The sequence below is a fragment of the Panthera uncia genome (assembly GCF_023721935.1).
Source record: "Panthera uncia isolate 11264 chromosome B3 unlocalized genomic scaffold, Puncia_PCG_1.0 HiC_scaffold_1, whole genome shotgun sequence".
In the NCBI taxonomy this organism is placed as follows: domain Eukaryota; kingdom Metazoa; phylum Chordata; class Mammalia; order Carnivora; family Felidae; genus Panthera; species Panthera uncia.
Genome location: NW_026057582.1, coordinates 73,038,215 through 73,110,303, shown reverse-complemented (window position 1 = coordinate 73,110,303; position 72,089 = coordinate 73,038,215). Strand labels below are relative to the sequence as shown.

General features: G+C 40.1%; 1 non-coding gene and 7 gene segments (V, D, J or C); 7 read left to right on the top strand and 1 right to left on the bottom strand.

Annotated features, from left to right (window-relative positions):
• Positions 1 to 10,192, top strand: part of LOC125908811 (T cell receptor alpha variable 22-like) — a 96,496-nt gene extending 86,304 nt beyond the window's left edge. The window contains 1 exon segment of the V gene segment in view: positions 9,632 to 10,192. Within this exon segment, the coding sequence occupies positions 9,632 to 10,064 (433 nt within the window).
• A 7,430-nt stretch (positions 10,193 to 17,622) lies between these two features.
• LOC125908825 (T cell receptor alpha variable 13-1-like) lies at positions 17,623 to 18,598 on the top strand. The segment is given in 2 exon segments: positions 17,623 to 17,888; positions 18,051 to 18,598. Coding segments are annotated over 2 exon segments (387 nt in total).
• A 3,365-nt stretch (positions 18,599 to 21,963) lies between these two features.
• On the bottom strand, positions 21,964 to 22,069 carry LOC125910488 (U6 spliceosomal RNA). The gene has a single exon (XR_007453999.1). It is a non-coding gene; the product is annotated as a U6 spliceosomal RNA (small nuclear RNA).
• Positions 22,070 to 22,325: 256 nt separating this feature from the next.
• Positions 22,326 to 23,283, top strand: LOC125908830 (T cell receptor alpha variable 14/delta variable 4-like). The segment is given in 2 exon segments: positions 22,326 to 22,487; positions 22,655 to 23,283. Coding segments are annotated over 2 exon segments (357 nt in total).
• An 11,961-nt stretch (positions 23,284 to 35,244) lies between these two features.
• LOC125908821 (T cell receptor alpha variable 9-2-like) lies at positions 35,245 to 35,826 on the top strand. The segment is given in 2 exon segments: positions 35,245 to 35,342; positions 35,466 to 35,826. Coding segments are annotated over 2 exon segments (387 nt in total).
• Positions 35,827 to 54,781: 18,955 nt separating this feature from the next.
• Positions 54,782 to 55,570, top strand: LOC125910340 (T cell receptor alpha variable 12-2-like). The segment is given in 2 exon segments: positions 54,782 to 55,006; positions 55,209 to 55,570. Coding segments are annotated over 2 exon segments (411 nt in total).
• Positions 55,571 to 57,823: 2,253 nt separating this feature from the next.
• On the top strand, positions 57,824 to 59,506 carry LOC125910339 (T cell receptor alpha variable 8-4-like). The segment is given in 3 exon segments: positions 57,824 to 57,917; positions 58,976 to 59,041; positions 59,157 to 59,506. Coding segments are annotated over 3 exon segments (510 nt in total).
• Positions 59,507 to 69,071: 9,565 nt separating this feature from the next.
• Positions 69,072 to 69,870, top strand: LOC125908820 (T cell receptor alpha variable 17-like). The segment is given in 2 exon segments: positions 69,072 to 69,196; positions 69,402 to 69,870. Coding segments are annotated over 2 exon segments (393 nt in total).
• Positions 69,871 to 72,089: the final 2,219 nt, after the last annotated feature.

Genomic DNA, 72,089 nt, shown 5'->3' with positions numbered 1-72,089 from the left:
ATGACTAATGCTAAGCACTCTGAATAATAACTAAAATGTACTGAGTTCTTTTTATGCACCTAAGCTCACTCTTGTATGGAAAAGCAAGAGTGTCCATACACTGTCCATAGGTGCTTTGAAATGACAAAAAATGTCCAAGTGCCAGTTGTGGGCACCTTCCAACATTCTGAAAAATCACTGATTTCTGCCAAACACCACAGCCTGAGGCTGAGCACCTGAGCATGGGAGACCATCACCCACAATTCCACAGCGAAAGAGAGAGAGAACCATTGGCTCAATTGTGATCATGTGATGTTCAGCATCAGGTACTACTCATATTGCAAGACATCACTCATTTATCAAGTTAAAATTTATTACAAATGTTTGCTCATCTTCCAAACACCTGCAGAACAAGGTGTTTGCAATCCAAGGTTTTACTATATTTTCAACTTCTATAAATATCAATGTATGCTAAAAGATACTTTAAGTAATTCAAAAGGTTATATACTACGTATTTTTCTCAGACATTTGGATAAACATGGTAGACTAAGGGTGCGTGGTTGGTGCAGGTGGTAGAGCATGTGACTCTTGATCTTGGGGTTATCAGTTCAAGCCCTTTGTTGGATGTAGAGATTACCTAAAAATATAATCGTTAGAAAAAACAATGGTAGATAAAAAATACAAAGTTATCTCTTGATTTCTCTAAAACTCTATTCAAATGATAGGAAAAACATCCTTTAGAGCAGAAACCCACAAACCCAAATAGAAACAGAAAAGAAGCTATCAGCAGACAGTGAGGCCAACAAATATTAGAGAATGAGCAGTATATGGAGAAATGCAAACTTTCATGAAAGATTCGATAAAGAAGAAAACGACATCTGGTGTAGATATACCTGTGTGTGCTGTGCCCTCTGGAAAGGCTGAGGGAAAAGAAACCCCACATATTTTTGAATATTTTGAATAACTGAGGAGGAGGATGTTGCCTACGTTGGTATATGTGTGTGTTTGCATACACACGCATGTGTATGTATACGTGTATTGAAGTTATTGGCACGTAGGGAAGGTAAATAAGTGGATGGAGTGAGAAAATTCCTAGGTAATAGAATAGCCATGCACTCCACGGCCCTTTATAACAAGCAATGATCACTTTCTAAACTAGCAGAAAATTGGAAGTTGATTTCTGAGGAAAAGAGCATATGAAAAATTCCCACCCAAATACACCCAATCCAAATCCTGTGTATTATTAAAGTTTTTTATTTTTGCTTATCAGTTCAGATTTCTTTTACTTACAAAAATTCTTCCCGTCCCCCTTCTAATCCTGACAACCACTGATGTTTCTACCATCTTCCAGAATTGTGATGCATCCAGCTTTGGTTTTCTTTTTCAGGATTGCTTTGGCTATTTGAGGTCTTTACTGGTTCCACACAAATTTTAGCATCATTTGTTCTAGCTCTGTGAAAGACGCTGGTGTTATTGTGATAGGGATTCCATTGAATATGTAGATTGCTTTGGGTGGTATCGACATTTTAACAATATTTCTTCTTCCAGTCCATGCGCATGGATTTTTTTCCCACTTTTTTGTGTCTTCTTCAATTTCTTTCATAAGCTTTCTATTGTTTTCAGTGTATAGATTTTTCACAACTTTGGTTAAGTTTATTCCTTTTTTTTTTTTATGGTTTTTGGTGCAGTTGTAAACAGGATCAATTCCTTGATTTCTCTTCCTGCTGCTTCATTATTGGTGTATAGGAGAATGCAACTGATTTCTGTGCATTGATTTTAGATCCTGTAACTTTGCTGAATTCATGGATCAGTTCTAGCAGTTTTTTAGTGAAATCTTTTGAGTTTTCCAGATAGAGTATCATGTCATCTGAGAAGAGTGAATGTTTGACTTCCTCCTGGCTGATTTGGATGCCCTTTCTTTCTCTGTTTCGTCTGATTGCTGAGGTTAGGATTTCCAATACTATGTTGAATAATAGTGGTTAGAGTGGACATCCCTGTCATGTTCCTGACCTTAGGGGGAAAGGTTCTCAGTTTGTCCCCAGTGAAGATGATATTAGTGGTGGGTCTTTTGTATATGGCTTTTATGATCTTGAGGTGCGATCCTTCTATCCCTACTTTCTTGAGGGTTTTTGATCAAGAAAGATGCTCTATTTTGTCAAATGCTTTCTCTGCATCTATTGAGAGGATCATGTGGTTCTTGTCCTTTCTTTTACTGACGTGATGAATCACGTTAATTGTTTGCAGATATTGAACCAGCCCTGCAACCCAGGTATAAACCCCACTTGATTGTCATGAATAATTCTTTTAATGTATTGTTGGATATGCATGGCTAGTATCTTGTTGAGAATTTTTGCATCCATGTTCATCAGAGAAATTGTTCTATAGTTCTCCTTTTTAGTGGGGTCTCTGGTTTTGGAATCAAGATAATGCTGGCTTCATAGAAAGAGTTTGGAAGTTCTTCTTCCACTTCCATTTTTTGGAGCAGCTTAAATAATAGGTGTTAACTCTTCTTTAAATGTTTGGTAGAATTCCCTTGGAAAGCCATCTGGCCCTGGACTCTTGTTTTTTTGTGGGGGGATATTTTTGATTACTAATTCAATGACTTTATTGGTTATGGGTCTGTTCAAATTCTCTATTTCTTCCTGTTTCAGTTTTGGTAGTTTATATATTTCTAGGAATTCATACATTTCTTCCAGATTGACCATTTTCTTGGCATATAATTGCTCATAATATTCTCTTATTATTGTTTGTATCTCTGTGGCATTGGTTGTGATCTCTCCTCTTTCATTCTTGATTTTATTTATTTGGGACCTTCCTTTTGTCTTTTCAAATAAACTGGCTACAGATTTATCAATTTTGTTAATTCTTTCAAAGAACCAACTCCTGGATCTGTCCTACTGTTTTTTATAATTTCGATATCATTGATATCTGCTCTAATCTTTATTGTTTCCCATCTTATGCTGGTTTTAGGTTTTATTTGCCGTTCTTTTTCCAACTCTTTAAGATGTAAGGTTAGGTTGTGTTTCTGAGACCTTTCTTCCTTCTTTAGAAAGGCCTGGATTACTATATATGTCCCTCTTATAACTGCCTTTGCTGTATCCCAGAGGTTTGTGGCTGTGGTCTTATCATTTTCTTTTTTTATTTATTTAAAAAATTTTTTAATGTTTATTTATTTTTGAGGGAGAGAGAGAGAGCAAGCTTGAGCAGAGAGAGGGGCTGAGAGAAAGGGAGACACAGAATCTGAAGCAGGTTCCAGGCTCTGAGCTGTCAGAACAGAGCCTGATGGGGCTCAAAGTCACAAGCTGTGATCTCCAGCTGTGAGATCATGACCTGAGCCAAAGTCAGACACTTAGCCAACTGAGCCAACCAGGCTCCCCTGTGGTATTATCATTTTCATTAGGTTCCATGTACTTTTTAATTTCCTCTTTAACTTCTTGGTTAACCCATTCATTCTTTAGTAGGATGTTCTTTCACCTCCAAGTATTTGTTGTCTTTCCAAATTTTTTTCTTTTTGTTGATTATGAGTTTCATAGCACTGTGCTCTGAAAATATGCACGGTATGATCTTGATCTTTTTTGTACTTGTTGAGGGCTAATTTGTGTCCCAGGATGTGATCTATTCTGGAGAATGTTCCTTGTGCAATTGAGAAGAATGTGTATTCTGTTGCTTTAGGGTGAAATGTACTGAATATGTCTGTTAGGTCCATCTGGTCCAGTATGTCATTCAAAGCCATTGTTTCCTTGTTGATTTTCTGCTTAGATGATCTGTCCATTGCTCTAAGTGGGATGTTGAAGTCCCTACTATTATGGTATTATCAATGAGTTTCTTTATGTTTGTGATTAATTGATTTATATATTTGGGTGTTACACATTAGGGGCATATGTTTACAATTGTTAGAACTTCTTGGTGGATAGACCCCTTAATTGTGATATAATACCCTTCTTCATCTCTTGTTACAGTCCTTATTTTAATGTCTAGGGCGTCTGATGTAAACATGACTACTCTGGCTTCCTTTTGGTGACCATTACCATGATAGATGGTTCTCCATCCCCTTACTTCCAATCTGAAGGTATCTTTGGGTCTAAAATGGGTCTCTTGTAAACAGCATATAGATGGATCTTGTTTTCTTATCCATTATGTTATCCTATGTCTTCTGATTGGGGCATTTAGTCCATTGACATTTAGAGTGAGTACTAAACGCTATGAATTTATTGCCACTGTGTTGCCTGTAGAGTTGGAGTTTCTGGTGGTGTTCTCTATTCCTTTCTAGTCTTTGTTGTTTTTGGTATTTATTTATTTATTTTTCATGTTTTCTCCCCTCAGAGAGTCCTCCTCAAAATTTCTTGCAGGGCTGGTTTAGTGGTCACAAACTCCTTTAATTTTTGTTTGTCTGGGAAACTGTTTGTCTCTCCTATTTTGAATGACTGCCTTGCTGGATAAAGAATTCTTGGCTGTAGGGACACATTGGTGGCTCAGTTGGTTAAGTGCCTGACTTTGGCTTAGGTCATGATCTCACGGTTCTTGAGTTTGAGCCCTGTGTAAGGCTCTGTGCTGACAGCTCAAACTTGGAGACTGCTTCAGATTCTGTGTCTCCCTCTCTCTCTGCCCCTTGCCCACTCACATTCTTTCTTTCTCTCTCAAAAATAAATAAACATTAAAATTAAAAAAGAAAAAAAAAAGAATCCTTGGCTGCATATTTTTCTGATTCAACACATTGACTATATCCTGCCACTCCTTTCTGGCCTGCCAAGTCTCTGTGGATAGGTCTGCTGTGACCCTAATCTGTCTTCCCTTGTATGTTAAGGATTTTTTTTTTCCCTTGCTGCTTTCATAATTCTTTCCTTGTCTTTGTATTTTGTGAATTTGACCATGATATGCCTTATTGGTGGTCAGTTTTGTTGAATCTACTGGGATTTCTCTGTGCTTCCTGGATTTTGATGCCTGTGTCTTTCCCCAGGTTAAGAAAGGTTTCTGCTATGATTTGCTCACAAAACCCTTCTACCCCTTTTTTTCTCTCTTCATCTTCTGGGTCCCCTATGATTCGGATGTTATTACTTTGTAATGAGTCACTGAGTTCTCTAATTCTTATATATCATGCTTTTTTGCCTCAGTTTCCCTCTTTTTTTTTTTTGCTTCATTTATTCTCCATAATTTTGTCTTCTGTATTGCAGATTTGCTGCCCTGCCTTATCCTTCTTTGCCATGGTGTCATCCATTTGAAATTGCATCTCCGTTATAGCATTTTTAATTTTGTCTTGACTAGATTGTACTCCTTTTATCTCTGCAGAAAGGGATTCTATGCTTTTTTCAACCCCAGCTAGTATTCTTATTATCATGATTCTAAATTCTAGTTCAGACATCTTGGTGATATCTGTGTTTATTAAGTCACTGGTTGTCATTTCTTTCTGTTCTTTCTTTTGGAGTGAATTCCTTCATTTTGTCATTTTGGAGAAAGACAAAGAATTAATAAAATAAAAAATTAAAATTAAAAAATTAAAAACAACACAAAAAAATCAAACAAAAGGAAACTAGATCCTAGGTATGTTTTGGTCTGGCTGTTGAAAGAAGCTTTATATAATGGAGAAAAAAGGAAAAGAAAAAATAAGAAAAATTAAAAAAATTTAAAGATGTATACAATACAATAAAATGAAATGAAGAAAGCAAAATAGAATAAAAAATTTACAAAAAAATAAAAAACATAGGAAAAAAGTTAAACAAATTTTTAAAATATATTTTATTGTCAAATTGGCTAACATATAGTGTGTAAAGTGCGCTCTTGTTTTTTGGGGTAGATTCTCGTGGTTCATTGCTTATATATAACACCCAGTGCTCATCCCAATAGGTGCCCTCCTCAGTGCCCATCACCCATTTTCCCCTCTCCCCCAAACCCCCATCAACCCTGTTTGTTCTCTGTATTTAAGAGTCTTTTATGGTTTGCCTCCCTCCCTCTCTGTTTGTAAATATTTTTTCCCCTTCCCTCCCCCCAAGGTCTTCTGTTAAATTTCTCAAGATCCACATATGAGTGAAAACATATGATATGTGTCTTTCTCTGACTGATTTATTTCATTCAGCATAATACCTTCCAGTTCCATCCACATTGCTGCAAATGGCATAATTTCATTCTTTCTCATTGCCAAGTAGTATTCCATTGTATATGTGTGTGTGTGTGTGTGTATGTATGTATGTGTGTGTGTGTGTATACAAAAAATTAAAAAATATAATAAAAGTTAAATTGCTTTAAAAAGCAGAAAATAAGAATAAATTCTTTCTCTTTCTGTATCCAAGAAAAAGCAAAATAACAAAAGCAAAAAACAAAACAAAAAAACCCAAATAGAAGGACCAATGAACAGAATGAAATCTGAATAACATCCAGTTTCCCTAGAAGTCTAACTATGAAACACTTTATAGTCCATACACTAAGCCTGTGGATAGATTTGTGATGGTTCTCTAGGGCTTGAGCTTGGTTGGTGTGGTTGGATGGGGTTAACGTAATGGCTGGGTTCTCCACTAGGTGGTGGTGCTTAGCTTACTGGGGTGGATTGCTGTGGCTCGCATGCGCATATATGCACATGCGTGGGAGAGGTGGAAATGGTGTCACCCATCTTCCAGTCTATGGCACTGGAACTCTGCTCTCACCGACCATCAATCAAGTACCCTTCCTTTGTCTCTGGCTTCCATCCACTCCCTTCTTCTACACTGTTCATGTCCAAGCCAGCAGTCTGCCAGGTTGCACCTCTCTCCTGAATTATGTCTCATATGGGGCTGTGTTTACAATCCCCTCACTTCTGAGAGCCCTGCAGCTTGGACCTGCTCTGACCCTCTGGGGGAGGGTTTCCAGGAGCAATGGCTGGTTGCTGGCTTTGCCTAGGGAATGTTTGTGTGGTTGCACTGTTGCAGAGGTTCAGAGATTGTGGCTGGGTGCATGTTTGCCCCAGAAAAAAGTTCATGTGATCACACAGGAGTAGAGGTTCAGAGATTATGGGAAAGCACAACACACAGCCGGTGCCAGGTTTCACCACACCCTGGCACTTTGGTTCCAATATCAGCAAACATGGCTGTTCTCTGGTGTCCGATGGGACCTTTGCCTGTGGGGAGGTCCTATAGCCTCTACCAAATGTCCTCCAAGCAGGGGAACTTCTACTCCCTGTGTAGCCCATGGATCCCTCGGACCTTGCTGCCTGCTCCAGGGGATTCGCTTTTCCCACCAGAGTACCACCAGGTGTTGAGCTATGGACTTTCTGACACTGCTCTCCCCTGTTTATAGAGTCCTATTGGTATTGAAACCATCTCCTTTCTCCTTTCTTCCTTTCTTGTTCAGTCACTTTGGGTGTTTCCACTCTTTTTCTTTCTCTCCAGCTGCTTTCAGGGGGAGTGCTTTTCCTGTACTCTCCCCACTTTCTCTGTCCTCTCTCTGCAAAAACAGTTCTCTACCCTCTGTGGCTTCTGTCTCTCCAAGTTTACCTGTCTGTGCTGTGTACTTGCCAAGTTCTGTGGCTCAAGTTATGCAGATTGTTGTGTTAATCCTCAGATCAATTTTCTAGGTGTGCAATATGGTTTGGTGCTGATCTAGCTGCATTTCAGGGACAAGAAAAGCTGAGAAGTTCCATGCTGCTCTGCCATCTTGGCCCCTCTCTTCTATGGGTTTATTTAAAAAATTTTAAAGTTTATTTATTTATTTTGAGAGAGAGAGAGAGAGCAAGAGAGTGCATGGACAGGGGAGTGGCAGAGACAGAGGGAGAAAGAGAATCCCAAGCAGGCTCTGTGCTGTCAGCACAGAGCCCGAGATGGAGCTCAAACTCACAAACCATGAGATCATGACCTGAGCTGAAACCAAGAGCCCAGCAGTTAACCAACTGAGCCATCCAGATGCCCCTGTAGATTTATTTTGAACTAAGTTAAAGAAATCAAGTAAACAGCACAGGTTGAGATTTATCAAAATATTTTCTGATATCAATTTCCATGAAATTCCATTTTAAATGTGGGATTTGGTTCATTTTTAATCCCCATTCAATCTGAGCAGTTACCTTCTATTTTGACCATCTGCATTTCCTTCATCAGGAAGCATGGAATGAATGGGGCTGGGGGGCTCTGTGTCTGCTGAGTTGCTTGGTATAAAGTGGTCTTTGCTGACTGTTTCAGTCCTCTGGGGGCACTCTAGGCTTTGTAAGAAACAAAGACTTTGTGATGGTCCAAGAGGTGAACAGTTGAAGAGAGAACAGAAGTCATGTGACCCAGTCAAATTATAAATAGCAAAGGTTGGGGGGGAAGGGGGACATTGTTTGCCTCAAATTCATCTCAGGTTTCCAGTTCTGCCATTCCACATAAACTTCAAAAAGGTGGAACCCATATCTCCATAAATACCCTGTGAGGATGACTCTCTGAGCACAAGTACCAGGATAAGAATATTTCTGGGCATTGTGACTGTGGAAGCTCAGTGGAAAACATCCTATTACCTGTTTCCCATGGTTATCAATAAAATCGCACAAACCCACTGACCTAGAAATTATTTCAATACCCCAGACAGCCTACCTTTTCATTTATCTCTGCTCAGAGTGTAAAGAATGAGGATGAAGAGAAGAGAAAAAAATAAGGAAGAAAAATGGAAGAAAAGGGAGGCTACAATATTTACTTTGACCAGTAGCATGTAGACCAGCGAAAATCAGCTGTGTGGGTGAGCAGGATGTCCACCGGTTGCACAAGACAGGCGGAGAGGTGTATATTAAATCAGAGTGGACATTATACAAACATCTTATTATTCACCAACTAAATTCTGCTTGGAATCATTTTCTGTGCAGATGGTGACTGTCCATCGTGGTTTCTAGAACTCTCTTGATTTCAAGAAATTATATTTACTTCCACAATACATGCTATCATATAATTTCCCTTTATTAGTATTTTTATATAATTGAATTCTCACATTGTCTATCAAACCATGCAATTTGGGGGATGGGGTTACTCTTCCCTGTGATTTTTCAAGGTTCTGTGTAACCCATTGAGACACTGACTTATACAGAAATATTATCCACTTTCCTCTAATCCACAAATTTCTTACAAAAAGTATTTTCAGAGAAAAAAAAAAACTCCTATAACTTCACATATTGGAAATATCGTCCCTACCTCCCTGCTCTGTTGGCAAGCACAGTTTTGGACAGATTGCTCTGCAGTCTCCTGGGCCGCTGTGGGTGGAGTCTCAGTCCCAGGACTGACAGGGTTCAGGTGTGATTGGTGCTCAGTGATTCTGGAGGGACGTGGTGACTGTTGACAACACAACTTCTCTGGACCCAAGACTCTACACTCTTCAAAGCAGGGGTGAAGGCACGTCAGCGACTAGACAAGGAGTCATGAAGAGACAGCGGGGAGCCCTGCTGGGGCTTCTGTGGGTTCAGGTTTGCTGTGAGTGGGGGCGTCCCAGATGGGGGCGGGGGAGGTTCACAGCCCGCAGTGGAGGGGGAGCTGGCACAGAGCTCCTGCAGGGTCTACACCCTCAGCGGGTGTTCCCGGGAATACTCTATGGGTTTGAAAACTGCCTCAGTGGCTCTGCAGTGACTTCTTTTGTGTTCGGTTTTGTCTTTCCAAGCAGGGGTGAGAGGGATAGACGTGGAGCAGACACCTGCAGCCCTGAGCCTCCAGGAGGGAGCCAGCTCTGCCCTGAGGTGCAATTTTTCCAGCTCGGTGAACAACGTGCAGTGGTTCCGACAGAACCCCAGAGGCGGCAGCCTCACCCGGCTGTTTTACATCGCTTCAGGGATGAAGCAGGATGGGAGGTTGAACTGCACGGTGAACACTAAGGACCGGCACAGCAGCCTGCACATCAGGGCCTCCCAGCAGGAAGACTCAGCCACCTATCTGTGTGCGGTGGAGGCACAGTGCTCCCTGCTGCTCTGCAGCCTGTCCCCAAACTGCAGCTGGGCTCGTGGCCCCAGTTCTTCATGGGGCAGGCACTTATTTGCCCACACAGGAGTTTTTGCACATTTTCATACTTATGTTACAGTACTTTTTCCCCTCCTAAAAGTATACCCATCAGGGCTGTCATTTCACTTTTGCTTTTCTTGCCCTTTTTCTTCCCAGAAAGCCCTTTCCAGGTAAAAAGCTCTACCACGGAACCATTGGAGTAGTTGACAGAGATGCCAATATCCAATGCCCTGTTAAAACATATCTCCTGGCAGCTAGCATATAAATTATACGTAAATTACTCAGAGAGAACAGGCTTGAAAACATATATGATCATCAACGAACAGAAAGAGATGACTAAGTTTTTCAGTTACCTGCACATGGTTTTTTTTCAAAGAAAATAAAACAGAACGTGTGTAATGTTTTTTAAAGTTTGTATTCGGCTTTTACACTCCTAGAAATACAAATATAATAAAACAATTTTTATTGAAGTTCAACCACTCTACTTAACTTATAACAATTATTTTCTATTTCGGTAAGATAATGCCCTGTAATAATTACTTTTATTTTATGCATGAATAAAGTGAGGATTTGAAAGCAAAAGTGACTTGGTTGATGTCATATTATTCCTAAATTAGAGCATCTGAGGTGACATGAGAGCTTATCTGCTAGCTACCTGATGTAGAAGAGTCTTCAGAATCACAAAAGGATTTCTAATGATCAATTTTTACAATGTGTTTATATATGTCGTTGACAAAAGTACCCAATTGCCATTTCTAAATAGCACCTTGGGTGGAAGAGCTCATGGAAATTTTCCTTCTGTTCCATTGAAATCCATTGCTTTTCCTTGTGTTTTGAGTGAATGTATTACTCATGATTTTGTAGCATCATTCACCATTAGGGAAATGAAGTATAAATCTTCCCGAACTACTCTAAAAGAAACTCTTCTCTGTTGTAGGCAGAGACAAAGACTTCTGACTCCAAACTCAAAGTTCAAACCTGCATGTGGAATAATTAAAACACAAACTGAATTCCAGCTTGCACTGTTTTTTATGTTGATGAAAGGGCGTTGCTAGGAAGGACCGGGACCTTGACAATTATGGTGGAGATAAATGGGCAGACTCCCAGAAACTGGGTGCAGAGCCAGCTTCTACAGCATGTCACCTGTGCAATTCCACAGCACTTTGACTCTCAGAAGGAGCCCTGGCCTTGTTTTAATGCTCTGCCATCACTGTCTTGAAATTAAAATAATTTTATCTTTGTACTGGTGTTTTGTAAGTGCAGCCCCGTTAGAGGGTGGAACATATGCACGAGGAGAGGAGGTCCACGGGCAGCAGGACACAGCGTACGAACACATGCAGGCTCAGGTTCTCGGTCACAGCAGGCTGTGTGTGAGCTGGGCAGTGGGCGGGACCACCTGGTGCACCTGTGCCTGCTTTGGACTACCTGCGGCTTTGACATGTTGTAAAAGGGTATAGTAAATTTTGTTGGTAAATTACTACAAAATGGAAGTGTATACATGGCCATTTCATAAAACAGTTTGGCAGTTTCTTACACAACTAAACATACTCTTACCATATGACCCAGCAATGGCCTTCCTGAGTATCTACCCAAAGAGTTTGAAAACTTATGTCCACACACTAGCCTGTATACAGGTGTTTTATAGAGGTTTTATCCATAATGGCCAAAATTTGGAAGTAGCATCACGTCTTTGAATAGGCAAATGGGTAAATGGTGGTATATCCAACCAATGGAATATGTTCAGTGCTAAAAATTATAAAAATATAATTTAGAACTATCAAGCCATGAAGAGATAGGGGAAACTTATATGCATTTTAGTAAGTGAAAGAAGCCAATCTGAAAAGGCTACATATGTTATGATTCCAACTACATGACATTCTGGAAAAGGCAAAACTGTGGAGACAATAAAAAGATTGTGGTTTCCCAGCTAACATCATCCTCAATGGGGAAAAACTGAGAGCTTTTTCCCTGAGATCAGGAACATGACAGGGATGCCCACTCTCACCGCTGTTGTTTAACATAGTGTTGGAAGTTCTAACATCAGCAATCAGACAACAAAAGGAAATCAAAGGCATCAAAATTGGCAAAGATGAAGTCAAGCTTTTGCTTTTTGCAGATGACATGATACTATACATGGAAAACCCGATAGACTCCACCAAAAGTCTGCTAGAACTGATACATGAATTCAGCAAAGTTGCAGGATACAAAATCAATGTACAGAAATCAGTTGCATTCTTATACACTAACAATGAAGCAAAAGAAAGACAAATAAAGAAACTGATCCCATTCACAATTACACCAAGAAGCATAAAATACCTAGGAATAAATCTAACCAAAGATGTAAAAGATCTGTATGCTGAAAACTATAGAAAGCTTATGAAGGTAATTGAAGAAGATATAAAGAAATGGAAAGACATTCCCTGCTCATGGATTGGAAGAATAAATATTGTCAAAATGTCAATACTACCCAAAGTTATCTACACATTCAATGCAATCTCAATCAAAATTGCACCAGCATTCATCTCAAAACTAGAATAAGCAATCCTAAAATTCATAGGGAACCACAAAAGGCCCCAAATAGCCAAAGTAATTTGAAGAAGAAGACCAAAGCAGGAGGCATCACAATCCCAGACTTTAGCCTCTACTACAAAGCTGTAATCATCAAGACAGCATGGTATTGGCACAAAAACAGACACATAGACCAATGGAATAGAACAGAAACCCCAGAACTAGACCCACAAACGTATGGCCAACTCATCTTTGACAAAGCGGGAAAGAACATCCAATGGAAACAAGACAGTCTCTTTAACAAATGGTGCTGGGAGAACTGGACAGCAACATGCAGAAGGTTGAAACTAGACCACTTTCTCACACTATTCACAAAAATAAACTCAAAATGGATAAAGGACCTGAATGTGAGACAGGAAACCATCAAAACCCTAGAGGAGAAAGCAGGAAAAGACCTCTCTGACCTCAGCCGTAGCAATTTCTTACTTGACACATCCCCAAAGGCAAGGGAATTAAAAGCAAAAATGAACTACTGGGACCTTATGAAGATAAAAAGCTTCTGCACAGGAAAGGAAACAACCAACAAAACTAAAAGGCAACCAACGGAATGGGAAAAGATATTTGCAAATGACATATCGGACAAAGGGCTAGTATCCAAAATCTATAAAGAGTTCACCAAACTCCACACCCGATAAACAAATAACCCAGTGAAGAAATGGGCAGAAAACATGACTAGACACTTCTCTAAAGAAGACATCCGGATGGCCAACAGGCACATGAAAAGATGCTCAACGTCGCTCCTTATCAGGGAAATACAAATCAAAACCACACTCAGATATCACCTCACGCCCGTCAGAGTGGCCAAAATGAACAAATCAGGAGACTATAGATGCTGGAGAGGATGTGGAGAAACGGGAACCCTCTTGCACTGTTGGTGGGAATGCAAATTGGTGCAGCCACTCTGGAAAACAGTGTGGAGGTTCCTCAGAAAATTAAAAATAGACCTACCCTATGACCCAGCAATAGCACTGCTAGGCATTTACCCAAGGGATACAGGAGTACTGAGGCATAGGGGCCCTTGTACCCCAATGTTTATAGCAGCACTGTCAACAATAGCCAAATTATGGAAAGAGCCTAAATGTCCATCAACTGATGAATGGATAAAGAAATTGTGGTTTATATACACAATGGAGTACTGCAGGGCAATGAGAAAGAACGAAATATGGCCCTTTGTAGCAACATGGATGGAACTGGAGAGTGTGATGCTAAGTGAAATAAGCCATACAGAGAAAGACAGATACCATATAGTTTCACTCTTATGTGGATCCTGAGAAACTTAACAGAAACCCATGGGGGAGGGGAAGGAAAAAAAAAGAGGTTAGAATGGGAGAAAGCCAAAGCATAAGAGACTGTTAAAAACTGAGAACAAACTGAGGGTTGATGGGGGGTGGGAGGGAGGGGAGTGTGGGTGATGGGTATTGAGGAGGGCACCTTTTGGGATGAGCACTGGGTGTTGTATGGAAACCAATTTGACAATAAATTTCATATATTGAAAAAAAAAAGATTGTGGTTTCCAAGGGTTAAGAGAAGCAGGAGGGGTGAGCAGAGCACAGAGAATATTTAGTGTAGTGAACCTACTCACTATGATACTACAGTGGTGGATACATGCCATTGTACATTTGTTCAAAACCATAAAATGTGTAACACCAAGAGTGAACCCCTGGTAAACTGAAGACTTTGGGTGATACAATGTGTCAACATAGGTTCATCCATTGTGAAAGGTACACCACTGCCACGGGGAAGTTGATAATGAGAGAGGCTGTGCGTGTGTGGGGGCAGAAGGGTAATAGAAACCTCAGTACGTGCTTCCTAAGTTTTCAGTGAACCCTAAAATAGCTGAAAAAAATGAAAACCTTTAAAAAATTAAATTCAGAGACATGAAATGAAGAGTTAAGGCATTTTAGAAAAATGGTTCTACTAGAAACATTACCTAATGAGCCTCCTTTTGGAATAAAGATCTCAATCGCTTCTCAGCCTTTGGCTAAGATCAAGTGTGAATGAAGATCTCAAATTTTCCTTTTGAATCAATCTTAAAAATTATATAAGCAGCCCTGGCTGGAAATTTTGAACCTCCATACTAAACCTTCAAGGAGAAAGCCAGAATCCAGAAAGTAGTTAGGCTGTTTTAAAAAGTGCTTCTTGGGGCGCCTGGGTGGCTCAGTCGGTTGAGCGTCTGACTGCGGCTCAGGTCATGATCTCACAGTTTGTGAGTTCGAGCCCCGCATCAGGCTCTGTGCTGACCGCTTGCTCAGAGCCTGGAGCCTGCTTCAGATTCTGTGTCTCCTACTCTCTCTGCCCCTCCCCCGTTCATGCTTTGTCTCACTGTTTCTCAAAAATAAATGTAAAAAAAAAAATTTTTTTAAAAAGTGCTTCTTGCTTTCCATGTTAGTAAGCTCATCCACCTCCTCCAGCCTCTCTCAGTTGCAGAGATTTTCTTTTCTTCATGTGATATATATGTATGATATGTAATAGATTTATATAAGAAATAGGTCTCCAGAAGAACATCTTGCTTACCCATGGAGCCACCTGGATCTCACTGCTTATGATGGTCTTTACACTCAGTGAATAAAGTCCCATTTGATTCCATTTTTGTATGGATTTAGTTCCCCTTGATTCATTATTGATCTCATGGAAGAAATGAAAACCCAGATAGGATCTCATCTGGGGACTGTGTCTCTGCTAATGAAGAGGTCCCAGTGTTGGTTAGGAGAAACCTCAGACCTATGAGATCACATATGGTTGTGGAAATAATCTTGGGGTTCCACAATGCATGCAATTTAACCCCACACTCACACAAGTCCACACTGCTCTCAGCCAGTCCTCAATAAATATTTGCTGTGTTATATAGTATGAAACAAATTTAAAGCTGGAAGAGCCCCTTCGAAAGGGTTTTTTAGTCCACTTCATTTTACAAAACAGAGGCTGTATCCAAGGGTACAGTATGGAACAATTAGGTGGTCAAAGAGCTGGGAGAGAAAGAAACCACTTTGCTCATTTCCTTCCCCTGCCTCCTTGCTGCATGATCATTCTCCTGGGTAAAGAGAAAGTATCTAATGCAAGTCCAGCCACTTAGATCTCTGCAGTTTGGGTCTGTGAAAGCCATGGTCCAACAGTCTGATCGCCTGAATGGAGAGCTGTAATTTGTGTAAATATCTGACACCGTGGGCAGGAAAGGAGACTAAGGCTGAGCCACTGTTGTTCTACCTGCAAGCTCATCCTCCACTCACTGGTTTCTGGAGGAGGGAACCGAAGGTGATAGTGTCATCTGAACACCTACATGCATTTCTAAGGACTTTCCCCCAAGTAGCAAATATATTTATTATCCCAGGTGGGTATGCCTTGAAGGCAGGATGAGTATAATGAGCATAACTCACACATTGTCTACCAAAAAAGATCACTGGATTTGGAAGACTTCTGGAGCTGGGATTCCATGAAGATGTTTGATGAAGGTTTTCTAGGCCAACACTCTGACAAGAGGTAAAGCAATATTCTCTGAAATAATCATGGAGTTGGGAATTTTGTCCAAGAGATGGCTGTATCTATCTGTGTTATAGTCAATACATGGAAGAACATTATTCGTATGAATGCTCACATTCAGAACATCACATTCAGTTCTGTGTGTCACACCTCAAAAGTGCCTATATTGACCTCAGTGTCTAGATCCGAGAAAAGGGAAATTTGACCAGGGAAGAGTTTGAGAATTCTCATTTTATGGGGAATGGGTGAGAGAATGAAAGATTCCCCAAATCAAGAAGTTTTACACACAGAAAAGCACATTTTATATATACCCATATATTTACATATTGAGTTGGTGTTCTTCACCATAGCTGTCTTTAAACCTGAAGGATGGGAGATATGGAAGGAAGATTAGCTTTATTCTTTTCATTTCAGAGGATCAGTGAGTATGAATCATAGAAAGGAGCTTCCACTTTTGGAAATGAAGTGGTTTTAGTTTCCCAGAAACCATTTCTTCTGATCAATCCTTTAGGGCCTGTTTCCTTTTGGTACTATTCCCTGAGCACATGCAAGATTTAGACTTCCGTGGATTTATTCTCACAGAGGTCATCAGAAAATTCCAAGACATTCAAGTTGATGAGAAAAGGTTTAGACAGAGGGAAATAATTCTGGAAACTCATAGGTCCAGAGAACTTTATCAATGAATTTGGGGAGAGAACACTGTAGAGGAGTTTAGGAGAAAAATAACAGAGTATGGAATGTGAACCAGTGATGACCAGGAAGGGGAAGGATGACACAATAGTTGGCTAATACTTTAGAAGGAATTCTACTGAGTCCATGAGTCGGTAATTGCATTTTAAGACATGCCATCTATCTTGATTTGAGAAAATGAAATCAGTTCAAGGATAAAGTCATATGTGGTTATATTTTCTGAGCGTGCAGCTTGATGTTTGCTCAGCACGTCTAGTCTGTCTTTCAATACTTTGCAGAATATAAGACACATAACATTCAAATAGATTTCTTAATAGCATGTCAGATTTCTTTATGCAAATTAATCTAATCTTTGGTCAAACTGTTTCCTATAGTTGAAATATTAATAAGTAAGTGATGGAAGTTATCTCCCTGCTCCCTTATGATTGAAATTTGGTCTTCTACTTTTTGTCACAGTCATCTTACTGAGGGAAGATTCCACATCTGACTGTTGGTACTGTCAGTCCTCTGGGAATAGCAAGGTCATGGGCCAGACAGCTCGGACAAGCAGAGACTGAGATAAAAGTTATCTTATTTGAAATATCAAATGATATTCTCTCTTTTACTCTAATCTTTGGCTTGCATGTTCCTTTTAGGAAAGTTTTTCTCCATGACAGACAAATGAGGCTGGTAGATTTGGCAGAAAGGGAAGGTTTTCTATGTTCTTTGTTTAAGACAGTGAATCATGATTCCTTCCTCGTTTTCAAACATGTACATGAGGCCCATCATTGAATAAACAGCAACAGGATCTACTCTTTTGAACTTAACAGTGACTCAGTAGTGTGCAGAGGTATAAATCTTAATGTTTACATTCTTCCTGTGCATCTAGTCTCTGGTCTAGGATGTAATTTGTTTGATGTATTGCTGCCATTAATGCGTCTGAGTCCCTCAGAGGCACGGGGTAGGGGAAGAAAGTTTTCACCAGTGAGTTCAGTATAGATGTGACCACAGGAGGGTGCACCTGAGCTGCCGCAGACCAGGCGGAGGGTCCATGGTAGAGCATCTGCATGAGCAGGTCTGGCAGAAGCACAGTCGTCTTCTTATTGGCTGGTGGACACGTGGGAAACCACTCTGACTGATGCAGGAAAGAAGGGTGGGCCGGTACTAGAAGTAGCTGTGCTGGCTGGAGTTGGCAATTCTGAAAGTGATTGTAATTGTAATTGGGAGGAACCATGAGGACATCCGAGGGGGCTTTCATCACGCTCTTGTGGCTGCCACTGCACTGTGAGTTGAGTGTTTATGAGAAACAGAGTAATTAGTGGATAGTCTTGAGAAGTCAAGACTGACTTTACTCAGGTTGCCTCCAGGTAGTGGAGAAAAGGGGAATTCTGAAGCGTAATAACGCGGGAACTGCTCTCCTTTCTCTGACCTTTTCTTTCTGCACAGGGCTCAGCCGAGGAGAGAATGTGGAGCAGAGTCCATCCACCCTGAGTGTCCAGGAGGGAAACAGCTCTGTTATCACCTGTAGTTACTCAGACAGTGCCTCAAACTACTTCCCTTGGTATAAGCAAGAACTTGGAAAAGGTCCTCAGCTCATTATAGACATTCGTTCAAGTGTGGCCAAAAAAGAAGACCAAAGACTCACTGTTTTACTGAATAAGACGGCCAAGCATCTGTCCCTGCACATCGCAGCCACCCAGCCTGCAGACTCAGCTGTCTACTTCTGTGCAGCAAGTGCACACTGCGTCCCAGACAGCTGCTGCCTGCACCCAAACCTGTGACTGGGCAACCCCTGTCCTTTGACACAGAACTTCAAGTAGATCGTTTGTGCTATTGTTTGTCTGCAGGCAGAAGCTAATGTGTTAGACATTAAAGCATAACTTAAGACAACTGGGATCGAGATGACCCAGACAGGGTTAAAACATTTTCTTGGATGATTGCTGCTCAATGGAATTCTTGAAGGGAGTTAGTAAAGTTTTATTTTGAAATTCAGACTTTAAATGTGAGTTTACATATGGTATTCAGATGCCTTTCTTATAAATAACCCCTTAGTACTACTATTTCAGTCCTTACTATGGGTGAGATGGGCATTTAAATGTTGTGTTTCAAAGCAGCATTTATTATTTTTCTGATTTTATTATTTTTCTGATTGACATTACATGTCAAATATAGAAATACATAAAGTGAAAAATATGAAAGTCATACTTCTATAATCAGATATTATTGCTAATATTCATTTTAGTGTTAAAAAATTGTATTCTGATTAGGAACATGATTTTTTCACTTAATATAATTTGATTTGAGCATTCCTTCCATCATGTTTTCACCTCTAAAATCTACTTTATTTTATTTTTAATGTTTTATTTAACATCTGCTTTACAATAGCTCTGTGAAATATTTTAATTAAGTACAGTTTCATACTAATTTTCTTCCTCTGTATTTGGGGCAAAATTTGACAGCCATATATGTGATTTGATCACTTTCTCTTTCAGAAAATGTGGCATGGGTTTTCCTTTAGAGCCCAGTGATGGTGTCTATTATTTGTGTGTTTGAGAGAAATTAAGATAGGGAATGACTTGACAATATGAACTTAAGATAAAACTCAGAAATCTATTCTCATTTACAAAATTCTCTAAGTATCTGTTCACAATTACTCTCCCATAGAATTTAGAAGACAGAATTTTGTATTTCATTCACTGCTGTATTCGCAGTACCTAGCACAAACTTTTTCACATAATAGGCTATCCGTAGATGTTTTTTTTTTTTAATTTTTTTTTTAAATTTATTTCTGACAGAGAGAGAGAGACAGAGCATGAGCGGGGGAGGGGCAGAGAGAGAGGGAGACACAGAATCTGAAACAGGCTCCAGGCTCCGAGCTGTCAGCCCAGAGCCTGACACGGGGCTCGAACTCACGAACTGTGAGATCATGACCTGAGCCGAAGTAGGATGCTCAGCCGACTGAGCCACCCAGGCGCCCCAGTAGATGTTTTTTAAAGAAAGAAGGAAAGATGAATTCTGCTACTTAAACATACTTTTAATCAAATTTTTTATGATGGAATTAAATGTATAAATTGATTGTGAAAAATAAAAGTCCTTAATGTGTATATCTGATTATTTGTTTCAGAGCGTTCTGTTTCTTTCCATTTATATGTCTTCCTTTCTTAATAAAGCTCTGTGGTTTTAAGATAATTAAATGTATTCTTGGACTTGTAATTTTGTGTTATCATTATAATTAAAACCGTTCTTTCTGAGGCATATGGGAAACATTTTATATGCACTTATTAGCCGCCTCGTTAGTGCAGTGCACACAAAGGCATTTGGACTAATGGTTAATGTAGAGACAACTTGTTCCAAACCTCCCTGAGTCAACTTCACATTTGATTGAATTAAACATTACTAACCACAGTCTTTTTTTTTTTAGGGAGAGAGAGGGTGCAAGTGAGCAAGGGGCAGAGAGAGAGGGTACAAGTTGAGGGGGGGGGGTGTAGAGAGAAAGAAGGAGAGGGAGGGAGAGAGAGAGAGAAGCAGGGCTCACCCAGGACTTGTGTTTTACCAAGAAGCGGGGCCCGAGCTCACCTGATGTGGGACTCGTTATCAAGCTTAGTGCAAATATTCTGCAACCAAATTGGAATTATTAAACTTTTCCATGGATTGGTCTTTATGTTTTTTAAGAGGTGCTCGGGGCACCTGGGTGGCTCAGTCGGTTACGTGTCCAACTTCGGCTTAGGTCATGATCTCATGGTCCGTGAGTTCGAGCCCCACGTCAGGCTCTGTGCTGACAGCTCAGAGCCTGGAGCCTGTTTCAGATCCTGTCTCCCTCTCTCTCTGACCCTTCCCTGTTCATGCTCTATCTCTCTCTGTCTCAAAAATAAATAAACATTAAAAAATTAAAAAAAAAAAGAGGTGCTCACATAAGGACCTTAGTTGGAAACGTATGTGTAGCGTGATGGCCTGCTCGGGCATTTTTCCCTAGCTTCTACAGTGTCTTTTGTATCGTGATCTTTCGTCATTATGATAAAATTTCTTTTTAACATGAAGACATCAATAATTCATGTATTTGCTGTTCCTTTCTTATAAGATACATGAGCTATGTGAAAGGGTCAATAAAAGAAAGTTAAGGAATCTCACTGTCTTTATAGTGTTTGGAAGGTGTGAATACTTTAAAAGCATATTGACTGATACTGACTACATAATTTTTTTTGGAAATTGACATGCCCAAAAGATATCCATTAGTTCAGCCACTTGAATTAATGTTGCTTCTGCTAAGTGATTGAATTTTATAAAGGATTCTGGAGTGGTAATTGCATGACCAGTCTGGTATTGTCTCTTTCAATGTTTAAGATAAGATTATTAAAAATCTATTAATTCAGAATCTGGTCTCAGAGTGTCTGACAGATTTACCCTGGATATGGACACTTCTTGAATGACACAAGTGCAATCATGAGACTCCCTTCATTGAGAAATGTGTTAGAGTTGAGTAATAGGAGGAGAAATTAATAATATTTCACATTTACTCTGCCAGCTGGTAGAAAAACATTAGGTGTTTATAGAGAGTTATAGTCTATCACTTAGAGAGCCTGACAGTTGTACTCTATGTGGTTCTATCATATTTCATGGAGACTGCAGTACAAATTCTGAAGATGCTTCAACCAATTTAGCTGAAGCTATAATGATTTTGAGACAAGGGTGTTAAGTCTTTGCTGCTGTATCAGGAAGTCAACAGTAAGAGGCAATGGATCTTTGCTGTTTGCCATGATGTTGAAAAATATCCTTAGGACACAACCTTACTTTTAATCTGTGCACACAGAGAAAGTCTTATCACAATCAATCATCATATGGTCAATAGTCTTGTGGAGGTGTATGGTGTCACCTAGGGTATATTCTTTTCAGAACTGAGCATACAAAGTACAGGGGCTTACTGTGGTTCAACTGAGGTAATGGGAAAAATATAAATTTAAACATTTGATAATTAATGAACAAACTCTGATGTCTATTCTGGCCTTTCTGAAACAGAGCTGAGCTGTTAAAACTAAACAATGTAAGAAGGAGACCTCGGTGACAGGATCTATTATCTGAGGGCTTCAGTCTAAACCTTTCAGCAAAAAGTGATTAGATTTTTCAGCCTTTGGCCCCAAGAAAGGCATCTGAACAGACATTGACAGTGAGGAAGAATACTGGCATACTAATAGGTAGATTGAAAGAGCTACAGTTAGTCTAAACATTTTGCCTTCTTATCATAAAGTGATTTATTTCTATCTTACGTGAAATAACATAGTGTGAGCATACATGATTCTTACACCTTTTTTCATGATTCTTATATCTTATGCTGTTTCCATAATACATTACATGTAGTATTTTTAAAAATATAGACTACTTCATGAATTTTCACATCATTCTTGCACACAGGCCACGCTACTTTTCTCTGTATTATTCTAATTTTAGTATATGTGTTCCCAAAGTGACCCTTAGTTGTCATATTTTTTAAGTAAGTGCCTCCCACCCACTTTCATCACAGATGCGATGAATGAACATATTATAGTTAAACCATCAATCCTCATTTCAATATAAAATTTTACTCATTCATTTTCAGATGTGACTGTTTACACATTAGAGTCACTGAATGCAAAAAGAAGTCTGGATAATGAGACTCTCAGCTGGTACAGAGAGAAGTGTGACATGACCCACACTACTTGCTACAGGAAACCTCTATTTCCTGTTCTGGGGCAACAGCAGCACATACCCAGCCATCCTTCCCTCACCCTGGCAGGCTCCCCTCACAGTGCCGAGCTCTGAAATTGAAGAAGACATTTCCCATCTAGTGGAAAAACTCAAACATGTTTCTGTCCAGCCTTCTGAAGGTGGTAATGGCTTCAATGTGGCTGGGTAAGGATGGCCCCCATTGTAATGTTCCTCCTGTATGACCTAAAAACAGGGGACATAAGTGGTGTCTTGTGGGTACCTTGGAAGGGAGGGATAATAGTGTGTAAAACACAATTTCCTTGTGCCAGATGACTTATTCTGAAACTCTGATCCCATGTTTTTTTCTTCAGGATCCAGTATTTCCCAAAAGGTAACTCAAGCCCCACCAGCGATGTTAGTACAGGAGAAGGAGGCTGTCATCCTGGAATGCACATATGACACCAGCGATCCAAATTATAGTCTATTGTGGTACAAGCAGCCCAGCCGCGGGGAGATGATTTTCCTTGTTCGTCAGGATTCTCACAACCAACAAAATGCCACAGAAGGTCGCTACTCATTGAATTTCCAGAAGGCAAGAAAATCCATCCATCTTGTCATCTCAGCTTCACAGCTGGAGGACTCTGCAGTGTATTTCTGTGCACTCAGGAGCCCACAGTGAGAGGCATGCTGGAGGGAGGTGTACCCAAACCCCAGAGCTCTTGTAGATACATCCACCTGTTGTAGGGATCAAGGCAGGGAATTCCATCCTACACAGGAAGTGGCTAAGGCTGGGGCAGCTCAGATGGAGGGTTAGAGGGAAAACCTGACTCTAAGAAAATACCTCTCTAGATAAGAATTATCATTCATCAAAAACATCCTTACCCCTGAAAATTTGTGTTGAAAGGGTTTATTGAAAACTAGAAAAGCCACGATAAACAATTTGCCATTTTGCAATTAGATTCAGCTGTGAGAATTGGCTAAGTAAATTCGGAAACATTTGACTCAAAAATCAGTAAAAATGTGTGTGAATTGTTGGATTTTTCAGGTGAATTTTATTCAGTAAGTATATCTTGAATATATATTATGTTGCAGCCATTATTTAGAATAAGGAAGGCCATGGAATGTTTCTGTGGTTTTCCTTTTTTTGTTTTATGTCACGCTGGTTTATTCTGCTTAATGACGTGGTTTAATTAGGTTTGTTTACTGTGAGTCAACTGTACTTACATGTATTTTCCAAGGTGCCTACTCTGCGACATATGTCTGTACTATTGCTCATCCCATCTTTTTAACACACCTAGCATTTATGTCCTCGATTTGCATTCTGGAGGTTTACCTGCTTCCCAACAGTGTTATCTGCAAATGATCATGATTAGTGGCTCTTAGGGGGGACCCTGTGAAGTAGCAGGGTGTGAATTGTCCTCTTTGTCTGTTCCCACCCTTTACTTCAAAACTTTTTCAAAGGCATTTTTCCCAGCACATGGCTCAGACTGCACACTTCTGAGCCCTCTTTGTTTGATCAATGTTCCACAGTCCAACACCACTCCTTCTCTCCATTTTCCTCCTTCCACCTCTAACCTCATTTCCCCAGTGCCTTCACATTCGAATGGTAATGGATGGTTGATAATTGGTCTTGCATTGTAACACTCTTTTATATTTGTGTGGAAAGCAGATGGGTAGGGTAGAAATCTTAACAAGAATCTCTTTAAAAAATTTTAACTAAAAAATTTTACCATTGTAACATACATTTATACCAGTTTAACAATTTTTAAGTGTACAATTCAGTGGTATGAAATACATTTACATTGTTGTTCAACAAGCACCACTATCCATTTCCAGAAATCTTTTCATCTTGAAAAACTGAATATTTGTACTCATTAAACAACAGCTCCATCCCTACAGTCCTTGGGAACTACCATTCTACTTTCTCTTTCCATGAGTTTGACTATTTTGGACACCTCCTAGAAGTGGAATTATGCAGTATTGGTCATGATGTGACTTTCATTTTACATAATGTCTTCAAGGTTCACCCATGTTGCAACATGTGTCAGAATTTCTATCCTTTTTCAGGTTGAGTAATATTTCAGTGTATGTCATACCACATTTTCTTTATCCATATCCATCTTTTGCTGCACCTTTGGGTCTTCCAAAGCAAAACTTTCCTTTTGGTGGAAACAGGAATTTATAAATGTCTCAATGTTTGGGGTTTATGGTGAAATTCTTCCAATTTTTGAATGTATACCAGAAGTGGAATTTATGGATCATAAGGCAATTTTATTCGAAATTTTTTGAGAGATGGTGTGTCTGGGTGGCTCAGTCAGTTTGAGTGTCTGACTTCGTCTCAGGTCATGATCTCACAGTTGGTGAGTTCGAGCCCCACATTGGGCTCTTTGCTGTCAGTGCGGAGCCTGCTTTGGATCCTCTGTCCCCATCTCTCTCTGCACCCACCCCCCACATGCTCTCTCTCAAAAATAAAAAAAAAAACATTTAAAATAAAAAAATTAAAAAATTTAGAAACATTTATACTGGTTAATTGGATCAACTATGCCCTTAGATGCATTATCACAAGCAAGTTTCAAGGATCAGAGAGAGAGTAATCACTAGTCATGAATGAAACTCCAGTATCCCAGTGGTTCACAAAACTCTAGAAGAGTTTGTCACGCCTACTACGGTGCATTGCTTAAAGCAGGTATCTAATAATTGCTCTGAATGGAATGGTGAGGCCCCTATACAGGAGTCAGCTCCTGAACACCAGTTTGAGTATCCTTTATAAAAGATTTTCTTTCCTCTTTTGGTAAAAGAGCCAAACCTGCAATTATTTAATTTGCTTTATTAGTTTCACTTGCCTAAATAACTTATTAAAGACTGTCTTAAAATATTCGAAAGGTTTGGGAAGAAGTCATTTTGCCACCCTCTAGTCTCTCAGATTTCTCTGAAAACAATGTATAGTGGCAAAAACACCGAACAGGTTTTTGCTAGACTTCTGTGTTCAAAACTGTTAGCTCTGCCATGAACTTTCTTGATACTTTTGAACTTCATTCCATTATTTACAAAATGGGAGAGTAATATTTTCCTTAATATTTTGTCGTGACAATTTATCAATAACGTATCCTAAGAGATTGACAAGCTTTTTTTATGAGGGTAATCTCATTAAATACAGAAAAAGCATTTGACCAAATTTAGATCCATTCCTGATTGAAACTCCCAGTGAATTGGGAACTGATGGGAATTTCCTCAACTTAAAAAAGGAGTTCAACAAGATACCTCCATCACATGTTATACTTGATGGTGAAAGCCAAATGCTTTCTCCTTGTTTTGGAAATAAGGGAAAAAGTTTGGCTCTCACCACTTGTATTTAATATTGAATTAGAGGTTCACAAATGTAATAAGGCATGTGGAAGAAACAAAAGACATACAGTTTGGAAAGGAAGAAGTGAACTTATCTTCATTAACAGACAGCATAACTGAGCAGAAAATGCAAGGGAATCTACAAAAAAAACTACAAGGACAAATTGGTTTAACAAAGTCAAATATACACTTACCATATGACCAGCCATTCTACTCCCAGATATTGACCCAAGAGAAATGAAAGCATATGTCAATAAAAAAATCTTTTAGGAGGAGGAACCAAGATGGTGGAACAGCATGGAAGTTTTTTTGTGTGTCTCACGTCCGTGAAATATAGCCAGACCAACACTAAACCATCCTACACACTTAGAAAACTGATTGGAGGATTAACACAACAATCTGCACAACCTGAACCACAGAAGTCAGCAGGTATGTGGCGCGTAGTGGTGAACTCGGGGAGAGAGAAGCTGCGGAAGGTAGGGAACTGCTTTTGCGGGCGGAGAGAGGACGGAGACTGGGGATGGGGGGAGAATACGGGAAAATCACCCCTCCCCAAAAACAGCTGGAGAGAAAGTGGAAAATTGGAAATAGCTGCAGGGTATTAAACTAAACTAAAAAGGGAGAAAGGAGAAAGGAGAGGGTTTAAATGCCATTAAGACTGTAAACAAGGGGAGCTCAAAGGCTGAAACTCCGCAGCTCCCTACCTGGTGGCGCTCTGGTGGGAAGGGCGAATCCTCAGGAACAGAGTGGGGTCCGGGAGGTTCTCGCGGTCCACACAGGGAAAAGCGGTTCCACTGCTGGAAAGACGTTTGGTAGAGACGGTTAAAGCCACCTGGTCCCAGCCGAGCTCAGAAAACGGCCACATTCGCTGGTGCTGGAACAAGGTCGTTACAGGTGAAGCCTGGTACCAGATGTGTGTTGTGATTTTCCATAATCCCTGAAAAGCTGCTGCTACGCTATCTCATGAACTTTTTCTGGGGAGGGCTGGCACCTGGCCACAGTCTCAGGGCACCGGCAGCAGCAGGGTCCAGCAAGCATTCCTGGGTGAAGCTGGCATTCGGCCACTGTTCGGTGAGACCCTCCCGCAGAGGGGCAGAACAGGTCAAAGCCACAGTCCGTCAGAAATAAGGGGCCAGGGAAAAGAGCCGCATCTGAGACAAAACTCAGGAGAGAGGTACTGCCTGGGGCCTGGTCACGGAGAGTGAAAAAGTGGGGAGTGGATGGGAGCTGAAGACGAGGACCAGTGCACGAATGCTGATCCGGGAGAACAGACTGGGTGGCGGGGTGGCGCCATTTTTCACCGCTCCAGCGCATGCGCATGCGCATACGCACCGATGTCGACCGCAACAATCCACCCCAGTAGGATAGCAGCGCCATCTAGTGGAGAGCAGAGCTATTACACCGAGCCCTGCCCAACTGGGCCAAATTGGCTCAAGAACGCAAACCTCACCGCGACTTAATCTATGGACTATAAAGAGCTACATGGACTGACCTCTAGGGGAAAACGAAGCAATTTCAGTCCTACTTCAATCTGTTAGCAGGTTCATCTATTCAATTTTCTTTCTTTTTTTTTCTTTTTTCTTTTTCTCTTTTACAATTCTTTTCTTTTTCTTGAATACAGAAAGAGAAAAAATTCATTTTTATTAAAAATATTTTTCTCTAATTTTTATTACTATATTTTTTACTTTTGTGTAAATTTTTTTCAAATTCTTACTTCGATCATTCTATTTTAGTCTACATCAGTGTATTCACCTTTTCAAATTTTCAAACAATTTCCTTTTTTTCTTTTTCTTTTTTCTTTTTCATTTCTTTTCTTTTTCTTGAATGCAGAAAGAGAAAAATTTAATTTATGCTTTCAATTTCTATTAAAATATTTTTATTTAATTTTTATTACTATATTTTTTGCTTTAATGTAATTTTTTTCAAATTCTGTTTTACTTCCATCATTTTATTTCAGTCTACTACAGTGTATTCACTTTTTCAAATTTTCAAACGATTTCTTTTTTCTTTCTTTTTCTTTTTTAATATTTTTCTCTTTTTCATTTCTTTTCTTTTTTCTTAAATACAGAAAAAGAAAAAAATCATATTTATTTTTAATTTTTATTAATATGTTTTAATTTTTTCTACTATATTCTTTACTTTTGTGTATATTTTTTCAAATTCTATTTACCCCATCATCTCATTTTAGTCTACTTCAGTGTATTCATTTTTCAAATTCTCAAACGATTTCCTTTTTTTCTCCCCCCCTCTTTTTTTCCTCTAATCTCCCAAACCACTTTCAATACCCAGACCAAAACACACCTAGGATCTAGCATCATTTATTCGACTTGTGTGTGTGTGTGTGTGTGTGTGTGTTTAATTTTTAATTTTAATATTTTTTAAATTTTAATTTTCCTTTTAATTTCAATTTTTCTACCTCAGTAATTCCTTTTCTCCCTTCAAAATGACAAAACAAAGGATTTCACCCCAAAAGAAAGAGCATGAAGAAACGACAGGGATTTAACCAACACAGATAGAAGCAAGATGTCTGAGCCAAAATTCAGAATCACGATAATAAGAATACTAGCTGCAGTTGAAAATAGATTAGAATCCCTTTCTTCAGAGATAAAAGAAGTAAAAAATAGCCAGAATGAAATTAAAAATGCTATAACTGGGATGCAATCAGGATGGATGCTGTGGTGGCAAGGATGGATGAGGCACAACAGAGAATCAGTGATATAGAGAACAAACTTATAGAGAATAATGAAGCAGAAAAAAAGAGGTAGATGAAGGCAAAAGAGCACGATTTAAGAATTAGAGAAATCAGGGACTCATTAAAAAGGAACAACATCACAATCATAGGGGTCCCAGAAGAGGAAGAGAGAGAAATAGGCTTAGAAGGGTTATGGGAGCAAATCATAGTGGAAAACTTTCTAACCTGGGAAAAGACACAGACATCAAAACCAGGAAGCACAGAGGACTCCCATTAGATTCAACAAAAACCGACCACCAACAAGGCATATCATAGTCAAATTCACAAAATACTCAGGCAAGGAGAGTCATGAAAGAACCAAGGGAAAAAAAAAGTCCCTAACCTACAAGGGAAGACAGATCATGTTTGCAGCAGACCTATCCACAGAAACTTGGCAGGCCAGAAAGGAGTGGCAGGATATACACAATGTGCTGAATCAGAAAAAAATGCAGCCACGAATTCTTTATCCAGCAAGGCTGTCATTCAAAATAGAAGGAGAGATAAAAAGTTTCCCAGACAAACATAAATTAAAGGAGTTCATGACCACTAACCAGCCCTGCAAGAAATTTTAAGGGGACTCTCTGAGGGGAGAAAAGATGAAAAAAAAAAAAAAAAAAAAAAAAAGACCAAAAGCAACAAAGACTAGAAAGGATCAGAGAACACCACCAGAAACTCCAACTCTACAAGCAACATAATGGTAATAAATTCATATCTTTTAGTACTTGCTCTAAACGTCAGTGGACTCAACGATCGAATCAAAAGGCACAGGGTAACAGAGTGGATAAGAAAACACGATCCGTCAATATGCTGTTTACAGGAGACCCACTTTAGACCTAAAGACACCTTCAGATTGAAAATAAGGGGATGGGAACCATCTATCATGCTAATAGTCAACAAAAGAAAGCCAGAGAAGCCATACTTATATCAGACAATCTAGACTTTAAAATAAAGACTGTATCAAGAGATGTAGAAGGGCATTATATCATGATCAAGGAGTCTATCCACCAAGAAGACCTAATAATTGTAAACATTTATGCTCCAATGTGAGAGCACCCAAATATATAAAATCGATTAATCACAAACATAAAGAAACTCATCGATAGTAGTACCATAATAGTAGGAGACTTCAACACCCCACTCACAACAATGGACAGATCATCTAATAAAAAATCAACAAGGAAACAATGGCTTTGATGACACATTGGATCAGATGGACTTAACAGATATATTCAGAACATTTCAACCTAAAGCAGCAGAATATACATTCTTCTCCAGTGCACATGGAATGTTCTCCAGATTAGACCATATACTGGGACACAAATCAGCCCTAAGTAAGTACAAAAGGATCAAGATCATAAATACATATTTTCAGACCACAATGCTATGAAACTCGAAATCAACCACAAGAAAAATTTGGAAAGGAAACAAATACTTGGAGACTGAAGAACATCCTGCTAAAGAATGAATGGGCTAACCAAGCAGTTAAAGAGGAAATTAAAAAGCATACGGAAGTCAATGAAAATGATAACACCACAACTCAAAACCTCTGGGATGCAGCAAAGGTAGTCATAAGAGGAAAGTATACAGCAATCCAGGCCTTCCTAAAGAAGGAATAAAGATCTCAGATACACATCCTAACCTTACACCTTAAGGAGCTGGAAAAAGAACAGCAAATAAAACCCAAAACCAGCAGAAGACAGGAAATAAGAAAGATTAGAGCAGAAATTAATGCTATTGAAACAAAAAAATGCAGTAGAACAGATCAATGAAACCAGAACCTGGTTCTTTGAAAGAATTAACAAAATTGATAAACCACTAGCCAGTTTGGTCAAGAAGAAAAAGGAAAAGACTCAAATAAATAAAATCAAGAATGAAAGAGGAGAGATCACAACCAACACAACAGAAACAAAAACAATAATAAGGGAATATTATGAGCAATTATATGCCAATAAAACGGGCAATCTGGAAGAAATGCACAAATTCCCAGAAACATATACACTACCAAAACTGAAACAGGAAGAAATAGAAATAGAAAATTTGAACAGACCCATAACCAGTAAAGAAATAAAATTATTAATCAAAAATCTCCAAAAAAACAAGAGTCAGGGCCAGATGGCTTTCCAGGGGAATTCTACCAAACATTTAAGGAAGAGTTAACACCTATTCTCTTGAAGCTGTTCCAAAAAATAGAAATGCAAGGAAAACTTCCAAACTCTTTCTGTGAAGCCAGCATTACCCTGATTCCAAAACCAGACAGAGACCCCACTAAAAAGGAGAACCATAGACCAATTTCCCTGATGAACATGGATACAAAAATCTTCAACAAGATATTAGCCAACCAGATCCAACAACACATTAAAAAAAATATTCACCACGACCAAGTGGGATTTATACCTGGGATGCAGGGCTGGTTCAATATCCGCAAAACAATTAACATGATTCATCACATGAATAAAAGAAAGGACAAGAACCACCTGATCCTCTCAATAGATGCAGAAAAAGCATTGGACAAAATACAGAATCCTTTCTTGATAAAACCCTCAAGAAAGTAGGGATACAAGGAGCATACCTCAAGATCATAAAAGCCGTATATGAACGACCCAACGCTAATGTCATCCTCAATGGGGAAAAACTGAGAGCTTTCCCCCTAAGGTCAGGAACAAGACAGGGATGTCCACCCTCGCCACTGTTATTCAACATAGTATTGGAAGTCTTAGCCTCTGCAATCAGACAACACAAAGAAATAAAAGGCATCCAAATCAGTGAGGAAGAGGTCAAACTTTCACTCTTTGCAGATGCTACAAGGAAAACCCTAAAGATCCCACTGAAAAACTGCTAGAATTGATTCATGAATTCAGCAAAGTTGGAGGATATAAAATCAATGCACAGAAATTGGTGGCATTCCTATACATCAACAATGAAGCAACAGAAAGAGAAATCAAGGAATCGATCCCATTTACAGTTGTACAAACAACCATAAAATAGCTAGGAATAAATCTAACCAAAGAGGTGAGATATCTATACACTGAAAACTATAGAAAGCTTATGAAAGAAATTCAAGAAGACACAAAGAAATGGAAAAAGATTCCATGCTCCTGGATAGGAAGAACAAATATTGTTAAAATGTCGATACTACCCAAAGCAATCTACATATTCAATGCAATCCCTATCAAAATAACACCAGCATTCTTCACAGAGTTAGAACAAATAATCCTAAAATTTGCATGGAACCAGAAAAGATCCCAAATAGCCAAAGCAATCTTGAGAAAGAAAACCAAAGCAGGAGGCATCACAATCCCAGAATTCAAGCTATACTACAAAGGTGTAATCATCAAGACAGTATGGTACAGGCACAAGAACAGACACTCAGATCAATGGAACAGAATAGAGAACCCAGAAATCGACCTGCAAACATATGGCCAACCAATCTTTGACAAAGCAGGAAAGAATATCCAATGGAATAAAGACAGTCTCTTCAGCATGGTGTGGGAAAACTGGACAGCGACATGCAGAAGAATGAACCTGGACCACTTTCTTACACCAGACACAAAAATAAACTCAAAATGGATGAAAGACCTCAATGTAAGACAGGAAGCCATCAAAATCCTCGAGGAGAAAGCAGGCAAAAACCTCTTTGACCTTGGCCACAGCAAGTTGTTACTCAACACGCCTCCGGAGGCAAGGGAAACAAAAGCAAAAATGAACTACTGGGACCTCATCAAAATAAAAAGCTTCTGCACAGTGAAGGAAACAATCAGCAAAACTAAAAGGCAACCAACAGAATGGGAGAAGACATTTGCAAATGACATATCCAATAAAGGGTTGGTATCCAAAATCTATAAAGAACTTATCAAACTCAACACCCAAAAAACAAAGAATCTAGTGAAGAAATTGGCAAAAGACATGAATAGATACTTCTCCAAAGAAGACATCCAGATGGCCAACTGACACATGAAAAAGTGCTCCACATCACTCATCATCAGGGAAATACAAATCAAAACCACAATAAGATGCCACTTTACACCTGTCAGAATGGCTAACATTAACAGCTCAGACAACAACAGATGTTGGCGAGGATATGGAGAAAGAGGATCTCTTTTGCATTGTTGGTGGGAATGCAAGCTGGTGCAGCCACTCTGGAAAACAGTATGGAGGTTCATCAAAAAACTAAAAATAGGTTTTTTTTTATGACTATGACTCAGTTTTTTATGACTCAGCAATTGCACTACTAGGCATTTATCCAAGGGATACAGGTGTGCTGTTTCAAAGGGACACTCCCTTGTTTATAGCCGCACTATCAACAAAAGCCAAAGTATGGAAAGAGCCCAAATGTCCATCAATGGAGGAATGGCTAAAGAAGATGTGGTATATATATACAATGGAGTACTACTCGGCAATCAAATGAATGAAATCTTGCCATTTGCAACTACATGAATGGAACTGGAGGGTATTATGCTAAGTAAAATTAGTCAGTCAGAGAAAGACAAAAATCATATGACTTCCCTCATATGAGGACTTTAAGAGACAAAACAGATGAACATAAGGGAAGGGAAACAAAAATAATATAAAAACAGGGAGGGGGACAAACAGAAGTGACTCATAAATATGGAGAACAAACTGAAGGTTACTGAAGGGGTTGTGGGAGGGGGGATGGGCTAAATGGTTCAGATTTCCTCCTGAAATCATTGTTGCACTATATGCTAACCAATTTGGATGTAAATTTTAAAAAATAAAATATAAAATTAAAAAAAATTCTTTTACACAAATGTTCATAGCAGCTTTATTTGTAATAGCCCCACTGGGGCTAATCTTATGGTCATCAGCAGGTGAATAGACAAATTGTTTTATAGGCTTATGATGGGATACTACACAGCAACAAAAAGCAACAAACTCTTGATAATTATAACCATGGGAGAATCTCAAGATAATTATGCTGAGAAGAAGCCAGACAAAAGAGTACATGTGATTCCATCATACAAAATTATAAAATATGCCAACTAATTCATGACAGAAGTGTTGCCTGGAGGCAGGAGGGAGAGGATTGAAAGAAGGATTACAAAGGTTCATGAGGCAACTTTTGAGGTGATGCATATGTTCATTACCTCGATTGTGGTCATGGCTTCACAAATACATATGTTTGCCAAATCTTATAGAATTGTTTACTTTAAATTTGTACAGTTTATTTTTATGAAAATTACACCTTAATAAAGCCATAAAGATGCAAATTTACTATGTATCTTCCCTCCATGTTGTGCAAGTCTTCTTGTGTGACCCCAAATACAAAATATTTCTCCTGTAGGTTTTCATTGGCCTAAAACTATGGTTTTTAAAAAAGTTATGGATGATGGCTTTCTGAATCCATGTGGTATACTGCTTATTTTGAAGCCAGCATCATCCCGACCTATCTGGCAAGCTTCCTCTATATCTGAATAGAGGAATTAATGCTGCTTGTCCTGAACCCCTTCTAGCAGAGTTTTGAGGCAGGTTCTGACAATGTGATTTGGAAGGTGGAGGAGAAGAAAAGGGATGTGTGAACACAAAAAGTATCCAGGCCTGAATTTCTTACTTCCCTCTGCATCTGGGAAAACATTCCCATGTAGTCTCTGGACTCATGAAGCTCCTTGATGTGAATCCGTGGAGAGTGGGCTCCAGAGAACAGCCTGAGCTAAGCTTCCGTCTATGTGTCTAGAGATAAAAGTTTACAGAGTTACAGATGTGTCCATCTACAAAACTTTATCCTGATAATCCTGATTCCTTACCTTGTGGGGAAAAAATATTTGATTAAAGCTTGGCAACAAAATGTGACAAATAGATGGTATTAGAAACCATCCTTGGGGCACCTGCATGGCTCAGTTGGTTGAGCGTCTGACTCTTGATTTCAGTTCAGGTTGTGATCCCAGGGTTGTGGAATAGAGTCCCATATCAGAGTCTGCTTAAGATTCTCTTTCTCTACTTCTGCCCCTCTCCCCCACTCACACACTCTCTCTAAAATAATAATAGAAAAGCATCCTTCAGGTTAAACCCTCTTAAGAGTATAGCATTAGTATTTGTTGCCTAATTCCCATAAAAGAGTCACCTTACACATATAAGAGTCAACAAAACAGTGAGGGAATAAGATAAGAACCTCAGAGCATTCTGTAGGGATTCAACAACTTCATTTATGATGTTTCTTCTGTGTAGAACTCATATTTTTCACTTTTTAATGATTTAGAAAATCAATTATATTTGACTACTAAAATATTTGACTATAAAATAGTGTGACTTTTCTTTTGAAAGGCTTTTATTGAAAAGATAGTATTTTACATTGGTAATATTTTAGGACCAAGTAAACACTGTGTTTTAATTAAACTCCACATGTTAATTATTTTTGTTTAAGAAATATTCAGTAAGTGCTTAAAAAAGAACAGTGTTCTAAATATTGGGGTACATTGCTGAAAAACACATAATAACTCAGTAACTTCACTTCTTATTACTTTCTCTGTATTCAACCCCAACTATTTTCTGGGAGTCAGTAGATTTTAGACTGGCTCACAATGGATACATGAAAACATAAAGTACTGTATTTAATGCTTTAGAGACTGTTATCCTCTCAGCTACAGAAACGTGCTGGGATGTTTTGTTAAAGAACTTCCACATCAGGTAGTGTCCTAAGAAGAAAGTAGACCTGGGAGGTCAGGATTGCTGCTGTTCAGATTTCCAAGTGCCACCTGAAGACTGCCATGTGCCTCATAAAGTCAGGGACAAAGACATCTTGCTGACTCTGGGAGGACCCTGGCCACCATGCATCCTGTTTCAGTCCCCATCCAGCAGGGGGTGCAGCTTCCTAACACAAACACCTTTCCTGAGAAATGTGGGCTTCCACTGATCATTGCTCTGTCTCTCCAATGCTTCTTCCTGCTAAGAATGAAGCACATATTATCTAGGTGACACTCTAGAGATGAACTCTTCTCCAGGCTTCGTGACTGTGGTACTCTTGATGCTTGGTAAGTAAAATGCCTCTTAGTATTTGGATTGTTTCATCTATTGTGACAGCAAAACCTGTAACTATAATTTTATACAGGAGATTTATGCCCAAGGTGACACAGGTCTCTTTTCTTTTTCCCCAGGACGAACCCATGGAGATGGAGACTCAGTGACCCAGATGCAAGGCCCAGTGACCATTCCTGAAAGGAAGTCCTTGACTATAAACTGTACTTATTCAACAACATGGACCCCCACTCTGTTCTGGTATGTCCAATATCCCAGAGAAAGTCCACAGCTCCTCCTGAAAGCCTTGAGGGACAAGGAGATGGGAAGTCACAAAGGTTTTGAAGCCACCTACGACAGCAAATCCAAATCCTTCCACTTGGAGAAGTCCTCAGTGCAAGCGTCAGATTCGGCTGTGTACTACTGTGCCCTGAGTGACACAGTGACAGGGACTGCAGGGGGAGCTGAGCACAAACTCTGAGCAGAACAGGAGCCCAGATGCTCAGCGTCTCTGACTGATCCTCTCTGGTTCCAGCACAGCGTATGGTGGTTTGCCCCTCAGTGTCTGCTTGATACAAAAGTCGTACAAATGGCTACAGCATGGGAACCAGAAGGAACATTCCCCAAACCCAGCTGTTCATTAGTGCAATATAAATGCGATAGTTCCTAAGCCAGGACCTAAGTAATTTCAAGGTGAAACCACATAACATTGAAGTGGTGTCTTGCTCACCCTGCAGTGAAAGTCCAGCCCCACAAGTTGCTGAGGCCCCCCTGGTGGGTATTGCTGTGTCCAATGACACACTGAGAGAGCCAGGGTGTGCCCGAGAAGGTGGTGTCTGTCCCAAGTCTTCCTGACAGAGGATGGGCAGGAGAGGTGATGGGAGAGCTGCAGCCCCAAACCAGGTTTGAATAGAGAAGAAGGGGAGGGAAGAAAGGAGGGGAACATATGTAACTGAGCAATGAAAAAAGAGACAAAGGACTTTTGTCCTGGTTTCTTTTCTAGTAAGACAGATGGTAGACACAGGCTGATATTCAAAATGAAGGGAGGGGGCAGACACATAATTGAGGAAATGATGCACCTAAATCATGACCTGTGTCCTTCCTTTTATTCTTGGCCAATACGCAGATCCGTTGTCTCTCTAACAAGAAGGCCTTGAGTGAGGGGTGGTTTTGTAGGGCCAATGAAAGATGCAGCATACATATTCCTCTCTGTACCCTTTGAAGCCCTATTAAAAAGAGAGTAAAGAGATTGTGAAATATATGAACCCCCAAAGAGAACGGAAAAAGCAGATGACAGCAGATAGTAATGTCAGAAAAATTTTCAAGGGTGAGCAACATATGGAGCTGTGCAAACTCGCTCAGCTGGCCGAATAAAGAAGAAACCGAGGAGGCAGAGCGGTGAAACGACTTAGTGTGTGCTGTTCCCTCAGCAGAGGGTTAGGAAAAAGAAGCACCTATTGTATTTTAGTAGTTGAGATAGTGTCATGTGTGTGTGTGTGTGTGTGTGTGTGTGTGTGTGTGTGTTTGGGGGAAGTTTGGAGGATACTAGGAGGACTGAACAGAAAATATGTAAGTAGTGGGCAGCCCACGTTCTTTACCTGAGCCTATCTAGCAAGCAAGGATCGCTTCTCAAACCCTGCAGATGAATGGAAGTTAGTCATTATGAACTGAGGAAGAGCACCTCAAAAAGGAAGCCAAAACAATTAAAATAGAAAAATATCATAATTAATTATTCACTTCAGGGAAAAGAAAACATTGTTCAATAAAGGAACATACTCCGGGCACCTGGGTGGCTCAGTCAGTTAAGTGTCCGACTCCTGATTTTGACTCAGGTCATGATCTCATGGTTCATGAGTTCGGGTCCTGCATGGGGCTCTGCACTGACCCTGCAAAGCCTGCTTGAGACTCTCTCTCTCCCCCTCCCCTGCTCATGCTCTCTCTTTCAAAATATATAAATGAACTTAAAAAAATTTAAAGAAAGAAAGGGACATACTCATATTAGTCTATAGGTTTCACTCAAATTGTCTTCTAGGTAAATTTTAGTAAGATATACCACTAATAGCGGTGATTGGGCAGAATACCTATTTCCCCCACACCTTGTGTATAACTGAGGTTTTTGAGCTTTGCTTGTCAGTTACATTTCTTTTATTATTAACAGTTTCTTTAATTATGAAGGAGATGGAGCTTCATTTCATATATTTCAAAGCTGATTACATGTTTTCTCTATAAATTCTCTGTCTATCTCCATCCATTTCCTACTAGGTTACTGTCTTTTAAATATACAGATTTGAAGGAACATTGTCTGTTTAGAAAATTGTAATATGGGTGTCATATACATGCATCTTTTTAAAATGTTTATTATTATCCTTTGACTGCATGGGCTTTTTTATTTTTTTGCCATTCAGAATTTTTAAAATAGTATGTAGTAAGTGTAACAAAAAATTTTTATGGATTCTGAGTCATGTGTCCTGCTTAAAAATCCATAGCATTCTAAAATGATAACATTTTATCTCATATTTTCTTTAGCTTCTCTCAAATTGCTTTTCTCTTTAAATCTTTAATTTAGATGTGTGTGTGTGTGTGTGTGTGTGTGTGTTTATGTGTGTGTGTATGCATGTGAAGTGAAGTGAGCTTCAAGGCTTTCTATTTTCCTTAATTTTTGTTTGTTTGTTTATTTTGAGGCAACTACCAAGGCTCAACATCTATTCTTGAATTAATTTTTCTTCATTGATTTTAAATATTCTCTGTCTTTTCCCCAGTTTAAAATTTTTCCTTATTAAGGTGTTTAACCTAGCCATTGTGTTTTCATCCAAAATTATACTTTAATATTATTGGTGCTTCATGCCAATAGTTTACTGGATTGTAAAGAATATGTATGTCCACTCAACCTTTAGCCCATTCTAGAAATAAATACATAGAAAATGATATGGAAGAAATGCCATTGGAGGAGGGAGAGATAAGCCCAGCCCATGACTTGACAAGATCTGCCTGTTTTCCTGACTCTGTCAGTTGTTTTGGATTGAGAGGATCCATAGAAAGTAGCTGACGCCATGCTCATGAATGGTCCACATGAGAATGTGAAGTCAACAGCCAACTTCGGAGAACAAGGGCAACTTTGTACCTTCTGTGTTCTTTAAGAGGAGGAATTAAATAATCAAGACTTGCCTTTGGAGTTCAGAAGAGTCCCAGCTGCCCGAAATGTCTTGAAATCCGCTGTTGCCTCAATGTTTTGGATCCTGTCATTGCTTTGGAGGAAATTTCCTGACTTTTCTTCTGTTACCACATACACTTCTTGATGAAGTTTATGAAAATCCATTGTAGTGGCCATCATTGCCTCTCTTGCGGGTGCTGTAGAAAATGGACTATATTTCAAACATAATGCCCCTAATTTAAGCAGCATGGGTATGGACTGGTCTGTTGTCTGAGATTCTCACTACCTCTCCTGCTATCCTCTCCTCTCTTCCCTCAGCCCCTTCCCTCCTGAGTTTGCTGGACTTATTCTGTGTTTTACTTCTTCCCTGAAGTGCGTGTCTCGAAGGGATCAACCATTTCTTGGGACCACAATATCTTCACCATCAATACTTAAAAATAGTTTTAGTGTGAACCACAACAAATGTTCACAAAACTACATAAAAGTTACAGACAGACCACCTATATTATTTAGGTGTATACAAATTTAAGACTGATTTAAAAAAATTTTTTTTAATGTTTATTTTTGAGAGAGAGAGAGAGAGTGAGAGAGACAGAGCACAAGTTGGGGAGGAGCAGAGAGAGAGGGAGACACAGAATCCGAAGCAGACTCTGGACTCTGAGCTGTTCGCAAAGAGCCTGACAAGGGGCTCAAACTCACGAACTGTGAAAGCATCACCTGAGCTGAAGTCAGATGCTCTACTGACTGAGCCACCCAGGCGCCTCAAGACTGCATTTTTTTAAATATAAAATCTCTTCATTATTTAAAAAAAATACTCTTTATATTACTCAGGATTGTCTAGAGAGACAGAATCAATAACATCAATAGGGTGTGTGTGTGTGTGTGTGTGTGCGCGTGTGTGTGTACAGAGAGAAACAGACACAGAGAGACAGAGAGTTTAGGAATTGGCTCATGCAATTGTGGAAACTGTCAAGTCCAAATTCTGTAGGGCAGATGGGCAGACTGGAGATGCAGGGAAGTGTTGATATTGCAGCCTGTGTCCAAAGGCAGTCTGGAGGCAGAATTCTTTCTACCTCCAGGACCTCAATATTTTTCTCTTAAGATCTTCAACTGATAGGATGAAGCCCACTCACATTATGGAGAGTAATCTGCTTTACTCAGTCTACTGACTTAAACATTAATCTCCCCTTAAAAAATGCCTTCACAGGAGGGTGCCTGGGTAGCTCAGTTGGTTAAGCATCTGACTTCAATTGGTTAAGCATCTGACTTCAGCTCAGGTCGTGATCTCACAGTTCCTGAGTTTGAGCCCCAAGTTGGGCTCTGTGTGGACAGCTCAGAGTCTGGAGACTGTTTCAGATTCTATGTGTTCCTCTCTCTCTGCCCCTCTGCTGCTCTCACTCTGTCTCTGTCTGTCTCTCTCTCTCAAGCATAAACATTTTTTTTAAAATGCCTTCACAGTGACTTCTAGACTGATGTTTGGCCAAATATCTGGGTACCATGGCCTAGCCAAGTAAACATATAAAATTAACCATTGCTCCTTCTTTACCTCCAAAAATTCTATTCTGAAAGCCTAGTTTGTTTTATATGGGTATAACAATGCCAGGTTTCTTTTGGTAAGGGTTTGCATGGTATATTTCTTTCCATCTTTTGCATTCAACGCTCTGTGAACTGTATCTCAAACTTGCAATAAAGCCTCATATATCCACACTCTCAACTGTTCATTGAGAAAATAGAAGCAAAAGAAGAGAATTTTCCCAAGCTTCTAAACTTACTACTTACCAGCATCTGTGCTCAAATATCCTGTCTTTTCTCTCATTAGATTGTAATTCCACGAGAGCAGAGACTTTGCTTATTCTCAACACATACCACCATACCTGGCAGACAATAGGCCTACAAAAATGTGTTGAATTACAAATGAATAATAAAATATGCCACTATCAGCACTAGAACAAAAAATTATTGTTAATTCAATCGATAAAACTTTGTTATGTGCCTATTTCTACAAACTGAGGATGTAGTAGAGAATAGAACAGATACCCTATGTGTTTATATTTTAGTTGCGTGCTAAATCCAAACTATTCCCTACTGTAAGTGCTCTATCTGCATCATCTCTTTTGTTTAAATTGCTTCCAGCTTTATTGGTGTAGAATTGACAAATAAAAACTGTCTACATCTAAGGTGTGCCACATAATGTTTTGATATATGTATACATTATGAAATGATGAACAAAGCTAATTAACATATCCATTTCCTGACATAGTTGCCATTTTGTGTGTGTGTGTGATAAAAACACTTAAGATCTACTCTCAGCAAATTTCAAGTATGCAGTACTATTAACTATAGTCATCATCCTGTATATTAGTGCTTCAGAACTTTTTCGTCTGGCATAACAAACTTTGCACCCTTCAACAAACACGTCTCCATGTTTCCCACACCCAAGCCACCTTGACACCACTATTTCACTCTCTGCTTCAATGAGTTTAACTTTTAAGATTCCTCCTACTGTTTGATTCATGTCTTTCTGTTTTGGCTTATTTCATTTACTATATGTCCTTCAGGTCCATCTACGTTGTCACGAATGGCACGATTCCATCTGCTGGTGGACACTTGGGTTGTTTCCATACCTTGGCTATTGTGAATAGTGCTGCAGTGAACATGGGGGTGCAGATATCTTTTTGAGATACTGATTTCATTTCTTTGGGATATATATCCAGAAGTGGAACTGATGGATCCTATGGTAGTTCTATTTTTATGTTTTTGGGGGACCTCCATACTGGTTTCCATAGAGGCGGCACTAATTTAAATTTTCACCAACAGTGCACAAGGGTCCCCTGTTTTCTGCATCCTCTCCAGTGCTTGTCATCTCTTGGCAATAGCCCTTGTAAGAGGTGTGAGGTAATATCTCATTATGGTTGTGATTTGCATTTCCCTGATGATTGGTTGTGCTGAGCACCTTTTTATATGCCTGTTGGCCACGTGTATGTCTTCTTTGGAGACATTGCTATTTAGGTTCTTTGCCCATTTTTAAATCGGGTTATTTGGGGTTTTTTGCTGTTGAGTTGTTTGAATGGCTTATATATTTTGGATGTTGGTCTCTTATCGGAGATGTGGTTTGCAAATATTTCCTACAATTCCATATGTTATTTTTTTGCTCAGTTGATTTTTTTTCTTTTCTTTTCTTTCTTTTTTTTTTTTTTTCTTGCTATGCAGCTTTTTAGTTTGATGCAATCACACTTGTTTATTTTTGCTTTTCTTGTCTGTGCCTTTTGGGTCATATCCAAAAAATTAGCTAGCTGTCTGAGAGGATCAAGCCCTGTCAGTTTTTCAGTGCTCTGTATGAGGTGAGAGAGAAACTGGCTTCATGGAGGGTGCTTTGAATTATTGGGCATAAGGCCTCCTTCACTTCCTTTGCCTCCTTGTGGGGGTAAAACCTTGGTTCAATTCTGCACCTATTCTCAATCTTGCAAGCAGTACCAGCTGTAGAATGATGTGTTTATTTTTACTTTTGATCCTGCCTGTCCCAAGAGGTTGGGGTCTGCCTGGTGTTCAGCACTGGGATGAGGCAAGATAGAACTCAGCCCCACAGAGGGGGCTCTGAGAGGCTAGAAAGCCCAGTTCATATTCCATTCTCACTCCCCACCCTCCAAACACCTACCTCACCATGGAGGAAATCACGGGCCATGGCAATCTTCTTGGTACTGAGCCAACTTGATTTGGTGGAGGGACTGATGTGGGTAAAGTGAAATTGTTCTTCTTACCTGTATCAGTACAACTGTTCTCAGTTCGTGCTCCTCTGGGGTGCTTTTAATTCTTAGCCGGATTCTGAATTTGTCTTCAAGGTACCGATATCATTGTTAAATTGGTGTTTCTGTGTAGGAAGAGATAGCCTGCACCATGTCTTCTAAATCTTTCAAAATTGCCACCTAAGTGTATTTTCAGATGAAAAAGCTGAGGTTTAACTCTTCCATCTGGTATCACTACTATTCAGTACTAGTCTACTGTGCTTAAACAGGCATATCATGGCTTATATCCTATACCATATTACAAATGGTGAGGAGAAAAGCTAGCAAGAAGGTTAATCAGAGCTTTCGAGCAACTGTAGCTACAGCCCCAAGAGGCAGTGTTTTCAGTGGCCCTGCCTGTAGGTATGACTGTGTATGGGACGGGCATGTGGTCTCTGATTGGCTGATCACACCCCCTGAGAATCCTTTGTTTAGCGTTAAAAAATGTTGAATAGACAGCCAGCTTTTGGGAGCAGCCCTGTGCAGAACAAAGATGGAGAAGCATCTGAGGACCTCCTTGGTGGTTTTGTGGCTTCATTTTTGTTGTAAGTTAATCCAGAGTTTTAGCCAGGTTGACACAGGAAGTTCAGGGAACATTTTCTTAGGATTTTCAGCAACAGTGTATTGCACTGCGGTAGGAGAAGGGAGGAGAATGGGGCCATTTTATATTTTACCTGGGCTTCATTATGGAGAGAAGGAAGGGATGCAAATTAGGAAGCATTGAGAATGGACCATCTATTTCTTAAATCTCACTTTGTTTTCTGAACAGGGGTGAGTGGCAAAAACCAAGTGGAACAGCATCCTCCATCCCAGATCATCCAGGAGGGAGAGAACTGCACATTTCATTGCAACTATACAGTGAGCCCCTTTAGCCATTTAAAATGGTACAAGCAGGGCACCGGGAGAAGTCCTGCTTTCCTGATAATCATGACTTACGATGACAGCAAAAACCCAAGTGGCAGGTACACAGGGACTCTGGATGCAACCTCCAAGCACAGCTCCTTGCACGTCACAGCCGCCCAGCTCAGCGACTCAGCTGTCTACATCTGTGTGGTGAGCGCACTGTGTTCCCCAGGCACTTGCAGCCAGTACACAAACCTGCACCTGCAGGTTGTTGAGGACGCTTAGCAGGTGACGTACTAGCATTGTTTTGTTTGTTTGTTTGTTTTCTTTTTTTTATGTTGTATATACTTTCACTAGTGAGCTGGTACTTCTTTCTTACACATGACTGAGTTTGAGCTGAAGCCAGGATGTCTACACAGCACAAAGTTACCCTCATTCAACACATAAAGTTAACTGCCACATCTGGCTATTCCCAAAGGTAAGACTGCCATGTTGCCTTACTTCTGTTGAAGTAAATGATGATTTTGTCTTAAAGGGAGAAATTGGCTCTGTCTGGGGTCCAGCGTCCAGTTCCTACTGTCAACGAAGTGGAAAAGCAACAAGTTGATGGGGCTGATCACAGTATTTGACTAGCTTCCTTCCCCCTGACAGATTTTTAGTCCTCATTTAATGGCTATTCAAGTTCTCAGGATGCATTCTGTGGGGAGAGATCTGCTTTACCAATTTATCTGTGCTTCACATCAAGGCACCTTTCCAGATGCGGCACAGACTCATTTATTGTCATCCACGGCTGCTCCTTTGGAGAACATCGCTGCTCAGACTATTATGCCAGCATGAGGCTGGCAGGCACAGTCACTCCGAGGCAACAGGCCAGCTGTCCCAGACTCTTCAGCTAATAGTATCCTAGAAAAGAAACGTAAGGGACAAAATGTCTACATGCTATAGGGTAGTCTTAGATTGCCCAAATTAGCTGTGATGACCTTTTTTGAGACGCTTACAGAAATTTAAATATGGTTTGAGTGTTGGATGAGATAACTATTTATTTTATTTGAAAAGCATATGTTAACTGAGAAAAACAAGAAGGACGTATGAGTCATTAAAAATGGCAATCTCTTTGAGTGGTAAGAATACGCCACTTGACCTGAGCGAAAACTGAGAGTAGCACTGTTAACCGACTGAGCTACCCAGGTGCCCCACCAATTTCTTGCTTCTAGTGTATTTTAATGTAATTTATAAGATGGATCCACACAAGCTTTATGGAGCAGGGCTCAGATACCAGATCATTAGAAGGAGCTACAGTGTCCATAGCCAGATTCCTATCTAGGGGCTCATTTAGTAGATTTTTGCACTGAGAAGAGAGAAAAGAACCTCTCTAGGTCTTCCTTGGGGGAGGGATGGGTTTTCGTTATTCAGTGTGTAACTCGTACATGACAGATGCTGAAGAATTTTATAAAAGAAAAAAGGAAAGAGAACAACCTGGGGAGAAACAATAGGGGTAGCTCTCCAACTAATCAGCACTTGGTATTGACATGGTGTGCTTTCATGTTATCTCTTCACAGATCAGGAGTAGCTGAGTGAATATGTGCACAAGGAATGCATCTAATTTTTGGTTGGCTGAGGAGTCCTCAGCTTCCTGTAACAACAGAAGTATAAATATGTACTTGTGGAGGGGGAGGGGGGTACTGGGCGCCCTAGTTGGCTAAGCATCCAACTCTTGGTTTTGGCTCAAGTCATGATCTCACAGTTTGTGGGTTTGAGCCCTGCACTGGGCTCCACGCTGACAGTGCAGAGCTTACTTGCACTCTCTCTTCTCTCTCTCTGCCCCTCCCCTACTCTCTCTCTGTCAAAAATAAATACATAAACTTAAAAAAAAAATATGTGCTTGGATAAGTTGTTTGGCTTGGTAGTGTCTGAGAGCTCTCAGACTCCAAACTGAGAGTCACTCATGAGTCCAATGAATAGGAAAATGGAGAAGTCTGTGAGATTTTCATTTGTTATTTTCTTCTGGCGGCTGCACTATGAGTTGATGGGCTTTGGAGATATGAATAAAAAGAGCAGATCCTAGTAATCTTTGCCATAAATCTGGAAGTTATGGAAGGGTGGTTTAGAGCTACCTTGCTCACCTCGGGCAATTATGAAAAAACAATCTATTCTTTCAAAAAATAATCAGCCATTAATAAATCTTTGTTTGTGGTTCCATTTAAACAGAGTCGAACAGCTCACATACAATAGGAACAGAGTCCTTCATTCCTGGGTATCCAGGAGAGAGCACACACCATTTAAATTGTACATTTCCATTGCTTCAAGCAGGATTCTGAGAAAGGGTTTGTGTTTTCAACTTTAATTCAATCAAGCCAGAAAGAGCATGCAGACAAAAGTTCTAAAGAACTGCTTGGAGGGGCGCCTGGGTGGTTCAGTCAGTTAAGTGTACGACTTCCGTTCAGGTCATAATCTCAGGGTTTCTGAGTTTGAGCCCCGCGTCCGGCTCTGTGCTGTCAGTGCAGAGTCTGCTTCAGATACTCTGTCCCCTTCTCTCTGCTCCTCCCCTGCTTGTTCTCTCTCTCTTTCATAAATAAATAAACATTAAGAAAAAAAAAAAGAACTGCTTGGAAAAGAGAAGTTATCTAGAGTTTTGCATATCCCAGCCTGTCATTCTGGAAATGCGGCTATCTACTTTTGTGTTTCGCAGCTGAGTGTTCCCCAAGCACCTGTAGCCTGTCCCACGAACCCAGCAGCTGGGCTTCTTGACAGGTGTGGGTGGGAGTGAAGGGGTTTCCTTTTCTCCTTTTTTTTTTTTTTTAATGTTTATGTATTTTTGAGAGAGACAGAGAGACAAAGTGAGAGCTGGGGAGGTGCAGAGAGAGAAGGAGACACAGAATCCAAAGCAGGCTCCAGGCTCTGAGCTGTCAGCACAGAGCCTGATGCTGGGCTCAAACCCATGGACCGAGAGACCATGACCTGAGCCAAAGTCAAACGCTCAACCGACTGAGCCACCCAGGCACCCCAGGTGTTTTCTTTATTTACAGAAGGAATCTTCTATATAGTTTTTGCCTCCAAACAGAAGTGAAGGATAATATACCACCTCCCCTATGTGATGAATTTGAATTTATATTGACTTAAATTTCCTTTGGTTGCTTTTGAAATCTCATTCCTCACTGCAGATTACACTGATCCTAGACCTGCTTACCCACAGAATCCCTTCCACTGCTGCACCCTTCACTGGGGGAAGGCAGACCCCTCTGTGGCTTAGGCTGTCGGTCCTTGAGGCAAATTTTCACCAAGTTGTACCCTCACTAGCCCCATTTTACTCCTTTGTTTATAATCTTCATGACAGTTTCTATATTTATGTACCATTTATACCCTTATTTAATAATTTAATATTAAATTGAATTTCATATTAAACAGATGTTAAAAATAACTACGTAAAAAAAGTATCCTTGTTTTAACTCACACCATCTGTGAAACTGTATATTTGATGTGCTGGTTGTATTTTTTCTATTGCAGATTAAAGCAACATGATATATGTAACAATGAAAAATGCACTTCCTAACATACCTCTGGTATCAATCACACTTTAGGAAATACGGATTCAGCCATGCCCTTTATTTAATGCATGGAAGAATTAGGATCTATAGGCATTGCATGACTTACGCAAAGCATGACTTATAGCAAAATGGAAGCTAGAGGTAGAGCCCAGATATTCTGACCCCTTATAAATTACTTCTTCCACTAAAGATGCAAAGTAGGGTCTAGAGTTTGAAAGAATGAGTTAAGTGCTTTAAATTTAAATGAAATGTAAAAATTTATTACTTATTATATATGCTAAGTTTTTTTATACATGTTAATTTTAGGTTAGGAGATAGAAACACCCCCTCCAAAATAGAACACTCCCATAATATCATGAGGTAGAACTAATGACTATTATTTTTCAATTGTTTTTGTGTGTGCACACATACAGCTATATTTTTCTATAAAAGGGACTTATAATGTACGTGATACCTATTAATATATTTCTTTTCCTCAACGTTATATTGTAGGTATTTCCACCAGGAAAAAAATATATATTTAAAAAATCTCTACACCCAGCATGGGGCTTGAACTTACAACCCGAGATCAAGAGTTGCATGCTCTACTGACTGAGCCAGCCAGGTGCCCTCAAGAAACGTATATTGAGGACATAATTTTAAGTAACTGCTAGGTTTCCATTATATAGATGTATTTTTCAAATTAATCACTTCTCTTCCATTTAAAAAAATTTAACTTAATTTACTTTTAATTCCAGTATAGTTAACATACAGTGTTTTATTAGTTTCAGGTGTACAATATAGTGATTCAACAATTTCATATGACACTCTTATGCTCATCACAAGCACACTCCTTAATTCCCATCACCTATTCCACCATAAAGTAATCACCTTTTGGTATTATTTCCAACTATCCAGTATAATAGGCATTTTTTTTTTCTTTTTTAGAGAGAGAGAGAGAGGAAGCGCAAGTGAGGGAGAGGGGCAGAGGGAGAGAATCTCAAGCAGGCTCCATGCTCAGCATAGAGCTCGACACAGGGCTCCATCCCACGACCCAGGGATCATGACCTGAGCCAAAATCAAGTGGCTCAACTGACTGAGCCACTCAGGCGCCCCGAAACAGTGTTTTTGTGAACATCATTAAATCTGTAGCTTTAATGGAAATGGAATGGCTTGGATAAGGGAAAAGACATGACACCAAATGCCTGATTCCCCTGAAGAATTTTTTTTTACCAAGCTGTGACTTCAACAGGAGCATACGAGGCTGCTGATTTTCCAACAGTTTACCAGATATGGATATTATTATTTTAAAGTAGTTTCCATTTTACTAAGTGAGCATTTTCAGTGTTTTAATTTTCTTTCAACCTGTGAGTTTACACATTTTGTCATTAAAAAAACACAGTAAGATTCGGAAACACTGGGGTACATTACACAGAATAAGAGTAAATATCCTTTTATAAAATAAGACATGTGATACAGAGTTTGAAAAACACTCTTCTGGTCCAAACTACCTTCCAACTGGTCTCTTTTCTCCTGAGGCAGTGTATTTCCCACATCTTCACTGCTCAAAATGTCGACCAGCAGTATTGGGACTTGTGCAGAAGCTCAGGCCCCACCTTAGACTGACTGAATTTGAATCTGCATTTTAACAAGATCTCCAGGTGATTCCATCACGGAGAAGTTTGAGAAGTACCAGTCTAACTGGGAGCCCGAGTGATTGTTTAAAGTGTAAGCTGCCTCTACCTGCCTGAAATGCTTCAGTGGTTTTCTATTGCTCCTACAGTAAAATACAAACTCTAGATTGTGATATACAAGGTCTGGCATGAACTTCTCAGCTCTTAACTCTCTCCCTGGCTCTCTGTGCTGCAACAACGCTGATCTCTTGGTTTTCTGAACTTGCCATGTCCTTTCCCACATTTGGTCTTGCTCTTTCATTCATCTGAAATGCTCTTCAGCAAGAAATGCTCTTCACCAAATCTCAGCAAGCTTGACTCATTTTCACCTTTCAGGTTTCAGCTCAAATACCACTACTGTAGAAAAAGCCTTCTGACTTCTGCTGGTCTCTCTGACTAGTACAGCCACCCACAGACCTCCTTTTAACTCTATTACAACACCCTGGTTATTTCCCTTGTGGTAGTAAGCTCAGCATGCAGTTATTATTGTTGACTTATGTGTCGATGTGTTTGTTGCCTTTACCTCCAATTAGAATACAAGCTCTGTGAGGTCAGAGGTATTATTATTATTATTATTATTATTATTATTATTTGTTCATGGCTTTGTCCTTGGCGCACAGAACAGTGACTGACCCATAGTAATCAGTTGTATGAGGCAAAAGAAAACTCAGGGAAGTCACTGCTTTATCGTTCTACTGAATGAATGAATGAATGAATGAATGAATGTTTTGGCCCTTCTCTCTCTCTCCCTTTTTCCTTCTCATCCTTCCCCTAGCAATTCTCAACTTTGTGCATATTCTTTTTGCTTGGTTATGTGATACAGTTTAGTTCTCTCTGGCCCTTATCCCCAGACTCAGATCCTGGCCTTTCTTTGCTCAGTGGGGACTGTCAACTAATTATGTCTACTCAAGGTCTCAGCTTATCTCCACTCAACTTACCTTATTTTATCAGGTATAATCTAGATGAGCTGGGTCAACCTGAAGGCTAATAACCCCACAGTGAAATATCTAAAATATATATACAAAAGGCTTTGGAAAGTAGAAGAGTAACTTCAATTCAAATAAACATGAGCACATATCAAAGTTTTATTTCAAATTACTGCAAGAGAAAATCTCCTCAGGAAACAAATTCAAATAATTAGGTTTGTTAGAGACATTTCGTAGGAGACTAGATGTTTTAAAAAGTCTGATTAAAGATCATTAGTATGGGCAGAGGACTGGTTCATAGTTATTCTACTTTTGACTGTCTGTGTACTGGCTATTAGGTTCCTCATATTATTAACAATCATTTGAGTGTGTAACACTAATTTCCCAGAAGGAGTTTTTATTTCATTAAAGTATATCAGAAAATTGCTCTAACATTTTATCAGGAGTGATAATAAGTCCCACATGGGGCTACACAACACATCCTTCAAAAAAGTTCCTTTCTAGACTAGTTTGGGGAAACTTATCTTTACCAAAGGAATTCAAGGCTTTACTATAGTATTTGTAAATGTGGGAGAGAGGGGGTTTGTCAGGACTTGGATCTTACCCTTCCTACAAGCTAATAAGCTTACTGTTTCTTTGATGCTGTCATTGAAGACATGGGACTCCTAGGTCAGAGACAAAGAACTTTATCTGTGCCAAGCAAGAACATTTGCATATTTGCTTAAGTTGCCTTTGCCCTTAATTCTCACAGGGTGAGATACTGGGTGCACAAGGATGCTATGCATGTAGTGGGTTTGTGTCATAGCTAAGGAACACCAACGTTGGGGAATTTACTGCTTTTTTAGCAAGCAGCAAGCAAGCTTGTTCTTTGTCTCAGAGAAAACATGACCTCATTGCTCAAGGTTGTTGTGCCAAGCACAGTCCTAAAAAATGAGTCACGTTGAGTGGTCACAGCCTTACGTTACTGGCACACCCAGCAAGATATGGAGAAGTATGAAAGACTCAGTGGATTGTCTTTCAACAGTCACCACTCCAAGGCCCTATGCTGTGTATTTCTAGAAATGTTTCTCATGATTATGCCAGTCCATCAGCCATCCTTATTTATCTGACTAAATCCATTCAATTAGTTTTAAATAGCAGTTAATTAAAGCTGCTATTAGCAGAACTCTAAGCAGCAGGATGACACTAATTTGCAGCATTAACCTCAATCATGCCTCCTAGGATCCCAGATTTAGTCAACTGTGAATAAGTCCCAGGATATAGACAACTAGGATGTAGTACAATACTCTTTATGGTCTATGCAGGGGAATTTAGACTGACGTACTGACCTTTGAGTTCTGGAGAAGCCAGGAACCTGGAAATGCCAATAGATGCAGACTAAAAAGTCCAAGAAAAGCCTTCTCTCTCTACTCAAAGGACCAGGAAGAGAACAATATAGAAAGAGAGAAATACTTAAGATAATAACCAGTCTACTCCAGCTAAACACCACAGAAAGTTACATAGCAACCAACCCAACGCTTAAGAAAAAGGTAACTCAAACTTGATAAGAGAGCTCTGTGTCATCTGAACTCATCCTTGCTCCAACTTCTCATCACTGGCTCCATGACAGTCTTTAGATGGCAGCCTGCATTCCCAGTGTGGGTTCCTGCTGGTGGAGGGAGCAGGGCAGACCTTGTTATCAAAGAATAGTGCTTAGCTGCTTTGTCCTGTCAGGTGGCTCCCTAAAGAACTGTTTCAAAGGCTTGCCTGTATTTCATACAACTCAGCACTCCCTCAGGGCAGAGAAGTCATTACACAGAGGAAATTCTTTAAGGGGGAAAAATCACTAGAAGAATTTAAATCAGATTTGAGCAGGTAAAAGAAAGAATCCACAAACTTAAAGACAGGTCAAATGAAATTACCCTGTCTGAGAGCAAAAAGAAAAAAGAATAAAGAAAAATGAACAGAGCCTGAGAGACCATGAGACATTGTAAAATGTACCAACATAAGTATAATAGAAGTCTCAGAGGGAAGAGAGAGAAAGGGGCAGGAAGAATATTTAAAGAAAAAATGACCAAAAACTTTTCAAATCTGATGGAACATGAATCTATACATCTAAGAATCTCAATAAACACCAAGTAGGATAAAGGTAAAAAAAAAAAAATCCACATTGAAACACATACTAATTAAACTATTGAAAGACAAAGGCAAATTGAGAATCTTGAAAGCTGTAAGAGAGAAGGGATCAATTACATGCAAATGATCCTAATCAGATTAACATTCAAGTTCTTGTAGAAACAATGGAAGCCAGAAGGCAGTCGGATGATATATTCAAAGTGCTGTTGCCCCACCTGAGTGACTCAGTCAGTTAAGCCTCTGACTCTTGATTTTGCCTCAGGTCATCATCTCACAGTTTGTGAATTCAAACCCTGCATCTGGCTTTGTGCTGAAAGCACAGAGCCTGCTTGGGATTCTGTCTCTCCCCTCTCTCTCTGCCCCTCTGCTGTTTGTGCTCTCCCTCTCTCTCTCTTAAAATAAATAAATAAACACTAAAAATAAATAGTTAAAAAAAAAATAAAGTGCTGAAAGAAAAACCTGTCACCCCACAATTTCGCACAGGGCAAAAAACTACCTTTCAAAAATAAAGGAGAAATTAAGACATCCCCAGATGAACAAAAGCTGAGGTGTTCATCACTTGCAGGTCTGCCCTACAAGAAATTCTTTTTTTTTTTTTAATTTTTTAACATTTATTTATTATTGAAAGACAGAGAGAGACTCTGGAGCATGAGCATGGGAGGGACAGAGAGGAGGAGGCACAGAATCTGAAGCAGGCTCCAGGCTCTGAGCTGTCAGCACAGAGTCCGACACGGGGCTCGAACTCACAAACCAAGAGATCATGACCTGAGCCAAAGTCAGATGCTCAACTGACTGAGCACCCAGGCACCCCAATACCCTACAAGAAATTCTAAAGGGAGCCCTTCAGTCTGAAATGAAATGGCACTAGACAGTAACTTGGAGCCATACCCCCCCTCCCCCCAAAAAAATGAACCCTGGTAAAGGCAACTACATAAACAAATATAAAGCCAGTATTTTTTGTTTGTATCTCCTCTTGTTTCCTATATGATTTAAAAATCAAATGCATAAACAGCACAGTTATGCTAATGAGAACACAATGGGTAAAGATGTGTGTGTTTCCACATATATAAAGATCTCCTTTATTGTTGTTTTTAATAGTAGAGCTCATATATTTCAAATGGACACAAAATTACTAGCATCTGCAATATCAGGAGATAAATTTCCTTTGAATGGGAGCCTGCTTTGCAGTACTTTAGGTTCACAAGACATATCTAAAAAATGTACTGCTGTAAAAAATGAAGACTACTTAAATCAAATGAGGGAAGGGACTGTGGATTTTCTTTTTGATTGATCACCTTAACATTGTCCTTCAATCATCTGAAGGAGTTCCATTTTTCTTTAGACATCATTAGGCACGGAAGCTTTGCAGACAGGACAGCACTGCGGCTGTATGGATTCTGTCATTTTGCCAGCACTGACATGACTTTGTATCCACCACAGTATTAGGTCTGTTAACCAGTTATATTAATTTTTGTTACAAATCTTTAAAAAAGGCAGGGTCTTTCCTTTTTTTTTTTTTTTTTTTATGTTTTGTTATTTATTTTTGAGAGAGAGAGACAGAATGCAAGTGGGAGAGAGAGAGACACACAGAATCCAAAGCAGGCTCCAGGCTCTGAGCTGTTAGTACAGAACCTGATGCTTGAACTCACGGGCTGAGAGATCATGACCTGAGATGAAGTCGGTGCTTAACCAACCGAGCCACCCAGGTGCCCCAGGGCAGGGTCCTTCTTATAAAGACTGTACCTTAGGCCTACGTTCTATTTTTTGAGGCTTTAAATTTGGTGTTCATAAATTTCCTAAGACTGGTGCTTGCCATTTTATGCTGCTGTCACATTTTTTTTAATGTTTATTTATTTTGAGAGGAAGAGAGAGAGCAGCAGAATGGCAGAGAGCAAAGCAAAGAGAGAATCCTAAGCAGGCTCAGCACTGTCAGCATGGAGCTCGATGTGGGGTTCAAACCCACGAACCATGAGATCATGACCTGAGCTGAAATCAAGAGTTGGACGCTTAACTGACTAAGTCACTCAGGCGCTCTCCCCTTTGGGTTTTACCTTTACTGAGAAATGGCTGTGTGGTTTCTGTTGAATGTAATGTGCTCTTAGAGAAAGGGATTTTATTCTATTCTTTATAAAGTTTATTTATTTTGAGAGAGACAGGGACAGTGCGAGTGGGAGAGGGGCAGAGGGAGAGGGAGAGAGAGAAATGTGGGGCTCAAACTCACAAAACTGTGAACTTATGACCTGACCCCAAACCAAGAGTCAGACGCTTAACCGACTAAGCCACGCAGGTGCCCCAAAAGGGTTTTTAATATTAGCATCGTCCTTCTCTCTCTGTTTCCTACACAGTTGGCAGTGGGAATGGGAAGGGACTGACCAGTGCCTCTTGGCTGGGTATTGATTACATGGCTCTTGAACAGAAAAGGGCCCCTGCACTGCGGACCCCTAGCCACCAGCTTCTGCAAGGATACGAGGCAGAAGGGACAGCTGTTGTCTGTGCTCGTTTCTCTATAGCCCCAATTAAGCTTCTGGCATAGCCTGCCCTCTGATAAATGTGGTTTTGCTGGCGAGGGTAGGATGGAGAGACAGAGAGAGCAAGAGCAGATCCATAACTTGTGGAGATTAATCACTAGATCCTGGGGCTTTCTGCAAGAAAAGGGAATAAGAGAAATTAGACAAAAGGGTAGGTACACACTAGATGTTATTCACAGTCTAGATACTGAAGGCGGCCCCATCCCTTTTGTTGTTGTAGCAGTAGTGGTGATAGCCTAAATAAGCACTGTTTTGACACACACGTGCACTGGTGCAAAAACGGCGTGAAGAATCCCTAGTTTCTCTAGCCCTCGGCCTTGTTAAAAAATATTGCCCCAGTTTTGAGCTGGAAACGTGTTTATTTGGTCAGATTTTAGGCTGTTCGGCCTCGAAAGGATTCTTTTGAGTTAGAATCAATTTCTTTCAAAATTGGAGGTGAGGGAATGAGATAGGCAGTGTCTGGCCTGATGTGGAGAAGAGCTACACCATTTGAAACTCTCCTTGAATCCACAAGAACCTCACCTGACTTCTAAAACAGAATACTCTGTGACTGCTTTTTCAGTGCAGGAAGGTGGTTGTTTTCTGTAAGTGCCTTTGCTCAGACAACTGTTGCCATTTGATGTAAAACACGTACACATACACATCTCCCTCTCCCCATGCACGCTGACTTGGGCCATATGATTCTTAAATTTTTAACTTTATTACAGTGGCAGATTTTTACGGTTACCAGTTCATAGAACAAGGGTCTATATTTTGGACATCTTTTGGATCACTATCATGAGTCCACAAGATGGCAGTGTTTTCTCAGGGACTGAGGAAAGCTCTCAAGTTTTCGTGTGTGTGTGTGTGTGTGTGTGTGTCTGTGTATGAGAGAGAGAGAGAGAGAGAGAGAGACAGACAGAAGGAGACAAGAGGTGGGGCTTGGTGGTGTAGCAGGGGCGGTGAAAAAGACTCTTTTCTTCCAATTGGTAGAATGAATTTCTTCTATGATTCCTAAAGCAGAACAACTAGAAATGTCTAAGTTAGACTCATTTTTTTTTTTTTAGGGCTTAAAATTTGAGTCCTCAGTGAACCAGGGGAAGAAAGAATAATGGAGGGCTCAAGAGTTTTCCTAGTGATCCTGTGGCTTCAGTTAACCTGTGAGTTTTGGGCATCTCTATGGGAATATAAAGTACAATATTTGGAGTTATCATGTATTCTGGGCCTGTAGGTAGAAACATGAATGTTTCTACCTCAGGGAGGGTAGAGGTGGAGGGCCTGTGAAAAATCATTTAAATTCTGAAGACTAAGCATCCACTACCCAATGGGTCTTCTTTGACTGACTGCTGTCTTTTTGCACAGGGATGAGGAGAAGTCACCAGAATGAAGTGAAGCAGAGTCCTGTACCTCTGACTGTTCTGGAGGGACTCACTGCCTTTCTCAACTGCAGTTACAGTGACAGTGCTTCCCAGTACTTCGTGTGGTACAGACAGTATTCTGGGAAGGGCCCCGAGTTTCTGATGCACATGTACTCCAATGGTGAAAAAGAAGAAGGAAGATTTACAGGGCTGCTCAATAAAGCAAGCCGATATCTCTCCCTGTTCATCAGAGATTCCCAGCTCAGCGACTCAGCTACCTACTTCTGTGCAGTGAGCACACAGTGCTCCCCTGGCACCTGCTGTCTGTACCCAAACCCGCTAGGGCCCCAGCAATGCCTGATGTAGAGCCTAGGCTGCAGGGTAAAGAAATTCTGTTTGCTGTCTAGATGCAAATGGGAATTAAGAGCATTAGCCATAACCATAGAATGTCCCAGACACACAGGCAGGACAAGGAAGCCCAGAATGGCTTCAGATTTCATGAGAAGGATCTCTGAGCAAGTACCTAAAAGGATTCTAGACACTGAGGAGTTTTGTTATGGTGATTAAAGGCCTGCATGGATTAATTATCAAAAATATATGGTATTGAAGGGGACACCTGGGTGGCTCAGTTGATTAAGTGTCCGACTTGGGCTCAGGTCATGATCTCACGGTTCATGAGTTCGAGCCCCGCATCAGGCTCTGTACTGACAGCTCAGAGCCTGGAGCCTGCTTCGGATTCTGTGTCTCCTTCTCTGTCTGTTCCTTCCCCCTCCTCTCAAAAATAAAATAAACATTAAAAAAACAAATAATATGGTATTGAAGATGTCTTAGAACATGTTGGGAGGAAAGTTGATAACACCAAAAATCATATGAAGACCTCCCTCCCCTGACTCCTTGGCACTTTGGAATTGTCCTACAACTTATGTCCAAGTCCAGGAAAAAATCTATGGCCTGATAGAAATAAGGCTTTGTGACAGATGTTACAATTACAGGGGAAAAGTGTAAAAGTCACATTTATCATAAAGCTGAAGATGTGATCTTTTAGACAGGGCATTGTTTATGTAGTCCAAAAGGTGGGAAGACCCAGAAATGGCCACTTAAGATTGCTGTTCACATACTCACTGGCTAAGAGGATGCAACAGAGTCAGAATTTGTTTCAACTTCTCAATCTTTGGACTGAAGACTCATCACAAATATTTCTGAGTCATGGAAGACAGATTTGAAGAGCACTGAGAAAGAGCAGGAAGTTGTGTTGGAATCAAGATATTCGAATTCTAGTTTCGCCTGTATCACGTGCCTTCTGATGTCATGGCGCCCTGGAAAGAACTTGCTCTGTGGTGTCAGTTTGAGTACCTTTTATGTTATCAATGGGCCATTTGATCTTAGGCCCATATTACATATATTTCTACCATACATATTTCAGGATTAAATGAGATTATATATATAATATGTTATATATAATATATATATATTTATGTGTCAGAAACATAGTAATATATATTACTAGATATATTACTAATCATAATATATATGATTATTACTACATATAATATATAATTATTATGTATGTGTATGTTACTATGCTTCTCACATGTAAACGCAGTAGCTGGATAGAGCATATAGAGGGAGACGAACATAGCTAATCCACACATTGACTTTCAGTGACCTTCAGGGGACATTAACTTTGTCCCCTGTGTTCTGTCCCTCCTGCCCCCATCATGCTCTTTTTCAGCTCAGAGCATCTTCAGGGTCCTAAGAAGTAAATTTCCTTTTCAAAAAAAATTTTTTTTTAATGTTTATTTATTTTTGAGAGGCACAGAGAGAGAGAGAGAGGAGGAGGGGCAGATAGAGGGAGACACAGAATCCGAAGCAGGCTCCAGTCTCTGAGCTATCAGCACAGAGCCTGATGCGGGGCTCGAACTCATGAACCGCGAGATCATGACCTGAGCCCAAGTCGGACACTTAATCGACTGAGCCACCCAGGCGCCCCAGAAGTAAATTTCCTTCACTCACATTTCTGCTGACATCTTCTCATGGTTCATTCTGGGGTGTTCTTTTCTCCTGTCTGCCTCCCTCATCACTGTGATTACATCTATTTTCCCTCTTATGGGATTATTGACAGCTTTTGTCTTTTTCTTATTTTCCCATTATGGATCTAAGTTCATCCTGTTTGTTTCTAAATTCATTTCAGTGGCAATTTGGGGGAGAAGGGAGGAGAGTATATACAGTTATCAGATATTTCGAATCAGAAGCACACCCCAGCCAGATTTAAAATTTCAATGTGATTTGGTCTCATGTGTGAAAGAAATCTATAGGCAGGGTCAAGAAGTAAATCAGAAGACAGAGGCTTCTGATTTCAGGCTGGTGCAGGTCAACAGAGTATTCAGAAAGGAGTGAGTTGTCCTTCTGACATTCTGAAAAGGGCTCTGTTGACCAGATTCTCATTTCACCTGAGATGTGTCTCCCTAGTTTCTTCAGTTTTAAAGTTTCAGTGGTCTAAAATAAGTTGAGTAGGGAAGTCTTCTCCTTTCAGAGTCTCGTCTTACTATTAGAGCATAGAACACACTTCCCCTGTTTGATAGGTCCTGTCCCAGCTGTGTGGGACTGTGTTGCTTTGCTATGGCGAGTGTTCCTGACACTTTACTTCCATGGCTTCTATACGCTCCTTCCCTGCAGGACGTTCCTCTCGTTTCCAGTCTGCTGGCTGCACTCCATCCAGCTTTATTGAGTTCAAATGGATTCACTTTTTCCCCTCTCTCTTTAATTCCTTCCAGAATCACTTACTTATATGTCATATTTTCCTTACATTTATAATTCTGCTCACTTCTCTGCAAATGCTCCTTTGTTAATGTTCTTTCCAGGGTGAGGTAGCCTTAATTTGGCATACTATGTCAGTCTATTCTGACCATTGACAATTGGAACAGAACTCTCACTTTCTCCGCTTAAATAATGTGGTGCCCTAGCTATTTTCTTATAGCCTAAACAAATATCAAACGTATTCACCAAGGAGTCTTCTTCAGACTTTCTCCTTGACAAAGAAAATTATCGCCTTTACTAGTTGGCCTTGATTAGATAATGCCACCGGTTCCAGGATGATTTTACCTATAAGTCTCTGGTCTAATTTTTTTTTTCCTTTCAGTACCAAATAAAGGAATCATCTCTTTCCCCCACCCTGATGCTCACAGCCAGCAGCACGAGGCCATATGAAGCTCAGCTCAGCTGACACAATTGATTTTAGTCTTTCCGCCTAATGAATGGCTTTAAAAAGTAACGTAAAGTCTCTTGATTGTATTCCAAAGTCTAAAATATTGTCTTCTATGACTAATTTCTCAGTGAAGGAAATGACTCTTCTATTTTAACAAAGCTCCCATTTCTCCCTTAAGATTAACACCATGTACCTCAGAAGGTAACATCATCACAGATTCAGGGAGGAAGAAACGTTTTCTTTTGAAGTTTTGGTGGTCATGTCTCTGAGATGAGAACAGAAGACAGCTAGCTCTCTCGGACTTTTGGTCCTGCCCCTGGAGGCAGTGGGTGATGTCACACAAATGAGGCACTTGTTGTGGTTGTAGGTCCTCACCAGCTACTCAGCCCCTCCTCCTTGCAGCTGGCCAATGGACCCTCACTGATGTCTGTGCAAAGAGGAGACTGTGACAAGAGGCTAGGGGGAAAAAAAGGGAGGAAGACTCCTTCTAACAGTTTTTGAAACTTGTCAAAGCAAGGGACCTGTACGGCCCAACCTCCCCACTCCTCTTGCTCTGAAAGCCCCACAGTGTCTCCACTGCTCAGCCATGCTCCTCCTGCCCATCTCAGGGCTTGATGTGATTTTTGCCCCAAGTGAGTAACATTCCCTTTCCTTCTTTGCACAAAAGTGACGGGATGCAGAATGAAGACATCTTCTCTTAATAGGTAGGTCTGTCCTGGTGTCACTGACTCAGCATTGATGTTTCAGGAGGAATGGGAGCCCAGTCAGTGACTCAGCCTGATGCCCAGGTGTTGGTCTCTGAAGGAGCCCGTCTGGAGCTGAAGTGCAACTATTCCTCTAGTGCAACGACTTATGTCTTCTGGTACATGCAGTACCCCAACCAAGGACTCCAGCTTCTCCTCAAGTACATATCAGGGGACACCCTGGTTAAAGGCATCAATGGTTTCGAGGCTGAATTTAAGAAGAGTGAAACCTCTTTCCACCTGAGGAAATCCCCAGCCCTTGGTAGTGACGCGGCCAAGTACTTCTGCTCTGTGAACGACACGGTGCCTGGGTCCACAGGGGGAGCTGAACACAAACCTTGGGACTTTTCATGACTCAAGAACCCAAGAGAGAGTCTTCAGGGAAGTCTGTTTTTCTGTGAGGGCAAGTACTGCAGAACAGGCTGGGCTCTGGGGAGTGCTTGCCGCCTGAATCGTTGCTTCAACAGCAATGCTGTGCCACATTCAGATAGACTTTGTTCCAGATGGAAGTCTTCTGATGAATTTCTCCAGGAGGGACGCCTCCCACTCATTCCCTACTCCGCTCTCACTCAGAGTACATCATAAAGTGCCAGAGTTCTGAAGTGAAAAAGGCAAGAGCCTTTTTTATTTAAACAAATCATTTCTAGCTAACATTGCCTCAGGTGTTGATCTACATGTGGAAAGCTGAAGTATAGTAAAACCTTGGTTTGTGAGGATAATTTGTTCTGGAAACATGCTTGTAATCCAAAACACTTGTATATCAAAGCGAATTTCCCCATAAGAAATAATGGAAACTCAGATGATTTGTTCCACAACCCAAAAATATCATATAAAAATGAACACAATACTGTAATATAATACAAAATAATAAAGAAAATTCAAAATTTAAAGAAAAATAAACAAACTAACCAGCACTTACCTTTGAAAACCTTCGTGGCTGGTGTGAGGGAGACCAGAGAGAGGAGGGTTAGTGTGTAGGATGATTTGCACTATCACTAACGGAATCACTGCTATCTATTGGCTCAGTGGAATCTTTTTCTTTTCTTGCAAATTTAACAAGGAACCTATCCAACGACACTTGCTTTTGCCTCCTTTTGAGGACTTCACAGAAATGTGACATTGCATCATCGTTAAACAGACTGCTCGCACTGCAATAGTCTTATTCAGGTGGCGATTTTCTACAAAATTTTGCACTGTTTCCAACTTTTTACACATCTCCCTAATCTCATTTGAAGTGAGGGATTCCTCTGCCTTTTTCTCCTTCTCCTCCACATGAGATGCAAAAAGAAGACTTCTTATAAAATCTTGCAATTTTGGCCACTTGCATACCTCATTTATACTTCTTGGTGATTTCCTTCGTAACTTCCAGTGTAATCATCTCCTTCTTCTTACTGCCTTTCTTTTCAACCTTTTTCTGCATGGGGGTCATTGTATACCATCGCACGGATGGCGACCACAGTACTAATTATTAAACTCTTGTCATATACTGTGTTTGATGTAACTAGCAATGAGGCAGCAGAGGAAAGGGTCTCTATCTGCAGGCAGCCTGACCTAGAATGAAGTGCAGCATTCCTAAGCTCACTCTTGTATGGAAAAGTGCTACTTTTCCTACTGCCCATAGGTGCTTTGAAGTAACAACAACAACAAAAATACACCAGTTGTGGGCACCTTCCAACCTTCTGAAAAATCACTGATTTCTGCCAAACATCACAGCCTGAGACCGAGCATCCGAGCATGGGAGATGATGACCCAGAATCCTGCGGCGAGAGAGAGAGAGAGAGAGAGAGAGAGCGAGAGCAAGAGAGAGAGAGAGAACCATTGGCTCAGTTGTGATCATGTGACGTTTGGTGTCACATACTACTCATATTGCAAGACATCATTTACTTATAAAGTTAAAACTTATTAGAAATGTTTGCTCGTCTTGCAGAACACGCACAGAACAAGTGACTTGCAATCCAAGTTTTTACTGTACTTGGTTATAATGTTAGCTGACAAGCTGTGCCACATATATTCTCAACTAGGGCAAATGTACAGCATAGGCTCTTAATCAATGCACTATAGAGTCTCAACATGGATTTGAAGCTTAACTTCTAGCACATATATAATATCCGAGATATTTTATAACACTGAGATATTTTATAGTAAATTAGACATCATGATATCTAGATTTCCAATCTGTGTTACACAGAACCAGTGAACCTATTTTAGGTCATTCTTTTTTTTTTAATTTTTTTTTTTTATGTTTTCATTTTATTTCTTAGAGAGACAGAGTGAAAGCGGGGGAGGGGCAGAGAGATGGGGAGACACAGAATCTCAAGCAGGCTCTGGGCTCTGAGCTGTCAGCACAGAGTCTGATGCGGGGCTCGAACTCACGAACCGTGAGATCATGACCTGAGCCGCGACTGAATTCTATGTATGCCCAAATGACTGAGCCACCCAGCCACCCCAAGATTTTATTTCTAAGTAACCTCTACACCCAACATGGGGTTCAAACATACAACCCTGAGATTAAGAGTCACATGCTCCACCAACCCAACCAGCCAGGTGCTCCATCTCTCCCCTCTTTTATTTTCATCTGGGAGGTATCTCTATTCTACTTCCAAGGTAATATCTCTACTTCATCTCTTGAAAACATTTCTTTCTATCTTTTCTGGGAAAAGGACAAAATAATCATGTTCTTATTAAATCTTTGTCTAACTGTCTTCTGTTACAAGAAATATCTCCTTATTTTTGGGTTCACTTTGTACTTTTTTTGTGATGCTATTTGGATATGAATACTCACTCTTTCATGTTTGTCTTTCCTGCTGTACCACAATGTCTTCTGAGTAGTGAAAATGTTTTATTCATTTTTTTAATTTCCTAAGACTTAGCACAAGATCTAGTTTATTATAGAAGACCTTCAATAAATTGCTGTGGACTTCCTCTGAAATAGATTGGAGAAATTACATACAAACTTTGGCACAAAGGTTTGGCACAATTTGACAAAATATTTTAAGATAGTAACCTTCATTAAATGACATTTTGACAAAGAAACCAGTTTACTTAAAAAAATCCTCATCCAAACCTGGCAGTTCTTTTGCTCCTGCTAATCTGTGGATGGTCGTCAGGAAAGAATGGAATGAGGGCTCTGGGGTTCTGGTGACTGTGGATGAGCTGGTTGGTGTGATGGTTTTCGACCAGTAGGGGGTACTCTAGGCTTTGCTCTAAGCGAGCAACTCTTTCTCCACTGCTGAAAGTTAGTGAAAATTTGAATGAGGGCTAGCAGCAGTTAGGGGAGCATCTGGATGAGTCATATCCTATAAGAACAGGGAGAGCTGCTGTGAGGAGTGTGACAGAAATGACTCGCAAGCAGAAATGAGCATCAGCTAGAGCAATGGGAAAGCTGGAAGCTCCAGGAGAAAACCTCTGCATTGCCTATCTACAGTTTTGGTGTTTATGATTAAAAATGCTAAAGTATGAACCTTTACTTTCACTTCAAAATTATTCTAATGATTTCTACCTTCCATTATATCTCTTCTGAGATTAGAAAAACAGGGAAAAAGGAGATGAGAAGGTGAAATGGTAGAAACGTAATGAACATAGGTAGAGAGGGGAAAAGGGAGTGAAGAGAAGAGAGACTGGGGAGAAAGAAATTGGACATCGTTATTTGAATTTCAAAATGTGGCCTATACTTCATAGTCACAGAGATCAGCCAGGTGTTCCTGCAAGTATATGGGGAAAGCATTGGATAGGAGAAGAAGGGAGATAGAAACAAGGTCAGGGTGGCCATGATATACACGTTCTGTTTCTTTCCATCAACCCAAGTCTTGTTGGAGACATTGTATTTGTTCATCATGACCACAAGTCTGAGACTTACAGAATTCTCCTAATTACATTTAATTATATTTACTCCTTTACAGGGATTGAATAAATAAACAATGCATTCAATGGTGTATCCTTTCTTTGATAGAGCTCTCTTATAAGTGAATTCTCAATCACTTTTCAAACTACACGTCCTGACTGTTGGCTAAGGAAACTGGGTCACTGACCCTGATAATTTTTTCAGGCTATACTGGACCCAGATGAGGCCTTAATTTCTCTCTGAGGTTTCCTTTCCCTTTCTTTACTCCCCTCTTGACATGTCTGGTTACTGGGGCAGTATATGTGGAGGCAATCCTATGAGAATGAAGAGCCTAGATGTTTCTGTGCCGATGGTCAGCAATGTAGCAGATGGCAAGGCACTGATACAGCAGTAATGTCAATACCCTGCTGAAAAACTAAAAGGAAAAAAACTTTTTTCTCTCTGATCTCCTTGTACTCCTCTCCATTAAGGACAGATGGGAGTCAGCCTACCTGTTACTTTCTTTTCAGCTATTTGGGCTCTAAAGGAAAGGCTTTAAGAGAATAGTTTCCTTCTTAGAGGTCTACTGATCTCTGTAGGTCAACCTCTCTTAACCCATAGTTTTCTGCTCTTCATCCTGGAGTTCCCTGATACCTGATTCCAGATTTATATGTGACCCCAAATAGGGTTGCTCGCTTGAGCTCTCTTGGTGTAGCCTGCCTGGCCACCACAGAGGCTCCTTGTCTAAGCACAGGCGAACAAGGACATTTGCAATCTACCATCTTTCTAGAATTGCCTTCTTTCTAGGCCAAATGGTTTTTCCTTTGTTAACGGCCAGTTAAAAAAAAAAAAAAAAAACTTGTAGAACTAAAATTCTAAAGGGCCATTTTGTGGTCTGGAGAAGGTCAGAATCAATGATGCCGGATGGAAAATAACTTGATCTGGTAATGTTTAAACATTTCATTAGCATACTTGTAGAGAAGTTTAAATTTCTATGAAATGTAATTTATCTCTTATGCTTTCTGACTGTCACGCTTAAACAATCTATGATCATCCTAAATTTGTACAAAATAACTTATCTTTTATTTTAAAATATTGAATATTATTTCACTTGGAATTTATTTTGTAACAGACATTAAAGTAGACATCCATATTTATTTATTAATTTCTAAATCACTCTCCATTTCTGAAGGCACATTTAATTTTTTAATTTATCTTTTCCTCATTTTTATTATAACTAAACTTCCATAAGTAATTTGTACGTTTGAACTTTCTATTCCATTCCATTGATCTCTCTATCTGGACTTTTATAGTAACATGCTTTTTCAATTAACATAGCATTATACTTTGTCTTATTAACTGTGGAGGAAAATCCCTCTTCATTCTGTTTTAGAATTTCAAGGCTTCCTGAAGACCGAGATTACCTGTTGTATCCAATTTGGCCGCTAGAGGAAGATGTTACATAAATTGAACTTGGTAGAAAGCCAGAAAGCAACCAGCTCTTTGAGGAAGAGCTTTTGCTTTACACACTGGTAAACTCACAGTTCTGTCAACGTCCGTGTAGCGGAATTGTTTCCAGAAAAGAGCCTCCTGTTTCTCGACAGCTCAGACATGATGGCCATCCTTCTCTCTATATTTGTGACGATATTCATACTCAGTGAGTACAGTCCCTTTTTATTCTCTTTCTGTAGTCTTCTGATTTCGAATCAGTTGAAAGAAATATTCTCCTCAGTCTACAAGACTCTCTCTGATCCTGAATTGGTGTTACAGGAGGAACAAGAGCCCAGACAGTGACCCAGCCTGAGGACCACCTCTCTGTCTTCAAAGGGGACCCGGTGCAGGTCAAGTGCAATTATTCATATTCTGGGAGTCCTGTGCTATTCTGGTATGTCCAGTACCCCAAACAAGGCCTCCAGTTACTCCTGAAACACATCTCAGGCGGGAGTGTCAAAGGTTTCACGGCCAGTCTCAACCAGGGTGAGATGTCTTTCCATCTGAAGAAACCATCAGCTCAAGAGGAAGACTCAGCCATGTATTACTGTGTTCTGGGTGACACAGTAACTGGTTTCATAACAGAAGCAGAGCACAAACCCTTTAGGAGTTACAGAAAATATTTCTGTGTAAGTTCTCTATATCACCATAGGGGGGCGTTCTCTCTCTGGACATTGACATTGAGTTTACCTCTTAGATATAATATCATCAGTTGTCAGTTAGCTATAGATTAACCTCAAAAATTTGTCCAAGGAAATTCCCATTACCTACTCTAATTAGTTTTAAAGATGTAAGTGTATTTATTCTGTCTAGTAGTACCTGGAAAAAATACTTTTGAAATAAAGATTATGTAACAGAGCATAAAAAAACATTTTTTTCTTGGTCTACATCCACTCTCCAGTGGTTAGGTTTCACCTCTTCTCTGCTGCCCCATTCCATCCACATGTGTTCATCACCATGTACCTAAGCACAGCTCTTTAAAAGTAACTATATCATTTCATGACTTGTGATTGCTGACCCTACTACATAACGCCTTTCCTCTCATGCACTTCACGGACTCCTACTATCTCAACCAGGGTCTAATCAGAAGGAAAAACACCCACAGTAATCTGAACAAGGAAAATTTAATACAAATATTTATCAATTGATAATAGAGAATGAACTACCAATGAATAAAAAGAACTCTAAAGAACATAGAAATAAGATATGTAGAGGGAAGTTCTTATCTTAGGACTAAGCCAGAGTTCCCAAGTAAGTGACATATTGTAATACATACTCCCCAGGAATTCATGTCTCATTGGGGAATGCATGGCTGTAGCCTGCTGGATGGTGGAGAATTTTGCTAAGGTGCCAGAGAAAAAGGCTGGCAAGCAGGAAAACACCGACCAGGGTCCCAACAAAATTTATAGGAAGCTGGCTGCTGAATTTGCTTGGGGCACTCGTGAAACTTGCCAGAAAGCCCAATGGGGGCTGTGGCTGAACCTTGCTGCAGGTGAATGTCGCTGGGTGTCCCACAGGCTGGCCAAGAACTGCAGGAACAAGAAATGTGAAGACATACCAGCACCAAGAAGAGAAGCTTCTTCCTCCTGCAGGGCCCTTCCGGGGGGCTTGATGTAGCTTGATATCATGCCAGCAGGTGAAGGAGAGAAGGTCACAGGATCTGGGGCCAGTATTACAATTGGGGCACTGAAGGGGAATTTGGCAATAAGAGAGAAAGGCAATAAGTTGATAATTGACACACTTTATCCCTCTGGTTACTGATCTTTCATACGTACCTCTGCACACACATTTGAACTTCCAACAACGAAATGACTATATTTCCATCTAACAAGCTAAAGCTGTCCTTGAACAAGAGAATTTCTTACCCTTTCCCCAAAATGAGGAGACCTATACTTACTATATATCTCTTGCTACATTAATCATTTCTAAAATTCAGAGGAAATGCCACTGAATATGCTGTTATATACAGACTAAATCATAAAGTTAACATTTGACAATTTATATATATGAAATAATGATGAGAAGAGAGAAAAAGAAATGGCAGCATATACAAAAGGACACACATGTATAAAGAACAAAGAGAACATATAGAAAGCTACTACATTGTTTGATTCCAGATTTGTTCATGAGGCCACAGCTGACACAGACAACTCTTTTTTGTTACTACCCATTTTTTAAATGTTTATTTATTTAGTTTGAGAGAGAGAGAGAGAAAGCGAGCAGGGGAGGGGCAAAGAGAGATGGTGAGAGAATCCCAAGCAGGCTCTGCACTGTCAGCGCAGAGCTCAATGCCAGGCTCAAACTCACGAATCATGAGATCACGACCCGAACTGAAATCAAGAGTCAGACACTTAACTGACTGAACCACCCAGATGCCCCATGTTACTACCCATTTTATATTTCTCCTGGCCTCAGACATAATGTTGCTGGTTTGTGGTTATTTTCCTTGTGGAGTGACCCAAACCTTCATTCTCAAAGGGTCTGAGTCCTCAACAATCCTTCCTTTTCATTTGTTGCTGTAGTTTTCCATTAACACTTACAATGAAATGTTTCCCTATCACTAACTAACCTCACAGTTCTCCCCAGAGGACAGTGATGTCTCTGTTCCCTTTTTCTGCTTCTCCATAGACTTTTTATGTATACAGCCAAATAGATACAAATAATAAGAGAACTAGACTCTTGTGAGGCAGTGGATAAGTCCCTTAATTTCTTAGATCCAGGGGTCATCTTTTTAACCACTAGTCAAAAATTTCCTCACAAATTCTTTCAAAACTATGTAGCAGAGAGAAGACAGACTAATATGTAAACTTCTTAAATAACATCAGTTCCTTGCTCAAAAGCTTTAATATTTCTTTACCTCATAGTGACAAAGAGGGTAGTCACCCAACACAAACCTTCTAGAAGTACCTCCTAGCACTCCCCATTTTCCAGCCCACAACCTCTTCCTTTCTTCCTTTCTTCCCTTCCTTCTTTATATTTTTTCTTTCCCCTCTTCCCCCTGTCTCTATCTCACACACAAAAGATCTTAAAGTCCATCCTTGAAAACATTTATCTAACACTCTCCCATTCCTTTTGACTGCTCAGCATGAGGACCCATTTTCTTGTAACAACAATAATTTTTTAGTCCTCAGTAAGCATCAGGCTGTGCTCTAAAGAGCATTTTATTATCTCATCAAGAATTTTCAAAACTCTAAAAAGGTAGTATTATTACTCACCATCCATAGTTATATTTTATAGTCAGGAGAATATAGACACACATGATATAAACAGCTACTGAATGGGCAGATCTAAATTTGACCTCAATGGCCTGACTGCCAAGTTTGTTCTCTTCTTGTACACTACCGCCTCTTGCCATAGAAACAGAAATATCAGATATTCATTGTTATGAGATGAATGGTCTCCCCACCCCAATTTGCATGTTGAAGCTCTAATCCCCAGTACCTCAAAATGTGACTGTATTTGAATCAAAACCACACTCAGATATCACCTCACGCCAGTCAGAGTGGCCAAAATGAACAAATCAGGAGACTATAGATGCTGGAGAGGATGTAGAGAAACGGGAACCCTCTTGCACTGTTGGTGGGAATGCAAATTGGTGCAGCCACTCTGGAAAACAGTGTGGAGGTTCCTCAGAAAATTAAAAATAGACCTACCCTATGACCCAGCAATAGCACTGCTAGGAATTTACCCAAGGGATACAGGAGTACTGATGCATAGGGGCACTTGTACCCCAATGTTTATAGCAGCACTCTCAACAATAGCCAAATTATGGAAAGAGCCAAAATGTCCATCAACTGATGAATGGATAAAGAAATTGTGGTTTATATACACAATGGAGTACTACATGGCAATGAGAAAGAATGAAATATGGCCTTTTGTAGCAACGTGGATGGAACTGGAGAGTGTGATGCTAAGTGAAATAAGCCATACAGAGAAAGACAGATACCGTATGTTTTCACTCTTATGTGGATCCTGAGAAACTTAACAGAAACCCATGGGGGAGGGGAAGGGAAAAAAAAAAAAGAGGTTAGAGTGGGAGAGAGCCAAAGCATAAGAGACTGTTAAAAATTGAGAACAAACTGAGGGTTGATGGGGGGTGGGAGGGAGGGGAGGGTGGGTGATGGGTATTGAGGAGGGCACCTTTTGGGATGAGCACTGGGTGTTGTATGGAAACCAATTTGACAATAAACTTCATATATTGAAAAAAAACTGACTGTATTTGGAGATAGCCTTGTTAAAGAGGCAATTAAGTTAAAGTGGGATCGTTACAGCAGGTCCTAATCCAATATGACTGGTGTCCTTACGAGGAGAGGTTAGGTTCAGACAACACACACACACACAGAGGGAGGAAGATATGAGGACATGCTGGCAAGGTGGGCATCATTGCTTTGTAATTTTTTCTGAATGGCATTCTTTATGTTTTCAGAGCACATTCTATTGCAAGATGATGTTGCTACCACAAGATGGCAGTACTCTTCCTCAGACTCTGTTCCTTTGAGATCAGTCGGTAGGTACTGAAAGCAAAGGACTGGGCTTGCCTCTGATTGGCTCGGTGAGACTCTGGGTTCCTGAGGGAATAGATAAATATACCCCATAAAAAAGCTAACTCTTTTGCTTGAGGATCCTGGCTGCACTTCAGGCCCCAGAGCCGAGTCTTCTGTGATCCCAGTAAGGAAGAAGAATGGAGAAACTCCTGGAAGTGTCTTTGATGATTCTATGGCTTCAACTGGCCAGTGAGTTGGGGCTCTTGGTAATAGAAACAGGGGTGACCACAGTGGTGGGAACAGAGTGAGCAAAGTTCAGAGCCCTCAAGACTGAGGGACAAAGTCTTCTTGTTAAGTTGAAAATGTACCAGAAAGTCAGGGAAGGAAATGTAAACAGCAGAGAGTGAACATACAGTGACTAATGTCTGGCATTTGGCTTTCTGTTTCTGCCTAGGGGTGAACAGCCAACAGGAACAGGATCATCAGACCCTAAGTATCCAGGAGGGTGAAAACGCCACCATGAACTGCAGTTATAAAACTACTATAAACTATTTACAGTGGTATAAACAAGACTCGGGTAGAGGCCTTGTCCTACTGATTTTAATACGTTTAAATGAAAGAGAGAAAACCAGTGGAAGACTACGAGTCACGCTGAACACCTCCCTCAAAAGCAGTTCATTGTCCATCACGGCTTCCCAGATGGCAGACACTGCCACATACTTCTGTGCAACGGATGCACAGTGTTCACCAAGCACCTGCAGCCTCTCCACAAACGCCCCCAGAGCTGCCTCTTAGCAGCCCTATAGTGGGTAGCATTAGTGGTTATGTCTTCCCAAGAAGGAGAGTCTACAAAGAGCAGGCAAGATGCAAGGTGAACCCTCTCACATTCATGATTTTCTGGGGGGAAACATTTTGTACCAGGGCAAAGGGTATGAAGTTTAGAATGAGAAACTGAAATGCCAGGTTCAGATCTGCCAATCCAGGCTATATGGCTTTGGGCACATCATTGGCATAGCAGCCTTCAATTTCCTTTACTTGAAAAGAAGGATTTGGATAGATGAGCCCAAAAGACCCTTCAAGTTCCAATTTTATTAGGGAAAAAGCTAAGCACTGCACACTTGTGGAGGATGAGAAAGGACTTCTCAGTATTAGAAGGTCTTATATGGGCAACCTCCTGGTGACCTACATGGGTGTTTGAGATGCGTGAGATGATTTTTACATTCCTCTAATTTCTGCAGAGAAAAGAGAATCAGAAAGGATCTTAGAACTCTTTCAGCCAAACTTTTCATTTTAAAGCTGAGGACTGATAGAGACAAAGATCCAAATCTCATTCTGCCATTTATTAGTTGTGTGATTTCCAAGCTTCAATCTCTCCATTAATAAAATGAGAACATATAAGAAAGTCATAATTTTTCCCCATCCAAGTGAGAGATGTATGTTCAGGCTCTGAAATTTTGTTTTTTAAAAAGTATCAAATACACAGTAGCTTTTCATTCATTTATATCTTGTTCCTAGAAAGGTAAAGAAATGTTGAATATAGTTTTCAAGTACAATTCAAGTACATGAACATACAGTGTTGTATTAGTTTCAGGTGTACAATATAGTAATTCAGTGATTCTATGCATAACTTAGTGCTTATCATGATAAGGGTACTCTTAATCCCCTCCACCTATTTCCTCCATTACCCCACCCACCTGCTCTCTGGTAACCATCAGTTTGTTCTCTATAGTTAAATCTGGTTTTATTTGATTATCTATTTTTTCTTCATTTGTTTTCTTTTGAAAATTCCAAATATGAGTGAAATCATATGGTATTTGTCTTTCTCTGACTATTTCACTTAGCACAATACCCTCTAGATCCATCCATGGTATTGCAAATGGCAAGATTTCATTCTTTTTTATGGCTGAGTAATATTCCATTGTGTATATTTATATCTCTATCTATAGGTACACATCTATATCACATCTTCTTTATCCACTCATCAATTGATGGACACTTGGGCTGCTTCTATATTTTAGCTATTGTAAATAATGCTACTGTAAACATAAGGTGCATGTATCTTTTCAAATTAGTGTTTTCTTTTCCTTTGGGTGAATACCCAGTAGTGGAATTATGGGATCATATGGTATGAATGTAGTTTTCTTAATGAAGTTTGATACTGCTGAAAATGTGTTTGTGGGGACTATTGGGACATTTGTACTTATATACATGTTTGGTGAAAAAGGTGGGGGATGGTAGGGGGAAAGTTATACAAGGCAGTGGTTCTCAAATGCCACACCTTAAACTACCAACACCACCTGTATCAGAATCATCTAGAGCACCTCTGAAGATCTGCATTATTGGCTCTATCCCAGCTTACTCACTCAATCTGAAAAAACAATGAATTTGTATTTTTAATGAACATGATCTGGATTAGTTTAGGGATTGTTTACAGAAAATTCAAATTATCATCTTTTTAACAGGATGGAATTTATTGCCTCTTATAGAAAGAAGCTCTAGTATATGAAGGGTTGGTATGCTAGCTTCATCATGTTGTGAAGGACCGAGGGTCTTTGTAGCTCACTGTCTCTCATCCTTAAGGTGTCGCTGTTGGTTTTATACTTTAAAGAAACTGTTAGGGGCGCCTGGGTGGCGCAGTCGGTTGGGCGTCCGACTTCAGCCAGGTCACGATCTCGCGGTCCGTGAGTTCGAGCCCCGCGTCAGGCTCTGGGCTGATGGCTCAGAGCCTGGAGCCTGTTTCCGATTCTGTGTCTCCCTCTCTCTCTGCCCCTCCCCCGTTCATGCTCTGTCTCTCTCTGTCCCAAAAATAAATAAGCGTTGAAAAAAAAAAAATTAAAAAAAAAAAAAAAAAAAGAAACTGTTAGAAATCTGTCCACTCTATACATCTTCCACGCAGAAACAAAGAGAAAGTCAATTGGGTAAATGGGCACATGATGGCCGAGTCAGCGTTTTCCAGAAACTACAGCCAATGGCTTCGACTTGCATTTCATTTACCTCAGTGTTATTTAATGTCTCAACCTCTCTCCCACCTGCAAACGAGGCTGAGATATTGGGGCTATTTTTTATCTTAACATGTTGCCACCCTTGTTAAAATTGGGATTCTATTAGTAAGAAAGAGGAGACAATGGGCATCATGTTGGGA